This window comes from Patella vulgata, chromosome 3 (genome assembly GCF_932274485.2).
Source record: "Patella vulgata chromosome 3, xgPatVulg1.2, whole genome shotgun sequence".
Classification (NCBI taxonomy): domain Eukaryota; kingdom Metazoa; phylum Mollusca; class Gastropoda; family Patellidae; genus Patella; species Patella vulgata.
The window spans coordinates 64,852,919-64,920,914 of NC_065881.2; the positions used below are offsets into that span (position 1 = coordinate 64,852,919).

The 67,996-nt window shown below is 34.7% G+C and overlaps 5 protein-coding genes across 10 annotated transcripts in view; 3 read left to right on the top strand and 2 right to left on the bottom strand.

Moving 5' to 3' along the window:
• The window catches only part of LOC126814994 (MICOS complex subunit Mic60), a 10,073-nt gene extending 4,267 nt beyond the window's left edge, over positions 1-5,806 (top strand). The window contains exons 5-13 of the mRNA XM_050540498.2: positions 313-385; positions 935-1,018; positions 1,187-1,326; positions 1,517-1,614; positions 1,931-2,066; positions 2,334-2,460; positions 3,186-3,409; positions 3,661-3,889; positions 4,920-5,806. Of these exons, the coding sequence (XP_050396455.1) occupies positions 313-385; positions 935-1,018; positions 1,187-1,326; positions 1,517-1,614; positions 1,931-2,066; positions 2,334-2,460; positions 3,186-3,409; positions 3,661-3,889; positions 4,920-5,539 (1,731 nt within the window). The 3' untranslated portion in view covers positions 5,540-5,806. The remainder of the gene's footprint in view (positions 1-312; positions 386-934; positions 1,019-1,186; positions 1,327-1,516; positions 1,615-1,930; positions 2,067-2,333; positions 2,461-3,185; positions 3,410-3,660; positions 3,890-4,919) is intronic.
• A 3,072-nt stretch (positions 5,807-8,878) lies between these two features.
• LOC126815145 (microtubule-associated protein 9) lies at positions 8,879-21,329 on the top strand. 2 transcript variants are annotated; one of them, XM_056099433.1, is made up of 13 exons: positions 8,905-9,026; positions 11,111-11,169; positions 11,755-11,918; positions 12,897-13,203; positions 13,818-13,924; positions 14,282-14,375; positions 14,907-15,653; positions 15,991-16,095; positions 17,293-17,515; positions 17,952-18,113; positions 18,503-18,648; positions 18,940-19,081; positions 19,410-21,329. In XM_056099433.1, exons 3-13 carry the CDS (start codon positions 11,759-11,761, stop codon positions 19,521-19,523), a joined length of 2,307 nt encoding a protein of 768 aa, XP_055955408.1. In that variant the 5' UTR covers positions 8,905-9,026; positions 11,111-11,169; positions 11,755-11,758; the 3' UTR covers positions 19,524-21,329. The 2 variants fall into 2 exon arrangements, with proteins under 2 accessions (XP_050396654.2, XP_055955408.1); XM_050540697.2 differs by lacking the exon at positions 11,111-11,169 and having other exon boundaries at positions 8,879-9,026.
• A 929-nt stretch (positions 21,330-22,258) lies between these two features.
• Positions 22,259-41,009, bottom strand: LOC126814253 (UDP-glucuronosyltransferase 2C1). Of its 5 annotated transcripts, none has more exons than XM_050539285.2 (2): positions 40,870-40,988; positions 22,259-25,044 (listed from the first exon to the last, which is right to left on the bottom strand). In XM_050539285.2, exon 2 carries the CDS (start codon positions 25,033-25,035, stop codon positions 23,476-23,478), a length of 1,560 nt encoding a protein of 519 aa, XP_050395242.1. In that variant the 5' UTR covers positions 25,036-25,044; positions 40,870-40,988; the 3' UTR covers positions 22,259-23,475. The 5 variants fall into 5 exon arrangements, with proteins under 5 accessions (XP_050395242.1, XP_050395240.1, XP_050395241.1 ...); XM_050539283.2 differs by lacking the exon at positions 40,870-40,988 and adding an exon at positions 31,399-31,771; XM_050539284.2 differs by lacking the exon at positions 40,870-40,988 and adding an exon at positions 29,599-29,824.
• A 732-nt stretch (positions 41,010-41,741) lies between these two features.
• Positions 41,742-46,513, bottom strand: LOC126814254 (UDP-glucuronosyltransferase 2B20). Its single transcript, XM_050539288.2, has 2 exons — positions 46,427-46,513; positions 41,742-44,904 (listed from the first exon to the last, which is right to left on the bottom strand). The coding sequence occupies exon 2, from the start codon at positions 44,902-44,904 to the stop codon at positions 43,345-43,347; it is 1,560 nt and encodes a 519-aa protein (XP_050395245.1). The 5' UTR covers positions 46,427-46,513; the 3' UTR covers positions 41,742-43,344.
• A 3,305-nt stretch (positions 46,514-49,818) lies between these two features.
• Positions 49,819-51,406, top strand: LOC126814255 (UDP-glucuronosyltransferase 2B20-like). The gene has a single exon (XM_050539291.2). It carries the CDS (start codon positions 49,904-49,906, stop codon positions 51,167-51,169), a length of 1,266 nt encoding a protein of 421 aa, XP_050395248.1. The 5' UTR covers positions 49,819-49,903; the 3' UTR covers positions 51,170-51,406.
• Positions 51,407-67,996: the final 16,590 nt, after the last annotated feature.

Consider the following 67,996-nt stretch of genomic DNA (forward strand, 5'->3'; position numbering starts at 1 on the left):
GTTTATAATAAATACAAAATACTTTTCATTGTGTGTGGTCTTGTTATGTTAGCGCTTTAAAAAAACCAAACAAGCTGTTTTTATAGCTTTAGTACATATTTATACCCTTAGTGTATATTTATATATTCAGTATGTATTTATACCTTCATGAGTGTATATTTATACCCATAGTATATATTTATACCTTCAGTGTATATTTATACCCATAGAATGTATTTATACTCTTTGTGTATATTTATACCCTTTGTGCATATTTATACCCTTAATGTATATTTCATAAATTAAGATAAGGATTTTATTTTGTTTCATAAGGTTGAGAAGACAGCACAACCGTCTAAACCTTCACCATCTCCGAAACCCACAAAAGAACAAACAAAAGAAAAAGGTAAATAAAAAAAACCCAGCTTAATTTCTGCTTGGACATTGACCAAATTTTATTTCATTCTTATAAATACCAATAAATTGCATATATGAAGAATAATACTTAATGAATCTCAAGTCTTCCATGTCATGGGTTTTAATGAAAACCCTTTGGCCTTTCATTTGGTGTAGATAGATAAATACCAAAAACTAGAATACATTGTTGTTTACATTCATAACTACCAGATGTATTGTATCTTAAACATGTGGATTTATCTGGTGTGAAAATATGGTTACTAAATACAGGTGAATATAATCATAACCAGAACAGAAGGAATTTTCCATAGACACAACAAAGTTACAAAGTCTACATTTTTCAGCTGACCTTAAATGAAATTTGATTGTTTTTGATTTAAATTTGAGGCCTGATTTTGATTTAAATTTGAGCCCGATTTTGATTTAAATTTGAGGCCTGATTTTGATTTAAATTTGAGGCCTGATTTTGATTTAAATTTGAGGCCTGATTTTGATTTCATGTACATGCTAACTTAGGATTGATTATTTTGTGTTGAAGAAATAAATGATAAAGCAAAACAAAAAGAAGCTGTTGCTAGAAAACTGAAAGAAAAGGAAGCTAATGAAGCTGCAGAAAATGCGGGTAAGTTTTTTACATCTGTCTTTTATTGACAGAAATATTATGTTTTAATAAGATAGCAAAAATTTGTCGCAATATGCACCATCTGTAAGCAGTATATTAGAGAAGTGAAATAGCTGACAATATTTAATGGTACTATAAATGACAATAAATATTTGTTACTTATTACAGCTTTAGAAGTGATCATTGAGAATCTCATAGAGAATAATACCAAGTTTATCAAGTCAGCCGTTGAAGCCCAGCAAAAAGTAGTAGATTTTACCAAAGCTCATACACAAGCTTTAAGAAAAGCTATGGATGATACTAGTCAGGTAATAATTTAGACATTTGTAACCAAAAGACATCTTTAATTGCTAATCCCTTAAACAATTTTTCATTCTCTATAAATTTGAACAGGAGAACTTTTGCTGGAAAATTATCTGGGAACGATTGAGATTATCCCCTTGTCCTTGTAGTAGAATATTGGATTGATTGTATGATATTTTATTATATTTTTTTCAGATATTAGATAAAGATAAACAATGGGAAGCAGTAGCAGATGCATTTTCTATTAGAGAAAGTACTGTGCAGGAGGCAAATAGGCTTTCAGATATGGCCAAGTATGTTATTTTATATCACAACAGTTTCCTCCCGTGTCCTGGTTTAACTTTTATAGTGGACACATAACAAATTCTTAATCTATTAATCTCTATCTATGTTTCTCTTATCTCCCATATAGGCTTTATATCACAATAACAAAATATCATGCTTTTGTCACTAGGTAGAAAATATATCGACTTCTCTATAAATTGATATAAAACACGACTTGTTTGAGAGTCTGTACATAACAACTTAGTTGGACTTTTGTCTGTAAAACACTCTTTGTCCATTTTTATTTACTCTTTTCTTTAAGAATACTGCTATTTTAATTTTCAGGGAGAATTTAGAGAAATTAAAGAAAACAATAGATGATGGTAAAAAAGATGCAATTTTGAAGAAAAATAAAGTTTTAAAAACTGCCCAGCAAAAACTGAATGAATTTAATAATGATATTAATACTGTATTGACACAGGTTAGTTGTCTCTATATATGGTTTTATAAATTACAATAATTCAATGCTTATTACTATTTTAACAGTCACAGGGTAATGATCTAATGATCCCATATGGTATGATGGCGTTCTTCATTGTCCATCTGTCACTGTACCCCCTTCAATCCCCTCATTCTACATCCACAACACAGTCAAATTCTTTTTATATACAAGTCACAAATTCATACAAACCTGAACACATCCATTTCTTTTCTTCTTAAATGACTAAAGAATTCTTTAAATTGACAGGTTAGAAAAGAAGAATCAGAAGCTAGAGTTATGACTAAATATAAAGATTTAGTTGATAAAGGAAGACAACAATTTAAGAAAGAATTGGAAAGTATCATGCCAGATGTTAAAATAGGGGATAAAAAAGGTAAATTCTTTGACCATCTTTGAGATGAGGCATTTACCGTTCCAAGTAAAATACATCCAGTATTTGGATTTTTTTTGCAAAATCCTAAACTTGTTCCCAGTTTGCTCTACTCCCCAGAAGACAGACATAGCTGTGCTATAACTTATACAATCTTAGACGTTCTCTTTGTTTCCATTCTATGAATAGAAAAGATAATCGAATAACAATTACCATGGTTTATTTCACTGTGAAGTTTCAACAAGAATTCACAAGTTGTTATCAAGCCTATAAACTCAAATAAGGGTCATTCCATATAAATGTGAGTTTAAAGCACCCGAAACCCTGAAAAAAATTACTGAATTTATGAACTGTTTCAGTACCCTAATTTCAAATGGCTGTATCTCGGCGAGTTTTTGACCTAGAGAGGTATAATTTTGGATTTGTTAACTTAAGGACCTATATACTATAACATATATTTTTTATAATTTTTTTGGAGAGGGTCATGTTCCCAACTTTCCGAAATTTGGTCAACTTGACATGGAATGACCCATAAGATTAAAAATAATTGTTAGTTTAAAACAACTTCTGAAAAGAGGTGTTTTATAATGCATCTTTTCCTGGGTTACTTGAACAGCCCTTCTTGTCTTAGACATGAACCAGCTACCAGTAGTTATTGTATACTGTAGATTTTGTAATTTATTTCAGAGATTTTTTTTTTTAATTCCATTCATATTTCTTCTGTGCAGGTAAAAAGTTGTCTGAAGATGAACTGAATTCTTTAATAGCACATGCACATCGTCGTATAGATCAACTACAGAAACAATTGGCTGAACAATTAGCTCACGAATCACAAAGAATAGATAAAGCTTTAGAGATCCAGCGTGTAGAAGATGAGAAAATAGCACAAACTAGAGTTGGATTAGAAAGACAGAGACTTAGAGATCAATTCTCTTTAGAAAAAGATAAATGGGTAATAATTGTTTTATTTGGAATTGTTTATAAAAGCTTGATTAATATAGTGGGTGGCCAAGTGCTCTAATGCATGCACTGCAGATCATAAGGCTTGTTATCTATGCAAGACATGGGTTCAATTCCGTTTTTGTACACGAAAAAAAATATATACTATATGTTAGTCCCAAAGTGGCCTGGTATGTGTCGGGTAGACTTCTATTTCTGCTAATGAATCAAGCTATCTTGTATAATAAATGATTGTCTTTATAGGAAGAAGATGCTCGAGTTGAGTTTGAACAAGAGTTACGTCAACATCTATCTAGACAGGCTGCGGCACACAGTGATCATCTTAAAGATGTATTAAAAATACAAGAAGGAGAAATAGCGCAACAATATGAAAGAGTGATGCATACAAGATTAATAGAAGAAAGGCAAACCTTCCAATCAGAAGTAGCTGGATGGATAGCTAGATTAAAAGGCATAGAAACTGCAGTAGATGGTAAGAAAATTAAAGGCAGTATGTCTAAAGTCAAAAATATGCTCTGTTTTAATGTGAAGACTGTTGTTTATAATTAAGAACATCTGAGTACATAAAAGGCCTTCATGAAGAATGAAAAATACAATGAAATATGGTTTAATGTCCTACTGTTCTGCTCCGACTGGGTTAATGAAAACGGGCATACACCATACAGTGTGCTATGGGGGAAATTTTGCCCAGAGTGCGGCGCTACGGCCTACTCTTATATCAAATTTTACATGCACGCCAATGTGTACACAGTACCTCAGATTTTCGTCTCATCCGAAAATTCTGATGATCTTTCCCGGCCAGTGCAGGGATCGAACAGGAGACTTCCAGTTTAGCGAGCCAACATCTTGCTCACCGTGGCTCCCACATGAAGAATGGGCTGGTTGGTACGAAAAAATATTATTTCTAATAAGACACATAAAAGTTGAAGCCAATGTAAATTATAGTGTTGGCCTCTGCACTCTATGTTCACAGTTAAGAATTCATTGAAATTATATTCACTGCAAATAGTTCACCTTTAGCTTACTTTTTGAACTTTGAAATAAGTAACAATTCTTTTATTTACAGATTACACTGTCTTTTATAGTTACAATTTCATATTTTTAAGTTATATTTTTAAAATGTATTAAAATAAAGCCCTAAAATAGGTGGTATCTTGAAACAGTATTACCTTGTTAAAGAATAATCCTATTAATCCTATAATTCACTATTGCCAGTTGAGAAATTGGCAAAAATATAATTTTCAACTTCAAATTCAAACGTTTGAAGATAGCTATTCCATGGTGGGGAATAGGAAAACAAGGGAGGTAATTGTGTTATTTTTTCCAGTGTGAAGATTTTTAAGTGTGAGAAAGATAGCCTATGATCGTATAATAGTGAGTTGACAACCTATTGAGCAAAAGACATAGAAATAATTATGTTTTGACCTTCTTAGAAAATATGAAATTGTAACTTTAATGCTGTAGATAATTAAATTAAATAAGCCCTTGTTTTATATTTGTAGCACGTGCTGAGAACGAAAAGACAGCTAGAATCGCCCAAGAGTTATGGTTGGCTTGTATAGCTATGAATGGAGTTATTAGACTGGGTAAAGAGGGCGGTTTATCAGGAGAAGAAAAATTACAACCATTATCTAAGGAAGCTGTAGCAATATCTGAGGCAGCCGGGAAACATCCATTTGTACAAACTGTTCTGCAATCTGTACCGGAAGAGGCATTAATGCGAGGAGTGTGGACAGAAGATAGTCTAAAGGAGCGCTTCCCCAAAGTTAAACGCATTTGTAAAAGAGTGGCTATGATTGATGAAAATGGTGGCACCTTATTTAGATATTTTCTTTCTTATTTCCAATCTTTCTTTATTTTTAATTCAGTTTATGCTAAATCTGATAGTGACTCTATAGAAATTAGCGAGTTGGACACTTTTAATATATTAGCCCATGCTGATTACTTTTTAGAGAAAGGAGACTTACTACAAGCTGTCCGATTTATGAATCAACTCCAAGGTGAACCTAGACGTGTCGCTTCTGATTGGTTGAAGGAGGCAAAGCTATTATTGGAAACAAGACAAGCTGCGTATGCTTTAACAGCCTTTGCGTCTGCAAGTGGTTTAGGGACAATATTTTAAGAAATTTATATTCTAGAGAAAAAAATCCAGCCGTTGTGATATCTGGACCAAATGAATTAAGGATGCCTTATAGGTGTGTTGATAACACAGTAATAATAGTGCTATGTAAGTAATGAATTATGTACATGTAGCTATTGATGAGTGTACATAGGGCTCCATATATAATATATATAATAGATGTCCATAATGTAATCAGGTTGAAATTTTTAATTATGTTCTGGAAAGCATAAAAATTGTATTTATTATCCAGATTAAATGTCTTCATTATCCAAGCCATTGTTTTTCTGTAGCATCATATCAAGATACAGAATAGAAATAAAAGAAGGTTTTTGGATCTCATATCTTGATGTGAATATGATGTGAACCACCGAATTTTATTAACTTGATACACATTTATTTTGATAAATCACAAAGTTAATTTTCCACTGTAAATTATTGATGCCTATATGTAATGAGTATACCCAGTATGTTTGGTTATTAAAAAAGTATGTTTGCAGTGAATATAATAAATATGTAATGGTGCATGGTTTAATAGTTGATGTCTTTACCTACTGATATATGAACTATTATGATAAACATGTTTGAAATAATGTAGATTAAATTAATTCCCCCTTAAAAGAAATTGTGTCATATTAATTCAACCAAGAATTTCCTAGCTCGTCAGTGTTGATTAAGGGTACAAGATGGTATTATTCTCCCCCACCTTTCGAAGAAAGCAGGGAACTATTAAAATGAGTTTGTCTATCTGTCCGTCACACTTTTTGGGACACATTAAATGTGATTCTAATCAAGATAGTATATTCAAACTTTGTGTCGAAGTTCATTAATTTTATGTCTTGATATGGTTTCAATGTTGAGCAAGGTGATTGGTCACAATTTTCGGACATAATAACTCTTTTGCCGAGTGAGATAAACTGTTCAAATTTGATGTATATTTGGTGAATGTTTTAACTGGATTCGATGATGAACATTTTCGGCTGAGGCTACGCAGCTGTCCTTCCATCACACATTTGGAACATAATAACTTTATATTGAGATAGAATGTTCGGGTCATTTTCTACTTGGCTTAAGCAGAGATAAAAGATTTGAATTGTTAATGCTTTGGAGAATGATAACTCAAATTGAGACTGATTAAACTTGTATACTCTCATTACATCAATACCCTGACTAATGAGCATTTTCTGCTTATGTTCAGAAGGAAATAAGCAATTTGATTGATAAAAAATTTGGGATTGGATTTCTGATTTGACAAATTACATTAGCAGAGGCCAAATTCAGAACAAATCTGGAATTTGATTTGATTACTTCAAAGACAACTTATAATAGACAGTAACATGCTCTTCGCGAATTAGATAATTGTTCAAAATTATTTTCATTAAAAACGGAATTTGTAGACCATATAGCATGACAAGTATTTTTTTTTTTCATGATTTTTCTTATGGAGTGGCAAATCATTTATACAGGTCTTACTAGTTTTTGTCAAGTAACTTAAGCCTTACTTTTAACTAAAATTATTGAAATTAATAAAGTGGCATAACCTAATAATTTCAGTTTTGAAAATAAATATGTGCACGGCTGAGAATATGATCAGAACATATCTAGCTATTGAACACAAGGAGAAAGATAGGTTGCCAGGCAACGAAACATACGCCCACAGCAGCTAAGTCGTCCAAGCAGTTAACAAGAGTTGTTGCATATTTTTTATTGTCAGTAATGAAATATTTATAATACACTAAAATCTGATTAAGAGTTAAGAGTAACAACTCATTAAGTAATTATCAGAAAATCATTAGAATTTTTTTGACTTTTAGTTTTGCCCCAGCTAATGTTTAGTGTACGAAACATTTAATATCATGAATTTAGCTGTTCAAGTTATCAAAATTCATTGAAAATCAATATACTTGTTCATCTCAAGACCTTAAACTCTGTTTCTCAATCTTACGTCAATCGGACGATAACTTTGGTCTCTAGAGCATCCACAAGATTTTTCAAAGTGATCAAGAGCCATAACATGGAGTAATTATCATAAATCATTAAAAAATCAATGGGGTTCTTCGTCTCACGACCTTAAACAAATTCAATCGGATGTTAACGTTTGCATCTAGAGCGTCCACAAGATATTTCAAAGTGATCAAGGGTCATAACTCTGGCAGTAATTATCGGATATCGTTGAAAATCAATAGGCTTCTTCGTCTCATGACCTTAATAAGGCCTACTGTGTATAAATCTAAAGTGAATCGGATATTAACTTTAGCCTCGAGAGCATCCACAAGATTTTTCAAAGTGATCAAGGGCCATAACTCTGGCAGTAATTATTAGAAATCGCTGAAAATCAATAGGCTTCTTCGTCTCATGACCTTAAACACTGTGTATAAATTTAAAGTCAATCAGATAGTAACTTTAGCCTCTAGAGCGTCCACTGGTAGTAATTATCGTAAATCATTAAAAAATCACTGGGCGTCTTCGTCTCACGACCTTAAACAAATTCAATCGGATATTAAAATTTGCATCTAGAACGTCCACAAGATATTTCAAAGTGATCGAGGGCCATAACTCTGGCAGTAATTATCGGATATCGTTGAAAATCAATAGGCTTCTTCGTCTCATGACCTTAATTAGGCCTACTGTGTATAAATCTAAAGTGAATCGGATATTAACTTTAGCCTCGAGAGCATCCACAAGATTTTTCAAAGTGATCAAGGGCCATAACTCTGGCAGTAATTATTAGAAATCGCTGAAAATCAATAGGCTTAATTCTTCGTCTCATGACCTTAAACACTGTGTATAAATTTAAAGTCAATCGGATATTAACTTTAGCCTCTTAAGCTTCCACAAGCAATTGTGGACGATGGAATGAACGGACAGGGGCGACGACAATTATATGACCACATTTCAGTGTGGGCGTATAAAAACGTATTATTTTATTTTGAAATTCAGGCGTAATAAATTTGAAGCGTGACATCCTGAAAAATTAAATTTCAAAATTTGTAGTCTGAGAAATGCTAATCTTTCAATTTTCTGAATGGTTTACTGGATATCATAGATAGGGACATTAGAGTTCATTCCCTTGTTCAATTTTTGGTAAGATTCGGGCGGTGCGGCCCCTAATTTATTTGTTTTGGAAGACAGTCTCCAATGTCACTGTTTTAGAAAAACATGAAAATGAAATGGGGTTTAGGGTCCTACAGTTCTTTCAGAAAAGAAACGTGTATGAAAATTGTATTCTCGTTCAATACTTTTACTAAATTTTATTTTTATACTATCAGATATCTTTCTGTCAAGTTCAAAGACCCACTTTCCGTTCTTGTTTTTTCAATAGGGACTGGACAATCGAGGTTATACTTGCTCGGTAACGCGTAAACATGGAGGCGATCGATAAAAATTGAATGTTTGATATCAGAAGTTTATTCTTTCGGAGGATTTTCTTTGAAGATTTGGATATAGAGTTTATTGAGGTGGTTGGAATTTATTTAATGATTTGAAGGAGGTAGGTTGGAAAGGTTGCAGACATGATTTCTGATTAGATTGAAAGAGAACGTAACAACTAACAATAAAATAAGATCATTCAATATCAAGTCAGAACAGGCTCGGGTAAAAGAAAAAAAAAATATATATATATATAGTATAATATAGGCCTAGATCAACTCAATAAGCTAATTGGTCATATTTATACACCCGTAGTACTGGTATCATTTATAATAACTTCAAAGGATTCGATGTCTTTAAACTACGGCTAAACAACGTCAGCATCGCAATAATACAGTACAGTAGGCCTACTACTAGTACTAGTCTGAATCAATTATAATTGTAGCCTATTGGGCAATATTGATATTATTATTGTTTAAGTAATCACAAAACTATAAACCGTTAAAGATATTTTACTGCGCACAAACTGTGTAATTTAATGATATATTTCAAATATTTGGGGGATCACCTGGCTACATGGGTTAGACGCTGGCTCGCTAGCCTGGAGGTCGGGTGTTCGATCCCTGCATTGGCCGAGAAAGTTCATTCAGATTTTCCGGCGTGGTTTCCCCTTGTCAGTGATGCAGGATGGAGTGCCTGACAAGGACAGCTGTCTAGTCGTTCGGATGGGACGAAAAACCGAGGTCCCGTGTACACATTGGCATGCACGTAAAAGATCCCTTGGCAGTTGGAATTCGATATAAGAGTAGGCCGTAGCGCCGCTGCCCGGGTAAAATTTCCCTCATAGCACACTGTATGGCGTATGACTGTCTTCATTAGCCCAGGTTAAGAACAGAACAGTAGGACGTTAAACTCCATTTCATTTCATTTCATTTCAAATATTTGGACTAAAAACATATTCAAACTATCTATCAAAAATCCCTCTCAGAACGTGGGGGGTTCAGATTGGATGGCCAAAATAGCGTGTGAGCATTGTATCGTAAGGTCTAGCATTGAGTCAACCTCATGGGTTTGCCGGGTCCTCCAGTTTCCTCCCACTACAGACACCAACGTGCTAGCGAATTATTGAAATAAAATTGAACCATATGTTACTAATGTTAGTCCTAAAATGACCTAGTTTGTGTTGAGTGGACATTTACCCTCTTTCTCTCGCTCTCTCTCTCTCTCTCTCTCAAAACTTTGTTTTTGCAGACACACCTCAAGCTACATGCATAAATAAACTGTTGTAAGACACCATGTCTGCCACCTCTATTCATTGTGGGAGGGTCCATTTTTCAGAATGTATTTTTCATTACTTACAATCCATTTATCATACACATTGAGGCCTAAGTAAATCCTTAATTATTTTCCGCCAACTTAGTTTGTATGTTGACACCCCTCAATTATGTTCCTAATCCCAAAACCTCCTAACCATTTTATCAAGAAATAACAACCACTCCCTCAGTCAAACTAGCACACAATCAACTGGCAGACAACAGTCTGGTTACCAGTTAGTGATACACTGACATTTTTGCCCAGTGCTTGCTCCATGGGTGCTTTTCGGTTCATCCAGTATTTTTCTAGTAAGATTGGGTGTCTATACTTTCCATATCAAATTTGCCATACTATCATTGGAAATAACCACCCGATAAATACTTTTGGGACAATGTATCCTTAAACACGGCCTATGAGTAACTTAGATAATGTTGAAAATCTAAGTGATTATTCTGTATGTTTTGTATAGTTTATTGTGTATTGTTACTGTGGTCATCCAAAAAATTGGTGAAAACATGCACACCCAGTCCCTATGTAGATGGTGAACCAGAACTGCAGTTCTAAGACCTTTATTTAATCAATCATCTTGAAGGAGTTCAGTATTATCCATAATATTCGAAATTGGAATGCAATATTGGACCATTTTAATCAATATTGATGTTGTTACTGAGAAAATATGAGATCCTGATAATATTCAATATTTAAGATACGATTATCATTTTAAAATCACCAGTAACGGTACACAAGTTGTGTACTCTGTGGACATCATAGTTTCAGAAGTAATTACAAATGGCTGATTCACCGAACATAATTCATTTTAAATAATGTATACAGTAAAATTTAAAAAATTGAATGTAAATCAATTTACATTGTATTTTACACTATTTTAAGGTTACCGTACAGAGAATAGTGTATTTTTACACTATTTTAAGGTTACAGAGAACAGAGCTGTAAGCTTATGCTTTTTTAATTATTTTGGAATGCAATAGGTTAGCATTATAGCATGTAAACATGCTTATAAACGTGATTAAACATAACTTATGTTGCATGGAAAGAGTTTTGCTAGATCAGTTTTAATCAATCAAAGCAGGTTTCAGTGAATCAACAGATTGGTCTTATACAGATCAACTCGAAGATAATCTTCATTAATTATGAATTAGAGCTGGAATCAAGAAGGAATGGAGTATTTTTAATTTGCAATTCAATATTGTTCTGTTAGTTGCACTATATCAATCATTATATTTGGTTCCAGATAATTCTGTTTTAATTATACACGTACTTTATAGAATTAAACTTGTAATTACTTACAAGAAATTAAATGAAGTAGGGTTTAACACCCTTAACTGTTCTGCAATAACTGGGCATTACTTTAGAGTATACAAATGGATTATAACACAATTTAAAAGAACTTTAATGAAAATTTTTGGATGGGAAGTACATTTCACTAAATATAATTTAAAACCGATTTAGTTTAGATATAAATTTGTTAATTGAACTTGATACTGGTTCTCATTGACTCATTTTCTAATTTGTAGAAAAATGGATGAAGTAGATTCAACGATGCGAAGGCGACAGCCGAAAGTTAGAAATGTTTATGATAATGAACTAAATGCTAAACTAGCACAGAGACGAAAAGATGGTCTTACAACAGATATGACAACATCAGATGATTCAGATGATGATAATGTGGGAAGCTTAGGTAAACAACTTTTTTTTATATGCCCACTTTGAATTTGAAATGTGTTTGTAATACTTTGTATGGCCCTCGCAGCCCTCCGCCTGTCATCCACAATGTCTTGTGAACACTCAATAGACTACATTTATCATCCGATCTTTATAGATATCTAGAGTTATTGCCTATTATTAAAAACTTTTAGAATCTTGTCACCTTCTGAACACTTTAACAACAAAAGTTTTCATCCAGTCTGTGAGGAAATGATTTTAAATCAGTGAAATGAATTTCCATTTCACTTTGTAGAATCTTCGAACATTTTAACGACAAAAGTTTTTATCTGTTCTATTGAAATTATATGCGTTGTTCAGATTAGTGAAACAAAGAATTCTATCTAAATTCAACAATTTCTGACAAATAAATTTAGGGTTATTGTCCTTGATGGTCATTAAACCTTGTCATAGACATAGTGCCTGTGATATTCAGCAACGACCCTAAACTGAACAGAAAGCTTACATGCTGTGAGTGTTATATTTGGTTTTCTGGCAATCGCTATATGACTGTGGGGGATTGGATGGCTGAATGGTTAGGGCGTGCGCATTGCATCATAAGGTCTGTCATTGAGTCAACTGTTGATTCCCTGGGTGTACGTGTCAATTGGTCATCTGTCCAACCTCTTGGGTTTTCTCCAGGTCCTCCGGTTTCCCCTACGTGCAAGCGAAGTATTGAAATAAAATTGAACAATATGTTAATGTTAGTCACAAAATGACCTAGTTTGTGTGAGTGTATGTTAAACCCCCCCCCCCCCCTCTCTCTCACTCTCTGTCTCTCTATCTCTCTGTCTCACTAGTTGTATTTATATCACTATAATTACACTACAATTAAGTATCATTGCTGTGAGGGTTTCATTTTTTCCTGAAATGACCTTTTAAAATCATTTCTTACTATTATCTAAAAGAAAGCCCTATTGATTAATACCTTGATTCTATATTTTTATATTTATAGATTTCAACAGTTCACTTAGAAATAGAAATCGTCCGAATTCAGCAAAACGTAGACAAGACCCAAGAGCAGAATGGCAACCCGATTTAGGAGCTACATTGAAGTTTCAAGATCGTGACAATTTGATGAATACCCTGGGTAGAGACGATTCTAGAACAAACAGATTTTATAAAAACTCGAACTTGAATATAAAAAATAAGGAATCGCCTCGAGATGATCGAAAAACTCCCACAAGCTTTACAGCAGATGACATCCTTAATGGTCGAAACACACCAACCAAAAATGATGAAAGAAAAAGTCCATTTCTCAGGTGAACTGATTAAATGAATATTTGATAGTATATTTTCGTAGTGCTATTATTATGTCTTTCGTTGTGTGCCAAAACATTCTTCATTTAATGTGAACCTTCAACTTGTAACAGACTCTAAAACAATGTTTCCATTTTTTTTGGTTTAAACAAAATCTGAAGCGCTTTTGTCAATAAGAAGATGAACTTCATGACATTTTGAGTTTGGGGAATAGTCTTTAGAAATATTTAACAAAGATTGAAAATGCTGGTAAATGCTATTTAACTTATATTATGATGTACAGTATATAAAAAAAGGAATATGCAAACTACAGAGTTATTCCATTGTTTTCTTTCCAATTTATGAAATCATGTGAATTGCGGTAGGCTTACAGTGTAAATGTGTAAGAACCCTATTGAGTTTCAAAATTCATTTCATTATGAATTTCAAAGACATTTTGCTTGAAAGAGTTCTCAATGAGATTTTTTGACAATACATTTAGAGTTAGCAGGGGCTACTTTGCCGTTGGTGGGAGTATTAGGGGCCGAACAAGTCCCTTTCTATGTTTCTGTGCTTGTTGGGATTGATATAATTATCCATCATTTTCATATTTGTGGTAATATATTTTGAATTTCAGTCGTAAAAGCCCCCTTTCTAATCTGAACGAGAATGATAGTGAATGGCAGCCAATATCTTACCAGAAAAAAAATCTATCTAATGACTTTCTATCTCGTGATATATCAGGTAATATACAGCATATAGAATATATTAAACAGTACTATCACATTTGGCCAGTCTATTCATTATTAGATTGTTCCTTCCTTTAGTGTATTTTTGATTGAAACAAAATAAAGATCTATGCTTAATTAGATAGACATTATTAATTCTTCATTTCTAATTAACTAATTTTGGTTATTGATTGATGTCATCCAAGCCAAATAATATGAGTTATGTCAAGTGGATGTTGGGTGACAGGAAGACAATGCAGAACACAGACAATTCAGTTAACAAACCATTAATTTTGATATTAGCCTACTCTAATTAGAAAGGTTGATTTAGTATTAACTGTTATGATTAAGATCTTTGTTTATATTGTTTTAGGTAGATCACCGGAATCATCATTAGATCCATTAGTAGAGAGTAGTGGTACTCTTGATTCTGCTCGTAGAAGAAAACAATTAGAAAGGTCACCAAGGTAAATTTGAACTTTAGTGATTTGATTTTAAGAATTTAAAATTAAGAAATTCAATGATTTAATTTAACATTTAAATTCAGTGGGTTAATTGAAATGTAGTGATTTAATTAAAAGAATTGAAATTCAGAGGTTTAATTTAAGAATTTGATGGTGTTATTTAAGAAATTTAGCTTATAAGCATTTGAAGGTTAGATTTAAGAATTTAAATGTTAGATTTAAGATTTTGAAGATTAAATTTAAGAATCTGAAGCTTAAATTGAAGAATATCAGAATTGATGGTCTAATTTTAAAATTTGAAATGCAAGTAAAGAAATGCTTTTTCTTTAAAAAGATTTGAAATTCTACCATTTTATCAAAATTCTAATATTCTATCACTTTATCAAAAAATCTTTTTATATTCTATCAATTTATCAAAAAATCTGATATTCTGTCATTTTATTAAAAAAATCTAATATTCTATGAATTTCATGGAAAAATTAGAAATTCTGTCATCTCTGAATCCTAATTGTTAATATAACCTGTTATTCTTAGACTAGAACCATTAGATAGTCCAACAAATAAACCTTCTCCACGGCCAAGAAAAGGTGAAAAAGTAGAAGAACCAAAGAAGAAAAGACCACCAAATATGGATCTTTTTGGCAGTCGTCGTAGTTTTTTTGATGAAGAAGATGAAGCAGAGATAAATGATCCATCACCAAGAGCTAAGCGAAGACTTTCGAAAGATAAAGAACTGAACAAAACAACTGCTTCTGGTCGCAAGACTCCAGTTGAAGGGCGAAAAACACCCACTGATGGTCGAAAAACACCCACTGATGGTCGAAAAACACCAGTAGGTGTAAATGGTAGGAGAACACCCGTAGGTGTAGATGGACGAAAAACACCAGTCGGTGGACGAAAAACACCAACAGATAAGAGAAATGGTTTAACAGACGAGCGAAGAAGTATAGGACGTAAGACACCAACAGACGAGGACAGAAAAACTCCTGTGGAAAGAAACAAATCGTTGATGGATATGCTTGTAGGGGATCAGGTCGATCATCCTACACCTAGAGAAAGAAAATCTAGTCTCCGTAAAGAAAGATCTCATGATTCTAATTTCGACGAACTCAATGAATATGATTCCCGGAATAGATCGTCGTTAGACAGACAACCATCCGTAGAAAGACGACGTTCTAAACGTCAAGTAGATGCTGATCAGAGTTCAGTATGTGAAGAATATGAAGTTGATCCTAATCCTCCTTTTATTACTAATTCTTCTGTAGAACCTAAACCTAGAAAGTAAGTTGAATAAATGTTGAAAGGAATGTGATCTAAATCAAAGACTAAAATCGTATTTGTGATTTACATAGTAATTGGCAAATGAATATGACTAGCACTGAAAGGGTTAAACTTAGCAAAATAAGATTGTTCCATCTATTTGTTCTGAAGCATGTATTCCTGATAGTTCCAAAACAAAAGTTCATTCAGATTACATCATCACATTAAATGGCATAATATGAGCAGATGTATTGTCTCCATAGATGATTTTGTAAACAATGCCATGTTTTAGGTGTTTGTGTTGCTTGTTCTTGACAATCCTTGATCAGTAATATCAGTTTTATTTCAATTTCTCTAGATATAAAAATCAAACAGAAGAACATAAGAATTCTGATATGGCTATTGATGTTATAGCAGATGCACAAAATGGTATGACATATATTGATCCTGATAAACAAACAGAGTAAGTAACATTAACTATTATAGCAAGAACGACCAGCTCTTTATCTAAATCTTACATAATGCATCTTTAGTACTTGATTGTTATAACATTTAATAAATTAAATAATACTCAAATTGGTACCAGATTTGTAATGACAGATTTCTGATAATTACTGCCAGAGTTATGGCCCTTGATCACTTTGAAAAATCTTGTGGACGCTCTAGAGGTCAAAGTTAATATTCGATTGACTTTAAATTTATACACAGCGTTTAAGGTTATGAGACGAAGAAGTCTATTCATTTTCAGCGATTTTCGATAATTACTGCCAGAGTTATGTCCCTTGATCACTTCAAAAAATCTTGTGGACGCTCTAGATGTCAAAGTTAATAACCAATTGACTTTAAATTTATACACAGTGTTTAAGGTCATTAGACGAAGAATCCTATTGATTTTCAGCGATTTATGATCCCGAGTTCTAGCCCTTGATCACTTTGGAAAATCTTGTGAGTCAAGTTGTGACGCTCTAGAGGCAAAAGTTATCATCCGATTGACTTCAGATTGATACACAGAGTTTAAGATCTTGAGACGAACAAGTATATTGATTTTCAATGAATTTTTATGACTTGAACAGCTAAATCCATGATGTTAAAAGTTTTGTCTACTAAACATTAGCATGGGGCAGAACTTTATAAAACCAAACAAATTCTAATGGTTTTCTGATAATTACTTCATGAGTTGTTATTCTTAATCAGATTTTAATGTATTATAAATGTTTCATTACCGAAAAGGGGATCACGTGGCTAAATGGGTAAGACGCTGGCTTGCTAGCCTGGAGGTCGGGTGTTCGATCCCTGCATTGGCTGAGAAAGTACATCCAGATTTTCCGGCGTGGTTCCCCCTTGTCAGTGATGCAGGACAGAGGTCAAAAGTGAATCTATCTTAACCCAGTTTAATCCATCAGCATGTTGTTTTAAGGGCTATATAGAAATAGTTTTAACCTGATATGGGATGGTTCTGTACTTGTTTTATCTCTCTTGAACAATTTGGTACAAGGTGGTTCTGAATTGCTATACTTGTTTCAACTCCACTGAATAACATGGTACATCTTGGTTCTGAATTGCTGTACATGTTTCGACTCTTCTGAACAATTTGTCAAAAACACGGCAACAATATTTCAATTTCTTTGGAGTCATGATCCATGTTATTTTAATATTCCAGAACAGAAAAGACTCAAACCAAGCAGACTACCACCCAAAAGATTAAACCCAAACCTCGCTATAAAACACAGGAATTTGAACCTATTAAGTTTGATCCAAATGACACGAAATCCATGAGACAAGCTATATTTGAAGAATGGTATAGAACAAAAACAGAAAAATTAAAAGAAACAATTATAGAAAAAAAGAAAACCGAAAAACAAAAAATTGAACACGAGCAGCAAGTAAGAATGACCCCTTTCTAAATGTCAATTTTAGTCAAATACTTTGGATGACAAAATTATCATTCAATACAATAATGTTAAAGTTTTACTAAGTATTGGGTAAAAATTTATGCACAGGCATTTGAAGGGATTAAAATAAAACTTCTTACTACTCTTTGACTATATAAAACAGTATTATATAGTCAAAGAGTAGTAAGAAGTTTTATTTTAATCCCTTCAAGTGCCTGTGAATTTATGGTATCATCAATTTTACTGAACACTATTTGTTTGCTAGGGCATATATTGTTGAAGAGGAGCTTTATAATGCAGAAAATATTGAGATTTTAATTTTAAAAATATAATATCAGGTCCATGACCAGATCATTTGCCAAGCAGTATTAAGATTTATCATTAAGAAAAAGAAAACATCTTTATTTATCAATAAAATTGCATCTAGGAAAAGAAAGAAAAGCAACTTGAAGCAATGTCTTCATTTAATGCCTGGGCTGAAAAGAAAAAAGATGTCTTAAAACAGAAAGCCAGAGAAAAATCAAAAGAACAAAGAAAAAAAGATGAAGAATTACAAGAAAAAGAAGCTAAGAAAAAAGATGCAGCCAAGGTTTTCACACATATGCATATATACCATACATTAAAATTAATTATGAATATATTCCACTTTCAATAAAATTTGTTTTATATTCAGTTGAAATGTTATATTCTGGGTAAAAATTAATTTTAATTGTTGCAAAATTAATGATGTACAGTATAACGCAGTTCAAGGATATAATATGAAAATACCTATGAAGTCTATGCAGGTGTGTTGTAATAAGATCACAGGGCTAACATCTGCAGCTTATGTAAGATCCCAGAGCATATTCATTATATGAGATTTTTTTACTTGTACAAAGCTGTATAATAAAACTTTTGAAGAAAGATTAGACTTGTCTATATTCCAAAAAATTTTAAAGTAATAAAATCCATTCCATTTATTTCGCCATTTTATTTAAGAGTTTTGAATCTTGGAGTAAAACAAAACAAGTGGTATTAAAAAAAGAAATTAATAACAAGGTGAGAACAGAAAAGGAAAGGGAAGAAGAAGAAAAGGCAAAAAAGAAAATGAGAGCTAAGTCTGCAGAATCAGCTTTTCGGTCATGGTATGAATAAATTGTTTTTACATAACTTTAGTAATAAAAAGTTTAGTATACGGAGTGCAGTATTATGAACATGAGTAGATCAAGTTTTGTTTTCAAGGTATTTCCATCCTTGCAGTTGTCATAAGTTGTCCATACAACACCATTCTAACTTGTATATTTATGCTTTGCATTACTATTCTTTATGTTTCACGAGTGGTTTAGATTAGTCTTTTTAACCAATCATTGGTCTTTTGCTCAGATAAAATTCAGATCACTACCAACACTGATGACATTTAATTCTTTTCTATACAGGAATCAAAAAAAGGAGGTATCTTTAAAGGTAAAAGCAAAAGATATGAAAAAGACAAAGCCTGATCTCTATGAAGAAGAAAAGTTACGAGCTCAGAAAGAAGAAGAAGCAAGAGAAAAATATGAAATATGGCTAGAAAATAAAGTAAGTTTTTTTCATTATTGGGTTAATTTGAACATTTGTGATTGAAAGGATGAATATTTTTCGATATTGTTCTCACATTATTAAAGAAAAATGAAAATAATGAAAATGAATTTTTTTTTTTTGTTATTGTCTTCAAGTTATTAAAGTAAAATGTAATAATGAGAATGAGGAAGAAACAGAATGAGGAAGTCTGTATATTAAGCTTTGGAATTGCATATTGCATTTAATTGGTTCATCTTACTACTGAGAAAGGGTTTTCATTTAGGTATCTTCAACAAGACTTGATGATCTTTTTTAGAATGATTTACATGTTCATTTTTTTTTTCAGGAAAAGAGAGAAGAAAAAGAGAGATTGATGCGTCAGCGGAAACATATTACAGATGACTCTGAATTCCGTCCTCCATGGAGTCCAGCACAGCGTACTATACCATTTGGTCGATAGATAATGATATAACAATATTGATATAGATAGTATTTAATGTAATTGTAAAAAGTGCTGATATCAGGCAATTATATACATCATCTTACCAAATTATAGAGGTTTTTACAAAATTTTCAAAACTTGAGCCAGAAGGAGTAAATCTTGCACATCAACCTCATCTGGGAAGTAAATGATCTCCCCACTTACCTGATCAATGATTCTGTGATAGATGTAGTTTGTATAATTAGTGAAAATCTGTGTAAAACTACTTCTTTTCATACAGCCATAGATAAGTAGGATTGTTGTCATACCCTCTCCGTCCACAATTCTTGTAAACACGCTATAGGAAAGAGATTTTGTGGGGGGGGGGGGGGGGGGGTCCAAGCTGGCTGGGATTGTATGGTTAATCCTAAGCAGCAACCCTACTGAAATTTAGATTTGTGATGCAACTTTGTAGAATGTAGATGTAACATTTTTTTTAAAACTTCTCCTGGTGGAGTATCTTTGTTGCCCAGCAACACTATGTTATTGAATTTTGTCCCCTAAAAATCGTTAGAAGAATTATTTCTGACCATTGAATCAACGGCAGGCATTTATTAATTCTTTTGTTATATTTTGTACTTTTGTGATATGTTAATTGTAGTTTGTCTCATAATAACATCCAATCATTAAGATCATTAACAGACCGGTATGGAAAGTTCCACTGTAAGTATTGCTGGAAATAATTTCTAAAAATGAAAATATTTTAATATTTGTTTTATACATTCCACATTTTATCACAATGTGATTAAAATACAGATCTACATTTCGTTTTTTTTTTATACATTTGATGGCCTTTAATATATGAAAATCTGACCGGTTGTAGTTGGAGGTCAAGCCAGGGGTCATATGAGCTGCTTTTGACCCTATGATGTCCGTCATTCAATCAACCAACCAATCAGAGTCAGTGCTTCAAGTGGATATTCGGAAATACAAAGTTTGCTTTGATTTGTTTTCTATTGCTGAGAACTTGGGTTATTTAACAGCTTTTTCAGATCATTAGTGTAGTGCAGACAAGTAAACCAAAATTTTGTACTATAAAAAATTAAAAGAAATAGGATCTGTGTTTTGATCAGATTAATTTTATCATAATTTTAGATATATTTTATTCTTATGTACTTCTCTTGCATCTGTTTATTCTAAATATACTTGTTAGAGAGGAATACTGTTTATTTATAAGTACTGTATTTGTAATTTAGACACAGTATTAGATATTTTCATTTGCATCTGTCATTCTTTTGAAAGTTGGAAATTGGTAGACTAAAACATGTCGCTGATGGTCCAAGCTTCATTTATTATTTTTACCACATGCTATATAAAAACAGAATCACATTGCACATTTCCAGACCTTGAATTTATATATCAATTTGTGTTATTGTATTCAGCTAACACTTATTTATAACATTTAGTTGCATGTTGACTTTGTATGATAATATTACCAGTATACAGTTTTAGATCTGTTAATCTGTCCATTTTATTGGTTGTGTATATACAATGCATTTCTGACATTATTTTAAAAGTTTCTTCAAGCAAAACACCCATTTGTTAGTCTTGACTAGAGATTAAGCTTCACTTTTGTCCTTTATGGATTAATTAGTGGACACAATATCAACTTAAAATAGTAAATTTTTAATTTCTTGATTCATAAATATTTGTTTACACTTATTAAATTCCATCCATTAATTTTCATAATTTCTACATTTGTGAAAATTTGATATTATTTATGTTATGTTAATTTAGAAATGGTGATATTTATTAAGATAATATTAAAATCAGATGTTGTTTTCATTTTATTCTTTATTAGTATAGGAGTAGAGAGACAAAGGAGATGTGGATTAAGTTAAGTACCATATATAAATGGGCCAGTGGCTTAATCATATTATGAGGGGGTTTGGGTGGCGAAGATCTCAAGGTGAATTCTGTTCCATGTTTGAGAAAGAGTAGTGCCATCAACACAGCCCATCTTGTCTAATTTTTCAGGTATCCTCCTCTTGATGATTACCTCTGCATGCAAACCATTAATCCAAGAAAGGTAGTGAGGGATACTGAAATGTTCCTTGTCCATATGTCTGTCCACATTTTGTTTCTGGAGCATATGTCATACACTGTTCAAGATATCTTTTTGAAACTTTGTACAAATATCAACCCATTACATTAGTTGTGCCTTTTGCTTATAAGAATTTCTTGGATTTGTATTTTTTGTGTTTAAATGTAAACAAATTTGCCTAAGTTTTTGGTGTAGAAGTTTGTTTCCAGAGCATATCTCATAAACCATTTAAAAGATCTTTTTGAAACTTTGCACATACATCAACCTATTACAGTTGTTGTGCCTTTTACTATTTAGGAATTTCTTGGATTTATATTTTTTTTTTTCCAGCACATTCCTCATAAACGATTTAAGATATCTTTTTGAAACTTTCCTCCCACTGCTAAAGACCCCTACGCCCAAGCAATTTATTGAAATAAAATTAAATCATATGTTAGTCCCGAAATGACCTAGTTTGTGTCGAGTGGACGTTAAACCCCATTCCATTTCCATTGATATTCCAAAAAGTTTTTAGTTTTTTTCCTTATGCCTTTCTAACAAGTACAAGGGCATGGGAGGGTGATGACTAGTCATTTTGTTCTCATTGCTCCATTCTCGCCCTACTGAAAATGTGGCCCTTCTTGAGAACTAGTCAGTTCTGGCTAGTTTAATTATCAAACTTCAATTTCTAGAAAATAGTTGTTTATTAGCAAATACGAAAATACAAAGATATTCAATAAAATTTAATATATATATATCAAAATTGTAAATGATTTCATAACAAATTGACAAAATTATGGACAAGTGAAAGCTTTTTTTTTATCCAATATGGTGCAGTCCCTATCAGATGTTTTATTCGGAATTCTGCATGTATAATATTTACTCTATATACAACCTCACATAGTAAAATAGCTAGAACATATGGCATAACCAACACACAAATAAACATAGCCACTGACACTCATTAATCTATCTCAGTCACAGTTTGAAATATGTATAAAAGAAATAAGAGTAGTGGATGTTTTAATCAACTTAAATTACATCCAAACATATAATTGGATCAAAACAATCATTATCTAAATTTACTGATATTACAGGAGCTAAAACGCAATTCGTTGGTACGTAGAAATGGGTAGCAATGCGCATAATAATGTAATATAAATGTATACAAACTGATTTTACATTCAATCATTTCTGCTTTTACTGTAATTTCTAATCAGTTATGTTCGGGGAAATACATGAAGAGTCTGGATTGAATGGCAGTCTTTGTCGTCTGGTTATTCCAGTCTATATTGGATATTTAGCCTCGTTCATTGAGTCGCTTGATATATCTGGCACTCGAAAGCATTCTAGCCCACGATTCGCGTGCTAATTTTAAAATTTTCATTTTTGTCTAAAATATTGGGTATCAGAAGCCCAACTTTTCACAGTAAGATAATAACATCAATGTTAATTTAAATTGACCAATAAGTCGTGTTTGCAATGGCCAAGACTGGATGATATTGAGTTAGATTTGGCTCCTTTTGAATTAAATCTATGGATTGGGTTACATTACCGGTATGTAATGTATATTCGTGTAATGTTGGACAGCTATTTGAATATAGAATCACATACTGTATAACTGTGCCAACTGTGCTGTTTTAATCTTAAAGATATCACTAAAACCAGATGTAATTATTTTAACGACTGTTGCCTCATACACTTATAAATTCTTGTGTACCGGTAACTAAACCAAGACAATCATTCACTGCTTTCTGGTCTGCCAGAGTGCTTAAAATAAAAACTATAAAAAAAATAAACATTCCAAACTTATAACATTTACAAAACGTGCAACATTTCTTCTACTTGAATCAATCTACATTGGTTTTGGTCTATTTAAAACTATTTTTAATTCCAAAATATAATATTTCAGTCTTTTTTCTTTTTTCCAGTTGTATTTTGTTTTCTACAGAATATACAAATAAAACAACCTCGTATTAATCTATAAAATATATAAAGTATAATAGATGTAAGTAAAAATAATGTAAACCAAATATCTAACATAGTATGAGCTATTAAAGACATTTTACTAGAAACTGGTTTTAAATGATCACCACCAAACTTTAATACATGTTCTATGCCATTAGCGGCTCTTTCTTGTGGTGTGAATGGTGCCGAATGAAAAATAGCAGAAGCTTTCTTCATATTCTTCCTAACATTTTCATCATTTAATGTGTATTTTATAACCTTCAGTATTTCATTAGCATCGCCATTAAGTATATCTGCCGAACTTCCGACTTTATGATATTTGACTTTAATGGCCGTAGAGAAAGTATCTGCATGAAGCGGTGTACAAATGATAGGTACACCATGATAAAATCCTTCAAAGAAGCCATTTTTACCACAATGTGAAATAAATAGAACAGTATTAGGATGACCCAAGACGTCATTTTGTGGCAGCCATTTTACAGTTTTCACATTTCCATAGTTTTCATTTTTATCATATGCCATTATTACATTATGGTTTAGATTTTGAAAAACTTTCAACAATTTTTGGAAAAGATAAGGTGGTGCATTTTTCAGGAAACTACCAAAAGAGACGACCACAACGCCATTTTTTGATTGAGACATGAATTTTTCCAGCTCTTCGGGTAGAGGTTTTGTTGGGCGTGTTGTAAGCCCACCAACACGCAGAAAATTGGGGAAAGTAGCTTTTGGATATTCCAAGATGGTGTCCGAATTTTCCAAAAACAAAACAGATTGTCTAATCAATTGAGCCTTATCAATATGAAAGACGTCTGCTGGGACATATTTTTTAAGTTTGTCAATATCAGTCTGATAGAAAACATTCATAACGTTTAACGAGAAAGCAAAACCTACAGTAGCTAGATGATTTAAAAATCTTTGCGGATATGCCATATCACTGGTGTAGGGCACGGCCAGCAAAGGGTGTGTATTTGTCTGAAAAGGCATGCCACTGTCACCCTCGAATATCGCACTAGCCACACTGACAACCGGACTTTTAAGAAATCTTGGTATGTAGTAAAGACAGTTGCACAACGGCATTGCATCGACCAAAGTTATATCTATATGTAAGGATTGTAACTTCTTTAATTCTTCAGTTGAACTTAGAGCCCCCTCACAAACACTCTCAGCTAAGTTGTTCATCTTTGAAGGAAACTCCGAATTCATCAACGTTCTTCCACCGAATACTGTCTTGGTAACAAAGTCACCGAATTCCTCGTTACGTCTCCATCCTTCTTCGGACATATGAAAGTCAATGACTGTCACATTGCTACTATCAAAACAGTGCGTTTTAAATTTAACTGGTACATAAGCAAAAACAAAATGGCCCCGTTTTACCAATTCATTAGCTATGCCAACCATTTCCAGACAATGGCTGTGCGATGGTACTGGAATCATTAAAATGTTTGCAGCATTTGTAGAACACACTATCATAACGAATGCCAGGAATACTTTAAACGCCATGATTGAATTCTGAAAATAAGAAAGACTAATTGGTGTTTTGTTATATTCCTTATATAGAGGTTCACTTTGTACGTGGCATAACGTGCACAACAGCATATTATCAACAATGAATTTAGGACAATTAAATCCCCTTTACGGCATATTCTTATATAGGCCTACTCTTCAAAAAAGTAGGGGATACTGAAATGAAAATACCTATGCCGGTTGTGATATGATAAATAGTCATGGACACTTGACATGCTTTGAGAGTATGTTCACAGTTGAAGAACGTATCGCCCCAACAGAACCACTGAGCTGCACATGCGACACGCAATAGCACCATACACGTGGGAGGGGTTCATTGTCAAATTTGACACTTCAAGGAAGGGTTGATGAAAACTGCCGCGTGCTGGTTTATCTATCCATGTTTGCTTTCCTATCGGTTCTTGCATAAGATTTACTGTTTAGCTTATCTTTGCTTTAGTGTGTTACGTTTAATTTGATCGGGAGACGTGTTCGTCAACGTCAACCGACAACACTGCAAGAATTGGCCGTGGCACTGCAAGAGGAGTGGGTCATATTGCCCAAAATCGTGAATGGACGGTTGATTAGGAGCATGCCACGACGAATTGCTGAACGTCTGAGGATTGGTAGAGCAATTACTCATTATTAAGACAAAAATCAAAAACGTCCATTTTCACTTTTGACGCTGTTGCGAACGAAATGGGGCCGTCAGATAAGCCGCCCATATAAACTGTTTATGTTCATGTGTAGGCAATTGGCCTATTATTAAACATACATTACGCAAGAGCTAAATCTGATTTTTGCAAGTCTTTATTTAGGCTTCAGATGTCATAGACATTATAAATTAGATCTTATAAATTGGATTCGGCTTGGAATTGGATTTAAACAGGATTTCATTGATTGATTAAATTTTTAAATGGCGTCGTAAGCGGAGATTAACCGTTACGTTGACGTTATACTCCCGGAAATTTTAGATCGAGGCTAAATGATAGAGTGTACGAAGCGAGGCCGCTGTTGAACGAGGCCCATAGAGTTATATATAGAAACGCATGCCAGTCAATTTGATTGAAAGTTCGATATATACGACCTTGATATTATGTTTAGTTGTGGTTAAAATGAGAGTTTGGATGTTGGTATTATACGCTCTTTTGTCACTTGCGTTTACAGAAAAATTATGAAAATTGATAAACATCGCAGCTAACATCACCCCAGTTAAATTGCAGCCCCATTGGATCACTGCTTCCTATTTATTTGTCTGCTTCAGGAGATCCGTAGGACCACCAGTTACAGTACAAGAGTACACGCAGGTTAACAAGAAGTCGGCTATAATTATGCCTCATTGATTTGGTCCATTCCTTTCAAACTTTCGCTTCTTATCTATATATTAAAAGTCTTATTTTTAATTTGTAGTAAAAATAAATGGGATACGAATTGAATTGCAACCACGCCTCAAACCGAATGACTAACGGTACCAGTGCCACAGCCATTGAAAACGTTACTTGATAATCGAGATTATGTAGGTGGTGTTAACGCCTGTCAATCAAACGATCGGCCATTCTCGGAGACGGTGAAGAGAGAGTTGACTTCTATTTCTAGTCAAAAATTACAATGGTGATAACTTTGTTCAGAATAAAGTAATTTGACTGAAATTTTCAATATATTCTTCTTTCATCATCTATTTTTGAACTGTTATAGCAAGAATGGCCAACTCTCTATTAAAATCTCCCATAATGTATCTTTAACATACACTGGTTACCTCTAATAAAAACAGCAGTGCATTTCGGCAATTTTGTATTGTTTCTGAATATCCCCTACTTTTTTTTGAAGAGTATATGTACATTATAATATTTAAAATCTACCAAACTGGTCCTGATTAAACCCTGTCTTCATTAGGCCAGTTGGTACAAAATAAGATGTTACATCCCATTTCATTCATGTCCAAATTTAAAAAAGGTAGACTGTCCAAGCCATAATATAATTATTCAAATTAAACCAAATTTATTTACGTTATATACTTACATTCGTTATATTATGTTATCAGTATCAGTGACTTGTGTAGATTTGTACAAGAATGAGTTTAAATCGTTATCAAGTTTAAATAAACACGTCATGAACGAGTCGTGGTTTGTCGATACATAGTCCTATTAAATGACCTTTTATAGTTGCACCAGCCAATATTAACCAACAATATTAACCCACAAATAAACTACTTATGATTTTTTTCAGTAGGATTTAGCACAATGCTTTGTCTCATTTTTCTGAAAGGTGGGCCAATACTCTTTTATGTAGGTATCTTTGAAGATAAGATGAGAAACGCAAACAGAATTTGGTAAATTTGGAACACCTTCCGCAAAGTTATCTTTCTGCATTCACATATATTGGCTTTTAAAACTTTCTTTAGACCTTGCTCGGCACTGAGTAGTCAGCCGTATTTGATGACCCGGATTTTTATCTAGCACGGACGACTTGACTGCTGATGGGTCTGGGAACCCGTTTAAGGTTTGCAGTTTAGATCATAAGGTTGTCATGTCAGTCAAGTGTCATGATTTCGAGCCAGATTTGTGCGTGACAGGATCGCCTGCATATAACCTCATGAATTTTCTTCGGATTCTTAGATATTGTGTACCATATACAGATAAATGTTGGTGGCACAGTGAGTAGGCCTAAGGCGCCGGATTACTAACCAGGAGGTCGACTAGAAAGTTCCTCGGGATTATTCTGAGTGACTTCCCTTTGTCAATGGTGTATTTATAGGCACGACGACGTGGCTAGGAAGGGCTTTTAGTGGTTTGAATGGTAAGAAAACTCGTAGGAATTTCCGCTCATATTGTACACGGCGTATTCCTGGTGATTAATGATTAAGCCGTTTTGTGGATTTTACTCTCGGTTCACGTTTTGATTTTTAAAGGTTTTAAAACTTATTCAGGGAGTATACAGGTCACAATTCTATGGAATACAATTACTGCTTATTACTGAGCGACGTTTCGACTAGGCTTCTCTAGTCGTTATCAATTTATTCAGGGATATTTGTTTATATATATTTTTGAGCTAGCTTGGGTGTATTAGTGGACTTAGCAATCTCCCCGTCTATGTTTAAGTGTTGTTATTCAGCATTCTGTGACTTAAATTAGACTATAACAGCTTGTAGGTTGTAAATTAATAAAACTATGGTGTGTAAAAACATGGGCGGACTGGGCAGCCCTGGACCCTGGACGAACTGGTTTCCATGGGTCCCCATTGCATTGACATGACGAGATCCACACTGATCAGCGGTGAATATTCGCTAGGCTGCTACAATCACTGATAATCACAACATCGATTCGACTTAATGGGCCACAAATATTCACTTTTTTCCTCCGACAAATTAAATTCTAACACATTTCTTTTTTTATGTATTAGAAAAATAAATAAAGACGTTTGATGTATTTGTAGGTAAAATTTTTTTCCTATTAAGTATAAATGAGTATTAAAATGAGTAAACGGCACCATTCTGCCCGAACCAGTAACGTCTTATGTAAACAATGAACGCGCCATTGAGCCAATGAATGACGCCGCGTGATATGACGTCACGTGTTGAAGGTAGTCATCTTTTACAGAGATATTAGCAGACTTTCGTAATCCTCTGTGAAACAGATTGAAGATGGGCATGTGGACGAATAGAAACTAAGTTTCACAACCAGACATTGTTATAATAGGCCTACTGTCTGAATCGTGGTAAATTTTAAACGGATTTCGTCGATTGTGAACAAACTACTGAATAATTGTTATTAAAAACTTGCCTATGTGTTTGAAATCACCCCCGGTTGAATAAAATCCATTGCACTATTAAATATCCCAAAGAAAGAAAAGGTTCTCTCTTGAAAAGTCAATGTTTTTGCTTGTATTTTCGACCACTGTCTGAACCTTGGTAAATTTTAAACGGATTTCTTTGATTATGAGAGAGAGAGAGAGAGAGAGAGAGAGAGAGAGAGAGAGAGTTTAACGTCCACTCGACACAGAATAGGTCATTTCGGGACTAACATGGTTCAATTGTATTTATATAATTTGCTTGCGCGTAGAGGACCGGAGGACCCGGAAAAAAACCCACGAGGTTGGACAGGCGACCCTACTCCTTGTCACGTACATCCGGGGTATCGAAACCACGCCCGTTGACCCAATGACAGACTTTATGATACAGCGCGCGCGTGCTAACCATTCAGCCCACCCCCACTTGCGATTATGAACAAACTACATGTACTCTACCTTGGTTATTATAAACTTACCTGTGTGTTTGAAATTACCTCCGGTTATATAAAACCCATTGTACAACTATATATCCCAGCGAATAAAAAAGTTCTCTCTAAGTTGTTAGGGTGACCCTAGTTCAGCTCTGAACGTAGGTCTCATTACACTCACCCTGGACGTTCAGGGACTCTTCTATTGAATCCTTGTCGAAAAAATTTGGCTTGCCAGTCAATTTTACTGGGCAACTTTTTACTGCTAAACGGTCGCGTGCCAGTCCCTGTGAGCGCCTGAACAATGTAACTGAACATCTTAGTGAGAAAATAAGACCTTGCCTACCTCGCTCGAACCAATATGAGCGACACAACACGCTGTTAAAAGATACGTCCCACTCTTCTTACTGCCATGACTGACTTCATTAAAAGGGTAAGGCACAAATTTACGAACTCGGCCATATAAGATGAAACGAAATTTAGGTAAACCTGGGAGAAAAAAATTGAAATCTTTGTAAAGTTGAATTTAAATTATTGTAATTAGACTAGGCAAAGCAATAAATGGCTGAAGATTCTCAAATTTACAAATATTTCAATTACCTAAATTTCGTTTCATCTTTTATGGTCGACAAGGATTCAATAGAACGTACAGGGTGAGTGTAATGAGACCTACGTTCAGAGCTGAACTAGGGTGACCCGTGCACCAAAAATTTTCCGTACAGAAAGTTAGTCTCGACACGGCAAATGTACACGCTTCAGTGGCTTGATCCGAAGTGATTTCTCGCTTACTACGCAGTAAAATAATACTCAGCCGTAGAGTCTATGATACTATAAATAGCCATCGCACGTGCAATTCTATACACATCTATCAACTATTACAGCCGTAAAAATCTATTGTTGACGATTCGGAATAGCAGTAACATTTAGCTTATTGGTTATTACAGCAGCTTTAGAAATTACGTTCGTTTTATTTTTTAAATTGCTTTATCATTAATTGTACCGTTAGGAGTGGCATCTTTTGGTTTAGTACAAATAATATCTCTGAAATTCTTGTGTTGGGCAAGAATATGATACTTTTACAAGGTTCTTAAAAAAAATTGTTGAGTTGCCCAATCGTGCGTGTTTCTAAATTCGATTTCTTGTTCCAGCTTTCTGTTATGTTTCGTAAAAAAAAAGTAGTTTTGATTATCCCGGCCTGTCAATCATACGTAGAATGGTCGGTAGACAGGTTAAGCGAGATAAATTTCAAAACAAGGGCACGTAACCTAATTTTTACTCACAAGTGCCCGGATGTTATGGCTGACAGAAATGAAATGAAATGGGGTTTAACGTCCTACTGTTCTGCTCCTAACCTGGGCTAATGAAGACGGGCATACGCCATACAGTGTGCTATGAGGGAAATTTTGCCCGGACATCGGCACTACGGCCTACTCTTATACTTATATCAAATTCCAACTGCCAAGGGATCTTTTACGTGCACGCCAATGTGTACACGGGACCTCGGTTTTTCGTCCCATCCGAACGACTAGACAGCTTTCCTTGTCAGCCCCTCCGTCCTGCATCACTGACAAGGGAGAACCACGCCGGAAAATCTGGATGAACTTTCTCGGCCAATGCAGGGGATCGAACACCCGACCTCCAGGCTAGCGAGCTAGCGTCTTACCCACTTAGCCACGTGATCCCCGTTATGGCTGACACTCGTAACCATCTTTCAGTCTATTATTTATGAATTGTTAAATGATCATAGCTTATTAAGTGCAACATGACCGTTTATTTAGTGACTATAAATGTGCGAAACTGATTTAAGGCTTGGTGTATATATAAATATTGTGGTGAAATTGTGGAGATATTTATTTATGGTGGGTCACCCTAAACATGGGCTAGGGACGGGTTATGAAATGAATTTAATAAATAGTTTACTTACGGTATATTAACAAAGTTAATATATTTAATATATAAATTGGTAACCTGTGAAAATATCTAGGCGTAACATTTAAAAGGCCATTTGAATCCCAAATAAATAGGCTACACATGGGCCTTAAAAATGTGCGTTTTCGCTTAATATTGATTGACTCAAAAGGTAATTTCTGAGACAAAATTTAAACTTGACCACCCAAACAAAAACTTGTGGTCGTAGGCTACTTACGGAACTGCCTTTAAATCCATCCATAAGATGCGTTAATCCCAAATCGGTGAGAACTTTGTTGATCACCTCCATCGGTTTTGAATGAAACATATTAGACTGAAGATCGGGCACAGAATACAACAATTCGCGCAAGACCAGGTACAAATGGTTAGAGTTAGGAGTACTATTAAACTTTCCAGAACCCAAAACATATTCCCGCGTATTTGAGTCGATGTCCAAATATAAATGCCGAAACGCTAGTCAGTGGACATGCGCATAAACCCCACCTCCGAGGCCAGAAGACGAGAAGTCAAGACTGTGACGAAGCGAGGGAGCGAGAACACGAGAGGCATTCTGAACATCTGAGACACGCTACCTGCGGAGAAGTATCTCAGACACAGTCAATACAATAGCCATGATATCCATATCACGTGATCTACACATCACAGGTCATGACATTGACGTCAATGTGTCATGAGGTCAACATTGGAAACAATAGGTTTCTTCAGCATTGTGTCCGTTGCACCCATAAAGACTATATAATTCGTACAGTCCCAAGATGTTCTCTCTTCTTCCAATGATTTTTCACAAAAATAACATCTACAACTCATAGAATTGACGTTGTCTTCAATGACAGCGTCTGCGAGGGTTGTTCATAGAGGCCGCCATATATTGCACTATTTTGTGCGTCGGTCGGGTCTATTTCAGATATACACAATCAATGAGGTTCTGGGTGACCGAGACTACCTGGCACACTGTAAGCCAGAAAATTGAAAGGATATACACCACACGATAAGGGGATATCAACCTTACACACTTGATCGTTTGTCAAGGTAAAGTGAATTTCTTATACCATGATCAAAATACGGGTCTTATATGAAATTCAAGAACAGCATGCTACATATCAGTGAAAAGCTGCGGAGCTTTGTCCAGTATTTCGTAAAGCGGGGCTTATGTCGACTTTGCAACCCAAAGCAACTAGTTGCAGTCAGTTGCCAGAGGGCTTATGTCGATCATATCAGCAACTGGGAGCAACTGAATTCGGAGCGCTTATGTCGACTCGGAACTGATAGTGATAACCATGGGCGCAGATCCCGGTGGGGACACCGGGACGCGTCCCCACCAATATTTTTTAGTGGTGGGGACATGATATACTGTGTCCCCACCACTTATTTCCGATGTTTTGCTTACTGTTTATTTTTTGAAATTGAAATCATTCCAGAGCTTTTATTGACATTTCAGAAAGTGTAGAGTTGGTCCCAGGCACTTGAGGCCAGTGTCCTTGAAGTTGGACAGCTGCACCCAGTGACCGATTTTTATTTAACAGGGAATAAGTCATAATTCATATTATAACAGTAAATAATTAAAATATTCCATCGGGATTATAATAATATGTATATCATGTAGGTGTGCATATCTTACACGCTGGGTATTAAAGGGTTAAGGATAACTGAGATTTTGTTTTTATCTGGTATACTAGATGATAAATCACCTAACTAAAGGATTTAGTTTGAATATCGACTACAATTTTTCAAAGTTTTGGATAGTGCAATCTCGAATTTGGATAAATATTTCACGTCGACCGATCTGAATGAATATGCAAAACTAACAGCTATGCTTTTGACGGGTAAATACGATATGGATATTGTTGGATGATACCCTTAACTATCTCCTGATTTAGATTATGAACTTGCCTTTTCTAAGCGAAACTATTTAGGTTCTTACATCAGTGAATTCCATGAAATATTCAAATCAATGAGCCCTGATGTTCGGAAGATGTTTCCACAAGTTGAACGATTACTTCGATCCATTCTGATAAACCCAGCTAGCTGGTGTAGTGCGGAAAGATCTTTCAGTGCCCTAAGACGCCTAAAGACTTGGTTACGCAGTACGACCAAACAATCGCGATTAAATCATCTGCTACTGTGTGATGTTCACAGTGACCAGCTTGAGAAATTTGAACCCCGAGTTATCGCGGAAAAATTTTTACAGAAAAATCCGGATACAAGAACAAAAGTATTTGGACGTTACTAGTGATCCGGATTGCTCTTCTGGTTCTTGTATAGCTGTAATAATGTATCGGCTTCTTTCAGGGCACACGCTACAAGTGATTGCCTCTTTAAACGGTTCAGCAAATAATAAAATTCCAAACACGTAATTTCTAACATAACATCACTACTGTCACTGGGAACGATATAAACAGCTAGATTTAACTTTTAAAAAAAAGCGAAAAGTTATTATTTCAATGTGGTCGCCATTCTTGAATTTTAACGTGGGAAAGTTCGCCTTTGCCATCGGATTTTTAATCACCAATGAATTATACAGTAAAATGTTACATTTATTTCAATTGGGATTGAATATTGATATGTTTAGCTGTGTGTGTGGCTTGTTTTAGTTTATATAAATTAAAAGATTTGTAGGCCTGTACATTTGTGTATCCAATTATATACACATTTTGCTCAAAGACTTTACGTAGTCTTCGAACACTACTAGGAATGGAGGCGGAGCTGCAATCTCAGTGGTGTAAATATTTCTAGTTCTTGTAGTGTACATGAAAGAATAAATCGTGAACGGTGGCTTGAAGATTTGTCTTTAGATTAGATTTCGTATCATTTGCTGCCTCGGGGATTAGAATGGTTTGCCAGAAAATGATGCTAAAAATACCTACAGAATGCGTTTTAGAGCGTCTAGTTTTCAAAAAATTTCGGGGGAGGAACCCCCCCCCCCTCTACACCAATAGTCGCCCGCGCATGGACTGTCCCCACCACTAATTTTTGGCGATCTGCGCCCCTGGTGATAACACTGAACACGTGACTCTTAATTTATTCATCACGTGATCAACAAAATGGCGAATCACTTAGAAGAAGCAACCCAAAGGCATGGTCGGTCTTGCTACAATTCTATTAGTATATTATTGTCGACATCATGAAAACTCGAAAAGTGGGTGTCTTTGTTCGCTTCCATTTGCTTATTTATGAAGCCACATGACACATGTCTCTTATCACGTGATGTTATTCCATGGAAACGAGTTGACTCCAGTTGCAAGAACGCTCATGTCGACTGCAACTAGTTGCCGCCAGTTGCACCCAGTTGCAGAAAGTTGAATAAGTGCAAACTGACTGCAACTAGTTGCTTTGAGTTGTAAAAGGCGGTCAGGTCGACTTTTTTTTCAGTTGCATTCAGTTGCTTTCAGTTGCTCCCAGTTGCCGAAACGCCAGTTGCTTTTAGTTGCAAGGTCGACATAAGCCCCCCCTTATTGTATACTAAACAACGTTTAGTCATTCCTCTCTTTAAGTATATTCTTTATTTGTTGGGTTCAATGCATACATACTTTTTTTTTAAATAAATGGACCAAAGTTGATTAGTCTGTACCAAACCATTAGAGAAAGAAAAAGAAAAGGGGGGAGGGGATTAAAATGTCAAAATACGTTTCTTAATACGAAATTCCAGTATCGTGTTATACTTCAATGGAAAGTATATTTCTATGGTTCATCTAGTACGGAAGATTTACTTGCTGGTGGGTCCATTAAACATGCATTATGCAAGAGCAAAATCTGCTTATTACAAGTCTTTCTTTAGGCCTGAAATGTTATCTAAATTATCAATTAGACATTAATTAACTTATCCAGACCATAATAAACTCTCGATGTCAAGGCTAGCCTTCGGTGTTGGCTGGATTAGATTCCTATATGCCGCTAACGGCTATTGATAATTAAATCAATAAAAGCGGATAATCGAGACTATGCTGTTTATATTAATGATTTTAGTAATGATGACCGAGACTATGCATAAAAACAAAAACAAACATGGATTAACAGAAACAAAAAGAGTTAAACTATGGAATTCGGTCAGATAAAAAATGGATATTTTTTACAGTGTACAGTTGATAAATGTTTTCTTTATATAACAAAGCTACTACTTGTAACGTGAAGAGTAGTTTATTAAGAACCCCTACGCTATACATATAATGTATCATATATATAACATAACTTTCAAAACTATTATATAAATCTATAAAACATAACTATACATCATATATATCTATAACATAACTATAAAAACTATATAAATCTATAAAACATAACTATAAAATCTATATATTATACACAATCTATTCAGCATAACTATAAAATCTACATGTATATCGACACACAATATATAAGCTTAATGGATTATGACAGTATAATTATTATTTTTGTTTTGTCAATTCCGATTTCCAAACAAAACATCATTCTTTTTTCTTTTTTCCAGTTGTATTTTGTTTTCTACAGAATATACAAATAAAACAACCTCGTATTAATCTATAAAATATATAAAGTATAATAGATGTTTGTAAAAATAATGTAAACCAAATATCTAACATAGTATGAGCTATTAAAGACATTTTACTAGAAACTGGTTTTAAATGATCACCACCAAACTTTAATACATGTTCTATAGCATTAGCGGCTCTTTCTTGAGGAGTAAATGGCGCCGAATGAAAAATGGCAGAAGCTTTCTTCATATTCTTCCTAATATTTTGATCATTTAATGTGTCTTTTATAATCTTCAGTATTTCATTAGCATCGCCATTAAGTATATCTGCCGAACTTCCGACTTTATGATATTTGACTTTAATGGCCGTGGAATAACCATCTCCGTTTAGAGGTGTGCATATGATAGGCACACCATGATAAAATCCTTCAAAGAAACCATTTTTACCACAATGTGAAATAAATAGAACAGTATTAGGATGACCCAACACGTCATTTTGTGGCAGCCATTCTACAGTTTTCACATTACCATAGTTTTCATTTTTATCATACGCCATTATTACATTATGGTTTAGATTTTGAAAAATTTTCAACAATTTTTGGATAAGATAAGGTGGTGCATTTTTCAGCATACTTCCAAAAGAGACGACAACCACGCCATTTTTTGACTGGGACATGAATTGTTTCAGATCATTAGACAGAGGTTTTGTTGGCCGGGTTGTCAGTCCACCAACACGGATAAAATTGGGATACGTAGCTTTTGGATATTCCAAAATACTATCTGAATTTTCTAAAAATAAAACAGATTCTTGAACCAGTTTAGTGTTAATGGTGTCTGCTGGGACATATTGGTTAAATTTGTTAATATCTACTGGATAAAGAACGTCCATTATTTTCACCATTACCGGAAACCCTACAGTAGTTAAATGATTCATAAATCTTTGTAGAAATGTCATATTATTGGTGTATGGTCCCAAAATAAAAGGAATCGTATTTGTCTGAAAAGGCATGCCACTGTCAGTCTCAGATATGAAACTAGCCACACTGACAAACGGGCTTTTAAGAAATCTTGGTATGTAGTAAAGACAGCCACACATCGGCATGGCATCAACCAAAGTTATGTCTATATGTAGGGATTGTAACTTCTTCAATTCTTCAGTAGCGCTCAATGCTGCACTACAATGACTTTCACAGAAGTTGTATATCTTTAACGGAAGACCGGAAGAAATTAAACCACTGCCCTCAAATATAACCTTTACAGTAGAGGTTTGGAAATCTTCAGCAATCTTCTCTTGATCTCGAGTCTTATGAAAGTCAATGACTTTTACGTCACTACCATCAAAACAATGCGTTTTAAAACTGGCTGGTACATAGGCAAAAACAAAATGGCCTCGTTTTGTTAATTCATTAGCGATACCAACCATTTCGAGACAATGGCTGTGGGCAGGCACTGGAATTAATAGAACATTTGCAGCGTGCGTAGAACTCAATGCCAAAACAAATAGCAGGAATACTTGAAATACCATGGTTGATATCCTAAATAAAAAAATATACAATTACATGTAATTTGATGAAGCCTAAAAGTACACTAAAATTAGTTAGCAGTCTCGTAAACAACAGTTTTCACTACTTACAGCTAAATGATTTACGGATCAATTGTTCTAAACCGAGCTTCCATTATTAAACAGATGAAACGCCCTACTTATCTGAATCAATAATGAGGTCAATCAATTATTTTCCCCGGAGGGCGGTATTTTCGAATACTCTTTGTCGAATTCTAACTGCCACGGGTTCTTTTACGTACATGACGTCAACTTTTCAGTGGTGCAGAACCAGGGGCGTGCTGGCCCCGAAGGGTCCCGGGAGGACGGGCCAGGAAGGGGCCCGTCGGTCGCCAAAGGCGACCCGCGCGCCGAAGGCGCACCGCTGGTAGGGGGGTCTGGGAGAGTTCTCCCCCCAGAAAATTTTTGAAATTTGACAACGGGAAACGCGTTTTGCAAGCACTTCTGGGAGAAATCTAATATATTTTACTAATCGTTGTGTATGTATGATTTTTCGCGTGCGCACTCTCAATTTTTTGAGGGGATTCCGCGTGAAAATTAGAGCGGGGGGCCCGCTTATACGGGTGGACTTATTGTTTAATGGGGGCCTGGGACGACACCGTCCTCCTAAACTCCCTGCCAGCACGCCCCTGTGCAGAACAGGGGGCCTGGCAAGGGAGAGAGAGAAGTGGGGTTTAACGTCCACTGGACACAAACTAGGTCATTTCGGGACAAACAAATGGTTCAATTTTACTTCAATAATTCGCTTGCGCGTAGGGTCTTTAATAGTGGGGGGAAACCGGAGGACCCGGAGAAAACCCACGAGGTTGGACAGGCGACCCTACTCCTTGTCACGTACAACCGGGAAATCGAAACCACGCCAGTTGACTCAATGGCAGACCTTGGGATACAGCGCGCACGTGCCAACCATTCGGTCATCCAACCCCCGGCCTGGTTAGAAACAGTATCTTGTAAATCGAGTGGGACGAAGAACTGAGTTCCAGTGAAAACATTGGCGTGCAAATAAAATAACCCTTGACAGCTGGAATTTGATATAAAAATTGTAAGCCATAGGTCAAAATTTCCTGTATATGGCGCATGCCCGTCTTCATTAGCCCAGTAGGTGCAGAAAAGTATCACGTTAGCCATGCCAAAATGTACACAGGAACGCTTAAATAATATAGACTAAAGAAATTTAGTTTTAAAGAATTTCTTCTTTTATAATAATAAAGCGCAATTCTTTCAAGTAAACTACCCAAGAGGGCTTGTCATATGTTTGCTTGACAATTAATGTCTTTCACTGTGACTTAAAAGTGTTCAATGTTTCGGATATCTTGATGTCTATGGGAATTATGTTCCATAAAACCACATAATATCTGAACAGCACGTTCTTCATACTTGGTTTTGATTTGGATGGCACAGCCAACTGTAGTTCATCGACTGATCTTAATAAAGTACCAGATGATTGGTAAAAGGAGAACAGATCTTGAAGGTAAACTGGGCCGAAATTGTGGATTGTTTTAAAAACACAAGCCAATGTAAGCTCTTAAAGGGCTAATCCCGGTAATCTTTTGGAGAATAAAACTGCTTAATTTTGTGTTAAAATCCCTTAAAATCACCAAAATAAGGGCCGAGCAACTAACTCAGTATTTGTGACACGTTTTCAAACAACTTAAACCCGTCGGTCTTCATCTGGAAATGGAGATCTGTGTCATAAGCTGTATTATGCGGTGTCAGGATAAAGCCAGACATTTTTTAAATAAAAATAATATGTAGGTGAAATTTACCTTTCGTTATAAAGTACAGCACATGGGTCATTCACTGTATAGACCCCTCAAGGAACGGGAATCGATTATTAGGTCACCCAACGAAAAAATTGACCCGAAATCTTAAAAGGGTTACGTGTCCGGATAAGCAGTTTTGACATTCACGTCCAAACGACTCAATATTTTGAGCTGAAACTTTGAGACAAGGTGAATACACCATGCCTCTATATTTTGGCGCTTAAATTTCATACATACTCGGACTTTTATTTTTTGGACTCCGTTCAAATCGGGAGGTAATATGTTCACGGATATTTGTGCGAGTGATAAGTCTGGAGGCAGTTTTGTGTATACGCTATAGTCGACCAAGCTGTTGGAAATTTAAACTGTAAAGGAGACTATTACAGTAGTCCCCAATCTAGATATCATAAACGCCCGATATCATACACTTTTCGTGAACTAAGTATCAATATATTTCCTAATTTGGCGGATATTCCATATTTGAAAGTAAGTAGTTCATGTAGTTCTGCAAACATTACTCATATGTGTTTCTAAATCAAATTGTGAGTCAAATACGAAGAACTAAGTGAACTGTTAGAACACAATCAATTAAATTTATGAGTGACACTTCACAGTTCAGGCCTGGTTGAGTTTATCAACAACTAATGGGGAAAAATATATGTTAATAACACACAACGATTCCAAACCTTTTCGGTCGATCCAATTGTTCAACCAGACTGGGCTTGAGTTCCTTACACTACATACATTCACAGCAAAAATTAGATCCGTTGAACTTGAAAATCACGGTTAAAATTAACAAAAAAACTCTCAGCAAATATTACAAGTGCAACCACTTCGGCGACCTTCGGTTATAATTTTTTCACGGCTAGTGGGCGGAACTAGAAACCGAACGCGAATGGTCTGGACCATCATCTGTTCAAAGATGGCTGCCCCCAGGGACATGGTAATGTCATTTTACTCTGCTTTAGACCTCGACCATAACCCTGAAAAAGCCCTTAAGCTCCAGGAAGGTCTTTACATCTCTCCATGGAGGATAATGAATCGCTGTGTTATATAGTTTAATAAACAAATAATACTTTCATGAAGTTAAATTTGCGCGACTCAAATTAATTTTAGAGACGACAAAATTCCTTGTAATTTGACTTTACTTTTTGAATAGCGCAAATATTGAAATAATGCGTAATTTTTAGACTTACATAGATTCAGACATAACATACGAGACAAAAATGTTCTGCTCATAGAAGTACCAACCATTTAAAATCCATTCAAGCTTTCCTAAAATCATATACTTAACAAAAATAGATTCTTTCTTTCTACATATTCTATACTTTCGTTTCATCGACACCGCCAATCTTCGAACTACTCCGACCATGCCACAATAGGATGGTTCAGTATTTTCGGACTATGGTCCGGACTAAATAAAATTAGGATTCAGTTAGTTCGACCATAGTCAAGAAATCACGATAACCGAAGGTCGCCCTGGTGCGACCGATATCAATAAACACGCTCTTTTAATGTATCGAGACAGCTAGATTATAGTATCGCGCAATGCATATATTAGATAACATTCAATATGACAAAGCAAAAGTGCACGACTGGTGTCCCCCGCCTCAATCCCAAAATAAAAAGATGACATTCAGTAAACAATTATCTTTTTCATAAAGCATTTAGCCTTCAAGTTGTTTATCACCCTGCTTAACATTAAAGCAGAAAATGATCATTGGAATATTCTAGCTCAGACATAAGCACAGTTAATATGTTTAAAAAGTGTGACAGACAGACGGACCAACCGATTGACTGCCCGACAAACCCATTCATTTTATAAGTTCCCTACTTTCTTCAAAAGCTGGTGGACAGAAATATAAATGGTCGGGGCTCACTACATATTTATCAGTTATTTATCGAAATACTCACGTTTACTGATTACCTAGGTAGTAATACAGAATGAAATCAGCTTATAGCTAAATGAAATCAATAACACTGTATTAACAGAGACGTGTGTACACGATCGAATACAAACTATTCAAGGCTAGCCAATACCTCTCTATATAAACCTAGTAAATGACCCAAATGAACGTTACACGTCACCAATTTTGCTTAGACACATCCATATATTATGTACCAAGACCCAATAAAACCCACCATTCAAGATTGAACGATACCTTTCCACACAGTCCTAGTAAATGACCTAAGGACGTTACACTTTTCACGTCATCAATACATCTATAGACACTTTTACATCGGGTGGCCCAGAAAAAACGAGTACACTATTCAAAGTAAAATAACATGTTTTGACAGTTCTTTTTAAAATTTGTTCTGTTTTAACACTATTTGAGCGCTGGATTTGTAATTTGGAGTGATGTTTTCAAACATCCATTTGGTACTACATGACAATGTGAAATGTTTAAGATATAATACTTTATGAATTATTCCACTTTGAATGGTATACTCGTATTTTCTGGGCCAACCGATATATGGATATATACATCTTAATCATGCAATTTTGAATGTAACAACATAAGGCTGTGCGCTCGAGAGAAATTCATTACGTAAATAAATATATGCGAAACTGAAATAAAATATTTTGACGCACTCTGTTAGTCGATTATTGCAAAACATCAACAGACCTCCACGTACGTCTGTGTGGAAGTTCGAACAGCTCTTTTTTCAGTGTTCTTAATTCCTATTTCTTCATTTGTTGTCGCATTTCGACATTTGTATATTAAAATTAACACTTAGTGTGTATCTTAAAATCAATATTTGTTTTACAACTCAAGACCTGGAAATTGTATCTTTGTTTCATTTAATTGTACTTTAATGTAATGATACAATTTCTTTTCGAAAATAAAAAAAAAAAACATTTACATTTCACCAGAAATATACAACAAAAAACAAATCTCGTACAATAAATTTTCAAATACAAATCTCCAAATACCAATCTTGCAAACTCATCTAACCTGAATATTGTGACAACAGAGGACGCTGGTGGTGAACTGTCAAACGACTCTACAAAACGATAAAATAGTAGCTGCACTATGGGGACATCCGATAGAGCAGGTTTCATTCATTAGTGGCTCTATGACGATATAGGGTTGCCTTTCATATGACTGTAAGCTTCCACTGGTAACAGTTACCGATAATTTTAATACCAAAGAGAGATCGTGGATAGGGTTGTGGTTCCCCACTTTGACAATCATCCTCTTCTCACACGACCAATCTTTATGGACAACAAAACTAGAACACAACGTGTGCGTCCTTGTTGATTTTCTGCGTCTGTTCATATACACTAACGTAGCCAACCAGAAGCAATGGCCTAAATCCAATTGGGCATATCAGAGACATTCTTGGACGCACAATCTGGCAGAATCTTCACGATTTGGACTAGGTACTACACCAGGAATGGGAAAAACCAACGCAAGTTCAGACTCAGTAAGTTCCATTCCGTTAATAAGGATGAGAGTTCAACAGGCGAAGACTTCATCAGATAATGACTTTTTTTTTTACCGTTTTGACGACTCGATGGATAATTTGAACATGAAATGAGCTGAACTGTTGGGTTTCCTATAGAACTATTATAACCGTATTTGTTTGGACTTGGTTTCACCCATTTCCACCTCGACTGAATCACATTAAATCTTCTACTTAAACGGCGACTCAGTGAGTAAGACGTTGGTCCGCTAACCCGGAGGACCCGTGTTCGATCCTTGTTGTAATTCAATATACGAGTTAAGCTCATAGTACACTGTATGATGACTTATTCTCATCCTCGTTAGTCCAGTCGGTGCAGAACAGTAGCGTGTTAAACCCCATTTCATTTCATTTCATTTCCAAAGAGCTGCATGCTTTCTTCAACAATGGCTAGCTCCAGAACAACTGGTCAGATTTGTAAAAAGTTTATAGTTAGTAAAACGTAACTCAAAATATGAATAATAAAAATACAGTAAGTATTACAAAATAATATTGAATATGGATAAGATAAATGAAATTAATAACTATAATTAATTATTCTTAGAAACTTCTATATATATATACAAAATGACTTGATATTAAACCTAATATATTTACACATACCTAAATACCATAACAACTGGTCAGGTTTCTAATAAGTTTATAGTTAGTAAACCTAACTAAAGAACTGACTGTTTCTTGGATTTATATATCTTTGATTCCCAAATCTATAGAAACACGTTACAAACTTATTAACAAACCTTCCAGTTGCCCCACTACCATTACATAAAGTGGTTAATCCCCAACAACTTGAACAATTCTAATTACTATATTATTTCGTAGATTATCACGAGAACAGTAGCTATAATATTTAAATATGCAAATAAAGCCTTTTCCGGTCAAAATGTACAATTTAAAAGTATTCTTGTTTTATATAATATTTCAGTCCTTTTTCTTCTTTGGAGTTGTATTTTGTTTTCTACAGAATATACAAATAAAACAACCTCGTATTAATCTATAAAATATATAAAGTATAATAGATGTAAGTAAAAATAATGTAAACCAAATATCTAGCATAGTATGAGCTATTAAAGACATTTTACTAGAAACTGGTTTTAAATGATCACCACCAAACTTTAATACATGTTCTATAGCATTAGCGGCTCTTTCTTGTGGAGTGAATGGTGCCGAATGAAAAATAGCAGAAGCTTTCTTCATATTCCTCTTAATACTTTTATCATTTAAAGTGTCTTTTATAATATTCAGTATTTTATCAGCATCGCCATTAAGTATATCTGCCGAACTTCCGACTTTATGATATTTGACTTTAATGGCCGTAGAGAAAGTATCGGCATGAAGAGGTGTACAAATGATAGGCACACCATGATAAAAACCTTCAAAGAAGCCATTTTTACCACAATGTGAAATAAATAGAAGAGTATTAGGATGACCCAACACGTCATTTTGTGGCAGCCATTCTACAGTTTTCACATTACCATAGTTTTCATTTTTACTATGTGCCATTATTACATTATGGTTTAGATTTTGAAAAACTTTCAACAATTTTTGAAAAAGATAAGGTGGTGCATTTTTCAGCATACTTCCAAAAGAGACTACCACCACGCCATTCTGTGACAAGGACATGAACTTTTCCAGATCTTTAGGGAGAGGTTTTGGAGGACGAGTTGTTATTCCACCAACACGGATAAAATTTGGATACGTAGCTTTCGGATATTCCAAGATGGTGTCCGAATTTTCTAAAAACAAAACAGATTCTCGAATCATTTCATCTTTTTCAATATCAAAGACTTCTGCTGGAACATATTGTTTTAACTTGGTAACATCAGTCGGATTAACAACATACGCTAATCTCAAGGCCAAATTAAAGGCTAAAGTACCTAACAGGTTCAATAATCTTTGTGAAAAGGTCATTTCACTAGTATAGGAACTCATTAAAAGTGGATTCGTATTGAAAGTAAAGGGCATTCCAGAGTTACTTTCCAGTATAAAGCTACAAATACTGACAACGGGGGTCTTTAGAAAACGTGGTAAATAATAAAGACAGTTACACAATGGCACTGCATCAGCAAGGGTTATGTCGATTTTAAGAGATTGTAGTCTTTTCAGTCCTGCTGAAGACGATAACGCCCCTTGACAGTGGTCTTCACACCCTTTAGTAATAGCAAATGCAAGACCGGAAGTTATTATATTGCCTCCGTTAAAAACCGCTTCAATCGTTTTGTTCAAGAATTCATAGCGGCGTTGCACCCCTTCTTCTAACAAAGCAAATCGGATGACCGTAACATTACTGCCATCAAAACAATGTGCTTTAGTTGCATATGTTACGTAGGCATAAACGGAATGTCCTCGCTTTGTTAATTCGTTAGCGATGCCAACCATTTCCAAACAGTGGCTGTGGGCAGATTGTGGTAGAAGTAGAACATTTGCAGCTTTGACAACAGCTAATGTCAGGACTAATGCCAAAATAATTCGAACAGACATCTGAAACGAGAAGTTATAAAATTATCAAGTTATATTTGTAATCTTATTTAAATGGATATTGTCAGATATTATGGTCAGGTGTAAAGGTGTGGGGTGTATTCGGTCTCAAAATAAGTGTAGTCGGTCTCAAAAAGTATGCAGCGGCGACTAAATGAATTAATGACGTAAACAAACAATTCCCAAATAGAAAGGAAAGAAAACGCCCAAACACTTAAAACAGCTAAAGCGCTATTCTTTTGGCACCTAGAAATGGACACAGATGGGGCGCAACGCATATAATAAGGTAATATTAATGTATATAAACTGATTTATATTCAATCATTTCTGTTTTTACTGTAATTTCAAAGCTCAACTAAGTAAAAACTGTTTTGCGTTCAGTAATGAAACAATAACTCCTCAATGAACTATTGAGCTTGGCCTGACAGACATGATCGATCTTGACAAAATCGCCGATCAGTGGTCAAACTTGACTAAGCGCGGACGCTTGATGAAATGCCTATTTATATATATTCACCACAACAATAATATCAAAGATATAGGTCCATGTAAATATTATCCCTTTCAGAAGTTGTCACAGATTCACAGTACTTAGTTTGTACGTTCTTGCAAAATTCTTGATAAATAACATGTTATAAGTGTGTTCTGACCATCAGAATTCTACAATATCCAAGAAATGGCATTTCAGGGACTCTAGAATTAAGAATTTCTCCGAGGGAGCATATCCCAGGGGTTAAGTAGAAAGGGACGCAATAATGAGCTATGCGTCATGTTTTTGAGTTTTTGCGCCACCGTAAGGCTTTGTGCCCCCTCGCAAATGGCAAAAAATCACGCGGTTTCAATGCAGTTATCAACATTATAATCATAATCATAATGCTTAGCCAAAGTCAAACATATTCCGTGGGCCAAACATATGCTACAAATCGACTCTAGCATGTTCCACATAGCCTATAGTACCCGGCGGCACTGGGAGCCCCCCTCCCCCACACACAATATAAATATTGTTTTTCGGGGGGGCCGGTCGGGGTCTTATTCCCCATGCAAAATCCTGGGTCACCACGATCCTGGCATACGCCCAACCCTTCTAGAAAGCTTGCACTAGTAGGTCTCATTTTGTCCCCCCCCCCCAACCCTCCCCCACACACACTCCTTAACAAAATCGATATGTTCGCCCCTGATTACGGTTGCATTAATGCATTCTTATTTGCATTGGGTCAAAAGTTGAGGTTATGAGCTATCAATGCTTCAATAATAGCATGTTGAAATATCAAATTGTTTGTTTTTTATATTTAGTTCTAACCAATACCACTCGTGCGACCCCCGCCATCCAAATAATAAAACACCAAAAACAATTAAACTTGATCCTTATCCAGCTAGACTACAGTGCTGACTCTTTATTTTCGTTTATGTGCATATTCAGTTGAAGGACTTAAAACGAGGAAGTTGATCTAAATGCACGCCTACGTTTTTATGGAATAAATTTACTTACTTACTTTACATGGCTACATAATATAAAAATACTTACAGTAATCTCCTTTGATTATAGTATTAAGTGGGTTTTGCACTGCGAGCACGTCAAATTTTCCTGCGAATTGATAACTGGGTTACGAAATAACAGTCCTATAAAATGACCCATTCGAGCAATAAATAGGTCAACAAATAGCCCACAAGCGAGAGAGAGAGAGAGAGAGAGAGAGAGAAGAGGGAGAGAGAGAGAACTAGGTCATAATGATTCAATTTTATTTCAATAATTCGCTTGCTCGTGGAGGTCTTTAGCATTTGTGTGTGTGTGTTTGGGGGGGGGGGGGACCCGGAGAAAACCCTCGAGGTTGGACATCGCAAAATTCTACTTGAAAATAATGTAGAATTATTATAAATTTGAGTCAGATGTGGCGAGGAATGATGTTGCCTTTAGGTGACAAATAGAGAATCGCGGTGAAAATTAGAACGTAAGGATTCGAAAATACCTAAAAATAAGAACAGAGTGGTACATGTATATTCATATTACAGCTATATAGAGACAGATCAGAGACCGTTCCTGAAACTTTCTGCTCGTTGGCTTCAATGTTAAATTAAATCCATGACATTTCTTGGCCTATAACATTTTTTGAGATTTCGCAGGTCTTAATCTATATAAACACATAGAGTTTAACATGGCACAATAATCATTGGATAAAAATATTGATTTTTTGCTAGGCCTAGGCAGCGACGTCATTTTAGTAGAACATTTCAATAATTTATGCCTGTTTACTTACTTCCTGATCGTGATATTCAGCAGAACCTTACAGAAAATGTAATTTTAAACACTAGTTGGTCTGGATCTGGGGGATTTAGCGAAGGAGACAATTGCAAGGGCAATCAATTAGTCTTAATTTGGCACTGCTAAAACGACAACCAAAAACTATTACTTAACTGCTTATTACTGAATGACGTTTCGACTAGGCTTCCCTGCATGGGCGATGGGCAGGGCTAATGGCATACGATATCTGCTGAGATTTCACCTGGGTGATGCCATGGCATTCTGTATATCATTAGAAGATGCCTCTACACTATTGCACCCAATGCCTCACACCAACTTATTAATTCTTTGAAATATTAGGTTGTACAATGATATATCTTGTCGGGTGTATTCATTTTTATCTCATTGAAATTTTTCCGTACTCCGGTCCATTTACATCGTATGGGCCTTGTGCGTAATGACCACAAAGTCAACAGGTTTCACAGTATTTCTTTCACCAAGGAGATGGTCCTATAAATGTTGTTATCGTGAACTACTTGACAGAATGGCGTATATATAGCTCGACTGACGAAGAAGAGTAGAATGTCAAACCCCATTACATTACATTTCTAAGGAGTTGATCATTGAATCAATATTTTACGCGAACAGTAAGACGTTAAACCCCATTTCATGCCGTGTCGTAACAAAAAGACAAAACCCACTATGAAAGTCACCTTTTTGTTCAGCTAAATTTGTTGTCTGGTGATTTTCATTAAAAATTAGAGAAATTCGGGCACCAGGACGATTTCTACATTGCAACAAATTTTTCAGAATTTTAAAGATACATTTTGAGCTGGCAGTTCTCACTATAATAGTTAAAAACTAGATATTGTAAAGGGAATTTGCTGAAAATTTCAGTAAAATTGATCCACTGTGAACCCAGAATTTAGCGATTGGATTTTCATTTTCGGCCTAGCCTCGATCATCATTACCAAAGTCGGTACGATACAAAAACATAGTCTCGATTATCCATTTCATGATTAAATCACAAATGAAAGTTGAGCATCAAATCGAATTCTAATCCAGTAGATATCGCAGGCTAGCATGACACCGAGAGTTGATTATGGTCTGGATAAGTTAATTAATGTCTAATTACTAGTAATAATTTAGGTAACATTTCAGGCCTAACGAAAGACCTGAAATAGGCAGATTTAGCTCTTGCATAATGTATGTTTAAATAAATGACTTATTATTTTCTCTCTGTGTTGTGAGACCTATTTATTGAACTGGATACGCGTGCAATGTACTGTGATTGCGGGTCATTTTATGGGACTACTATTCACTTAACTACACATAAAGTCTTGTAATATATCTCTGTCAAAGATGACTGCCTTAACACGTGCCGTCACAGCACGCGGCGTCAATCATTGGCTGAATGTCGCGTGCATGGTTTACATAAGACGTTACTGCTTCGGAGAGAATGCTGCATTTTAGTCATTTTAATATCCATTTACAAGAAATAGGAAATAATTTTTACCTACTAATACGTCAAACGCCTTTATTTATTTTTAAAATACATAAAAAAAATGTTTTAGAATTTAATTTGTCGCAGGAAAAAAGTTAATATTACTGACTCATTAAGCCGCATCGATGTCATCCTTATCAGTGATTGTAGCGGCCTAGCAAATATTCACTGCGGATCAGTGTGATAAAACGCGTTCTAGTAACTTAAAGCTACGCTGAATCTCACTGCGTCGACTTGACGCATCCACCGTTCCCTGGATTTACTAGATATTGCCACAAAGTAAGGTGGAGAGAGGAGTTGTTTATGACTGTGGTTGCCCAGTAGACGAGCACTTTTATAAAACATATTATAAGTCACCTTTACTGTAAGTACTTTTATATTCTCTAGATCTTCATCTCGATAAAATATATCTTTTTATACTTGAATCAGTATGTTCTGTTGTTCTTAATATAACTAACCCTAACAGAACAGAACAAGCATCTGAAAAAGTATAAAGAAACTGAACAAATGATTTAACTGTAACTGAAAGTTGTATTTTAAGGTTTGGGTTCTCGATATTTTTGGTGGTTGCGGTTAGGCAGGTGGGGGATTATTATTTCATTCTTTACTTCAAGAGAAGGAATGACCCACCAAATTTACCTAGATTTTCTCAATGCAGTTAATATTATGAATAGCTGTCACAGATTGGAAGAAAATTTGTTCCCAATTTACTGTTTTCTGGACTAGGATTTTAGCCTCAGGGCCTAGATTATTTGTGTTTTAACAACAGAAAAAAGGGAACCAATACTAGAGTGTTAGAATCGTATTGAATAAAATTTTTAAAGCGCAAGGGGTAATATAATAAGAATAAGGATGAAAAACAAAAAAAAAAGATTGATATTCCAACATGCTATTATTGTAAAATTTTAAGCTCAAAGCCGCATCTGGTAATATCTATTTAAATAAAATTACAAATTAGTTTCACAAATATATCTTATTAATATTATAAACTCTCGTTTCAGATGTCTACTCGAGTTATTTTGGCATTAGTCCTGACATTAGCTGTTGCAAACGCTGCAAATGTTCTACTTCTTCCAATATCTGCCCACAGCCATTGTCTGGAAATGGTTGGCATCGCTAACGAATTAACAAAGCGTATCATATACAACTAAAGCACATTGTTTTGATGGCAGCAACGTAACGGCCATTAGATTTGATATGTCAAAAGAAGGGATTGGTTACCACTATGAATTTTTGAAGCAATTTTTAACGGAGCCAATATGATAACTTCCGGTCTTGCCTTCGGTATTAGTAATGAGTGTGAATACCATTGTCAAGGGGCGTTAACGTCTTCTACGGAACTGAAGAGACTCCAATCTCTTAAAATCGACATAGCCCTTGTTGACGCAATGATAGTGTGTAACTGTATTTATTATATACCACGTTTTTTAAAGACCCCCGCTGTCAGTATTTGTAGCTTTATACCGGAAAGTAACTCTGGAATGGCCTTTACTTTCAATACGAATCCACTTTTAATGAGTTCCTATACTAGTGAAATGGCCTTTCCACAAAGATTATTGAACCTGTTAGGTACTTTAGCCTTTAGTCTGGCCTTGAAATTAGCGTATGTTGCTAATCCGACTGATGTTACCAAGTTAAAACAATATGTTCCAGCAGAAGTCTTTGATATTGAAAAAGATGAAATGATTCGAGAATCTGTTTTGTTTTTAGAAAATTCGGACACCATCTTGGAATATCCGAAAGCTAGTTATCCGAATTTTATCCGTGTTGGCGGAATAACAACCCGTCCTCCTAACCCTCTACCCAAAGATCTGGACAAGTTCATGTCGCAGTCAAAAAATGGCGTGGTGGTCGTCTCTTTTGGAAGTATTCTGAAAAATGCACCGCCACACATTTTTCAAAAACTGCTGAAAGTTTTCCAAAATCTAAACCATAATGTAATAATGGCACATACTAAAAATGAAAACTATGGTAATGTGAAAACTGTAGAATGGCTGCCACAAAATGACGTCTTGGGTCATTCCAATACTGTTCTATTTATTTCACATTGTGGTAAAAATGGCTTCTTTGAAGGATTTTATCATGGTGTACCTATCATTTGTACGCCATTTCATGCTGAAATTTTATCTACGGCCATTAAAGTCAAATATCATAAAGTCGGAAGTTCGGCAGATATACTTAATAGTGATGCTGATGAAATACTGAAGGTTATAAAAGACACATTAAATGATAAAAGTATTAGGAAGAATATGAAGAAAGCTTCTGCTATTTTTCATTCGGCACCATTCACGCCACAAGAAAGAGCCGCTAATGCTATAGAACATATATTAAAGTTTGGTGGTGATCATTTAAAACCAGTTTCTAGTAAAATGTCTTTAATAGCTCATACTATGTTAGATATTTGGTTTACATTATTTTTACTTACATCTATTATACTTTATATATTTTATAGATTAATACGAGGTTGTTTTATTTGTATATTCTGTAGAAAACAAAATACAACACGAAAGAAGAAAAAGGACTGAAATATTATATCATAAAACAAGAATACTATTATATTGTACATTTTCACCCGAAAAAGCTTTATTGAAATTTGCATATTTAGGTATTATAACTACTGTTCTCGTGATAATCTACGAAACAATATAGTAATTAGAATTGTTCAAGTTGTTGGGGATTAACCACATTACGTAATCGTAATGGGGCAACTGTTATAAGTTAGTAACGTGTTTCTATAGATTTGGGAAGTTAATAAATAAACTATAAGCACCGCGTTTTAACGTTTTTATTTATAATGTCTATTCAAACATATCACGATTTGACAAAATCAGTGAGCTATTACTATTAGGCAGAAATGGTACAATAGATATTGTGTTTACACCAGGCATGCTATTTCACAATTTTGCAAGTCGGAATTTTTATTTGGGGTAAACCGAATCCAGAATTAAGTCACCACAAACACCCTTAAATTGTTTAGGGCTTTGCGTATACTGATCCATATGAATATCGTAATATACTATTCAAAAAAAGTAGGGGATATTTGATTTTTAAGTGTTATTAAAGTCACCTAATGAAACTGACGAAGAAACAAATGACAAAATGAAATGAAGTTCACATTCATCGATTTATTCCAAATGATCGTTAGACTAAGTAAGGCACAGACTGACCATTATAAGGGTAAAATGATACGCGGGGTCAAACAGCAAAGTTACCACAGCATCACAACCAAGTCAGTAACGGGTAAATCCTCCTCTGTTTGCCAAACAAGCATTGATCCGACGTGGTATACTCCTAATGAGACGTCTAAGGTCATTTTGGTTCAGATTGTCCCATTCCTGTTGCAACGCAGCAGCAAGTTCTTGGACATTGGCAGGACGTTGTTGACGTTGACGTAACCTCTGTCCAAGCATGTCCCAGACATGCTCGATGGGGGAGAGGTCGGGACTCAGTGCTGGCCAAGGTAATGTGGTGATGTTCTGTTGTTGGAGGTAACCTGTAACGATCCTGGCCCTGTGACATCTTGCGTTGTCATCCTGGAAGATGAAACGGCGGCCATGACGTCGTGCGAACTGCACAACATGGACTGCCAAGATGTTGTCCCGGTAGTACTGGCCTGTAACACGCCCTGCAACAACATGTAAAGCCGTTCTTCCAGCAACAGTGATGCCTCCCCACACCATAATAGAACCACCCCCAAATCGATCATGTCTGATGACGTTAACGTCTTGGAAGCGCTCGTTTCGACGACGCCACACCCACCTACGTCTGTCCGAAAAATCAACAGTGAACCTTGACTCATCTGAAAACATCACATTGCTCCAGCGTCGATTATCCCAGTGTTGACGATCCCTACACCAACGACGTCTTGCCTGAATGTGATGATCTCTCAAACAAGGGATCACGCGAGGACGTCGGGCGCGAAGGTGACCCCTATGCAGTCGATTCCGAATCGTCTGGCCACTCACTCTCACACCAGTGTCTGTTTGAAGACGAGCGCTGATCTGATTTGCTGTGATGACTCGATTTCTCAAGGCCAAGGTACGGATAAATCGATCCTGGGCTTGAGTTGTCGCCCTTGGTCGACCTGAGCGTGGTCTGTCCTGTACAGATTGTGTATCACGGTATCTGGACCATAGCTTGCTTATGACAGACTGAGAAACATTCATCGTCCGCGCCACAACCGCCTGTGTTGTGCCGATCTGTAGCATGCCAAGGGCACGTAACCTTTCATTTTGGGTAAGCCGACGCATATCAAAATTTGTTTTCTGGTCACTAAAACAATTAAACTGATGTTTCCACCCTGGAATTCAATGCCACAATGACTGTAACATTCAAAGTCAGAGTCGTGCAAATCTTGGGTTGGACCCCCATGATGATCCCAAGCATCACCTGCATTCCATGCGGTAGCTATTGGTGCGTTTGGGCGTCACATGTAACTGGAAATGTTTCTTCTGTTAGGTTCTATAGTGACTTTTTTCGTAGTCATTTGCATATTTTAGTATTATGCCCCCAAAATCAAATATCCCCTACTTTTTTTGAATAGTATATGAATCCGTTTTATTTCTTCGAAATCAGAAGGCCTAAAAATTCTTGCAAGCCCGTGAATGTGCTTTGGCTCAGCAACTCGAAGATTCGTGCAATTCTATAATCTGTATCCGCGTGAATTCCACCAAATACAAGTATCACAGTGGCTAAGTGGAGAAGCTTGGTCGCTAGCCTGGAGGTCGGGTGTTTGATCCCTGCATTGACCGAGAAAGTCCATCCAGATTTTCCAGCGTGGTTCCCCTTGTCAGTGATGCAGGACAGAGGGTCTGACAAGGACAGCTGTCTAGTCGTTAGGATATCCAATAAAACTTTGAAACCGTTCGATCTATTTTTACCTGTGTGGTTGATATGTAAATCCATAGAAACGTGCAGTCACGAGAACTCAGGAAAGCAACAAAACAATAAATCCCCGATTTCAGTGTCAACATCGGCGAATTACCGTCGTGATATTCTTAAAAAAAAATTACCACGGCTAAAGATGTCGCTAAATACTACCGCAATTGCCGCGGGTGCGGTCGTCCTGTAAAGTTATCATGTCCCAAAGCATCAACCAATCAAATTGTTTATCTCTGCTTACACTAGGCAGGAAATGCTCATCTTCAAACTTCATCAGGGCATTTGCCGAATGAACAACTATATCAAGTTTGGACATTCTAGTTCAGTTAGAAGGAGAATTATCGTGTCCCAAATAGTGTGACGGACAGACAGACGGAAAAACAGACTCACGGACGGACAGACCCATTTTTTTTTAAATAGTCCCTTGCTTTTTTTCGAAATCTGTTCAAAGTAGGTTTAACAAAGTTTTCTGGAAAGGGGGATAACTCTGATCCCGCAATGCTTCAAAATTAATCCGTTAAAATCTCGACAAACGGACGGACTGATGGGCATGGGCATAGGTGTACGGACTCGATAAATGTTGGGGGGGGGGGGCAGATAAAATTTCGAGTTACGGAAGGCTCCGCCGGTCGTCTGAGAGAGACGAAGACGCGGATCGAGCTTACTGTGTAGCCCCCCCCCCCCCAACAATTTAGAAAATTTGAGGGCCGGAAACGCGTTTTCCCGTTATTCCAGTCCATGGATACAGCAACTTCAAAGTGGTCTAATATAGCCCAACTCAAATTCCAATCAACCAAACAATGGTTTACAGTCCACGTGTTTTCCTGCTATTCCAACCAGTGAATACAGTAACTTCAATGTTATCCAACATAGGCTACAAATCAACCAATAAATCGTTGCGGGATGTGGGGGCCTCACCTTTACAAAGATGATTTTGAAAATTTACCCGCCGCAAATGCGTTTTTCTGCTAGCCTGCTTTAGCAACTTCAAAGTTTCCAATCGTTTTGAGACCGAAATCCCACCATGTAGGACTACCGATCTAAATTCCAACAATCCAATCGGATTGTCGCTGGTGAATTCACAAATAATAATCGATGCCCGAAAAATGTCGAACAAAGTAGAGTGGCTCCAGACAACATGTTTTAATCCATTCAATGGCTCGTGATATTCAATTAAGATACATTCCCGCGTACAAACTTTGTGATTTGATGATATATTTGGACTAAAAACATATTCAAAGTAACCAATCTATCAAAAATTTGTTTCAATTCCCACTCAAAACTTTGTATTCGCCGGGGATACCTATAGCTATAAGTACGCTGTTGTTAGACGCAATATCTGTCAACTTCATTGGAGGGTCCATTTTTCAGAATGTATTTATTATTAGGGTTTCACACTGCGTAGCTTGTGTGAAACACTATTGTTTTTGTTAAAATTATTATTAGGGTTTCACACTGCGAAGCTTGTGTGAAACACTATTGTTTTTGTTAAAATTATTATTAGGGTTTCACACTGCGTAGCTTGTGTGAAACACTATTGTTTTTGTTAAAATTATTATTAGGGTTTCACACTGCGTAGCTTGTGTGAAACACTATTGTTTTTGTTAAAATTATTAGGGTTTCACACTGCGTAGCTTGTGTGAAACACTATTGTTTTTGTTAAAATTATTATTAGGGTTTCACACTGCGAAGCTTGTGTGAAACACTATTGTTTTTGTTAAAATTATTATTCTTATTATTATTATTATTCTTCTTTTGTTTTGAGTAGATCTCAGCAACTACTTGTCGCATCGTTACGATTTCTTCGGTTTTACTGGGAAAGTGGGTGTGACTTAGAGGATAAAGCTATTTTGAACGTTCTGCGACAATGCGAAATGTCCGAAATCACCGAAGTTATCGTTTTTACAAATATTGCGGTAATTTTAACAATAATCATGGGATTTTAACTTTCGATACATTTTGGCATAGCTGGAGACAGGGCACATAGCTGCGCTACTTTCGATTTTTGATTTTCAGCAAAAATTCGAAGATATTAGGCGCCAAATTTCGGAAATTTAAAATTTTACAAAAAACTTTTTTATTGATGAATATTTTTTACTCGTGTTGTGCACAGAATTAAAGAGTCATCTGACTTGCGCAAAAATGTTAAAATTTTTTGTCTCAGTAATTTTCCTTGGCCTCCATTGGCTAATTCAGTTTTTCAGTCCTAGCTTAATTTTTTATTGTTCGATTTGTATAAAACAAAGTTCATATGCTTCGTTGTCTCAATTGTCATTTTTTTTATTACCAAAAGTGTTATCTGTCGGCACCGGAAGTGGCATAATTTTACCAAAAACTACAATTTTGACAGTTAGGTACCATTTTTTGAAAACAAATATTATTTTTTTGAAAAATTATATGACTCAAAGAGTGTGTCCTTTAAAGGCGCAAAAAATGTCGGAAGCAGTTTTTTTAATTTCTTTTTCATTTTCTAGCAAATTGGATTAAGATTTGAAAAAAGGCGTAAAATTGACCTATTTACAACTCATTCAGGCTTTTCAGATTTTAAAATATTTTTACGTAACTTTTATAAACTTGTAGCTATAATCCATACGAAGAGAATGTATGTGAAAATTAGTTTGTAATATAAGCAGTTGCCGAGAAATAGGCAATTTTGCATGAGTCACTTTTCACGTAATTTTGGCTGTAAAAGAATCAATTATTATTCGATTTTCAATTTTCTTTCGCCATTGGATGCCTAATGCCATAGTGGACTATGTCAAACCATTTTACCCCTTGCGCTGCCACCGGAAATGACGTCATTTGCTCAAAACTTAAATTTTAGCCTTCAAAAAACAATATTTTATTCAAATGATTCGTATTTGTTATTTTTTTCAAATTATGATATTTGATTCTATTGATCAAATAGATTGAACCCATACGATCATACAGATACCACAAAATGGTTTCTAACTTGTACGGTTGCAGAGAAATGGGCGATTTTCCTTAAGTCACTTTTCAAGGTTTTTGGTCTATAAAAGTGTCAGTTATTATTCGATTTTCATAAAATTTTCACCATATGATATCTTGTGTCATTTATGATTTCATAGAACTAATTTAACATTTTCATTATCACCGGAAGTAACGTCATTTTGGCAAAAACTGTATTTTTAGCCTTCAAAACAGATATTTTTTTCAAATGAGTCTTATTTGTATTGTTTTTAAAATTATGATATTTGATTCCAATCAGCAAATAGATTGAACCCATACGATCATACAGATACCAGAAAATGGTTTCTAACTTGTACGGTTGCAGAGAAATAGGCGATTTTCTACAAGTCACTTTTCAAGGTTTTTGGTCTATAAAAGTGGCAATTGTTATTCGATTTACATACAATTTTCACCATGTGATGCCCTATGTCATTTCTGATTTCATAAAAGTAATTGAACATTTTCATTATCACCGGAAGTACAGTACACTTACATGTAACAAATGTATAAAATGAATTGATATTGCTGGATTTTGTTGATTCGGCGTCCATTTTATTTGATGTGTGCAATGCTTATGTGGAAACCTGTTTAATGGTTTCATTGGTACGGGAAGTAACATGTTTAGGGTAAAGTGGCACCGGTGAAACCCGTCATTACTGCATCGCAGTTCTAGTTCTTATTATTATTATTATTCTTCTTTTGTTTTGAGTAGATCTCAGCAACTGATTGTCGGATCGTTACGATTTCTTCAGTTTTACTGAAAAAGTGGGTGTGACTTAGAGGATAAAGCTATTTTGAACGTTCTGCGACAATGCGAAATGTCCGAAATCACCGAAGCTATCGTTTTTAGAAATATTGCAGTAATTTTAACAATAATCATTGGATTTTAACTTTCGATGCATTTTGGCATAGCCGGAGACGGGGCACATAGCTACGCTACTTTTGATTTTTGATTTTCGGCAAATCTTCGCAGATATTAGGCGCTAAATTTAGAAAATTTAAATTTTTACAAAAAACTTTTTTATTTATGAATATTTTTTAGTCGTGTTTTACACAAATATAACGAGTCCTCTGACTTGGGCAAAAATGTGAAAAATTTTTGTCTCGGTAATTTTCCTTGGCCCCAATTGGCTAATTCAGTTTTTCAGTCCTAGATTAATTATTTATTGTTCGATTTGTATAAAACAAAGTTCATATGCTCCGTTGTCTCAATTGTCATTTTTTTTGTTACCAATAGTGTTATCTGTCGGCACCGGAAGTGGCGTAAATTGACAAAAAACTACAATTTTGACAGTTAGGTACCATTTTTCGAAAGCAAATATTATTTTTTTCAAATCTGGTATAACTGAAATTGTGCGCCCTTTAAAGGCGCACAAAATGTTGGAACCAGTTTTTTTAATTTCGATTCCGTTTTCGGGCTATTTCGATTAAAAGGTGAAAAAAGGTGTAAAATTAAGCTATTTACAACCCATCCAGCGTTTTCATATTTTAAAATATTACTTCGTAACTTTCATAAACTCGTAGCAATAATCTATACGGAGAGAATGTATGTGAAAATTAATTTGTAATATGCGCAGTTGCCGAGAAATGGGCAATTTTGCATGAGTCACTCTTTACGCTAGTTTGCCTGTAAAAGAGTCAATTATTATTCGATTTTCATAAAAGTGACACCATTTGATGTGTAATGTCAATTTTAACTAGGTCAAACCAATTTAACATTTTCAATATCACCGGAAATGACGTAATTTGGGCAAAAATTGTATTTATAGCCTTCGAAACCAGTAATTTATTCAAATGAGTCATATTTGTTATTTGTTTAAAATTTTGATATTTGATTCAAATGAACTAATACAATGAACCCTTACGATCATATAGATATCACAAAATGGTTTCTAACTTGTTCAGTTGCGGAGAAATAGGCAATTTTCAACAGGTCACTTTTTAAGGTTTTTTGTCAATAAAAGTGTCAATTATTATTCGATTTTCATGAAATTTTCATTGTGTGATACCTAATGCCATTTACGATTTCATACAAGTAATTTAAGATTTTCATTATCACCGGAAGTAACGTCATTTTGGCAAAAACTGTATTTTTAGCCTTCAAAACAGATATTTTATTCAAATGAATCAGATTTGTAATGTTTTTAAAATTATGATATTTGATTCCAATCAACAAATAGAATGAACTCATTCGATCATACAGATACCTCAAAATGGTTTCTAACTTGTACGGTTGCAGAGAAATAGGCGATTTTCTACAAGTCATTTTTCAAGGTTTTTGGTCTATAAAGGTGGCAACTATTATAGGATTTACATAAAATTTTCACCATGTGATGATGCTATTTCTGATTTCATAAACCAATTTAACATTTTCATTATCACCGGAAGTAATGTAATTTTGGTACCGGAAGTGACATAAGTTCAAGGGTAACGTGGCACCGGTGAAACCCGTCATTACTGCTTCGCAGTTCTAGTTATTCTTATTATTATTATTCTTCTTTTGTTTTGAGTAGATCTCAGCAACTGATTGTCGGATCGTTACGATTTCTTCGGTTTTATCGGAAAAGTGGGTGTGACTTAGAGGATAAAGCTATTTTGAACGTTCTGCGACAATGCGAAATGTCCGAAATCACCGAAGCTATCGTTTTTAGAAATATTGCAGTAATTTTAACAATAATCATTGGATTTTAACTTTCGATGCATTTTGGCATAGCCGGAGACGGGGCACATAGCTACGCTACTTTTGATTTTTGATTTTCGGCAAATCTTCGCAGATATTAGGCGCTAAATTTAGAAAATTTAAATTTTTACAAAAAACTTTTTTATTTATAAATATTTTTTAATCGTGTTTTACACAAATATAACGAGTCCTCTGACTTGGGCAAAAATGTGAAAATTTTTTGTCTCGGTAATTTTCCTTGGCCCCCATTGGCTAATTCAGTTTTTCAGTCCTAGATTAATTATTTATTGTTCGATTTGTATAAAACAAAGTTCATATGCCCCGTTGTCTCAATTGTCATTTTTTTTGTTACCAATAGTGTTATCTGTCGGCACCGGAAGTGGCGTAAATTGACAAAAAACTACAATTTTGACAGTTAGGTACCATTTTTCGAAAGCAAATATTATTTTTTTCAAATCTGGTATAACTGAAATTGTGCGCCCTTTAAAGGCGCACAAAATGTTGGGACCATTTTTTTTAATTTCGATTCCGTTTTCGGGCTATTTCGATTAAAAGGTGAAAAAAGGTGTAAAATTAAGCTATTTACAACCCATTCAGCGTTTTCATATTTTAAAATATTACTTCGTAACTTTCATAAACTCGTAGCAATAATCTATACGGAGAGAATGTATGTGAAAATTAATTTGTAATATGCGCAGTTGCCGAGAAATGGGCAATTTTGCATGAGTCACTTTTTACGCTAGTTTGCCTGTAAAAGAGTCAATTATTATTCGATTTTCATAAAAGTGACACCATTTGATGTGTAATGTCAATTTTAACTAGGTCAAACCAATTTAACATTTTCAATATCACCGGAAATGACGTAATTTGGGCAAAAATTGTATTTATAGCCTTCGAAACCAGTAATTTATTCAAATGAGTCATATTTGTTATTTGTTTAAAATTTTGATATTTGATTCAAATCAACTAATACAATGAACCCTTACGATCATATAGATATCACAAAATGGTTTCTAACTTGTTCAGTTGCGGAGAAATAGGCAATTTTCAACAGGTCACTTTTTAAGGTTTTTTTGTCAAAAAAAGTGTCAATTATTATTCGATTTTCATGAAATTTTCACTGTGTGATACATAATGCCATTTACGATATCATACAAGTAATTTAAGATTTTCAATATCACCGGAAGTAACGTCATTTTGGCAAAAACTGTATTTTTAGCCTTCAAAACAGATATTTTATTCAAATGAATAAGATTTGTAATGTTTTTAAAATTATGATATTTGATTCCAATCAACAAATAGAATGAACTCATTCGATCATACAGATACCTCAAAATGGTTTCTAACTTGTACGGTTGCAGAGAAATAGGCGATTTTCTACAAGTCATTTTTCAAGGTTTTTGGTCTATAAAGGTGGCAATTATTATAGGATTTACATAAAATTTTCAACATGTGATGATGCTATTTCTGATTTCATAAACCAATTTAACATTTTCATTATCACCGGAAGTAATGTAATTTTGACAGGATCACTGACATGTAGCAAATGAATTGATTGCTGGATTTGGTTGTTTCTGCGTCCATTTTATTTCATGTGTGCAATGCTTATGTGGAAACCTGTTTAACGGTTTCATTGGTACCGGAAGTGACATAAGTTCAAGGGTAACGTGGCACCGGTGAAACCCGTCATTACTGCTTCGCAGTTCTAGTTCTTATTATTATTATTATTCTTCTTTTGTTTTGAGTAGATCTCAGCAACTGATTGTCGGATCGTTACGATTTCTTCAGTTTTACTGAAAAAGTGGGTGTGACTTAGAGGATAAAGCTATTTTGAACGTTCTGCGACAATGCGAAATGTCCGAAATCACCGAAGCTATCGTTTTTAGAAATATTGCAGTAATTTTAACAATAATCATTGGATTTTAACTTTCGATGCATTTTGGCATAGCCGGAGACGGGGCACATAGCTACGCTACTTTTGATTTTTGATTTTCGGCAAATCTTCGCAGATATTAGGCGCTAAATTTAGAAAATTTAAATTTTTACAAAAAACTTTTTTATTTATGAATATTTTTTAGTCGTGTTTTACACAAATATAACGAGTCCTCTGACTTGGGCAAAAATGTGAAAAAATTTTGTCTCGGTAATTTTCCTTGGCCCCAATTGGCTAATTCAGTTTTTCAGTCCTAGATTAATTATTTATTGTTCGATTTGTATAAAACAAAGTTCATATGCTCCGTTGTCTCAATTGTCATTTTTTTTGTTACCAATAGTGTTATCTGTCGGCACCGGAAGTGGCGTAAATTGACAAAAAACTACAATTTTGACAGTTAGGTACCATTTTTCGAAAGCAAATATTATTTTTTTCAAATCTGGTATAACTGAAATTGTGCGCCCTTTAAAGGCGCACAAAATGTTGGAACCAGTTTTTTTAATTTCGATTCCGTTTTCGGGCTATTTCGATTAAAAGGTGAAAAAAGGTGTAAAATTAAGCTATTTACAACCCATCCAGCGTTTTCATATTTTAAAATATTACTTCGTAACTTTCATAAACTCGTAGCAATAATCTATACGGAGAGAATGTATGTGAAAATTAATTTGTAATATGCGCAGTTGCCGAGAAATGGGCAATTTTGCATGAGTCACTTTTTACGCTAGTTTGCCTGTAAAAGAGTCAATTATTATTCGATTTTCATAAAAGTGACACCATTTGATGTGTAATGTCAATTTTAACTAGGTCAAACCAATTTAACATTTTCAATATCACCGGAAATGACGTAATTTGGGCAAAAATTGTATTTATAGCCTTCGAAACCAGTAATTTATTCAAATGAGTCATATTTGTTATTTGTTTAAAATTTTGATATTTGATTCAAATGAACTAATACAATGAACCCTTACGATCATATAGATATCACAAAATAGTTTCTAACTTGTTCAGTTGCGGAGAAATAGGCAATTTTCAACAGGTCACTTTTTAAGGTTTTTTGTCAATAAAAGTGTCAATTATTATTCGATTTTCATGAAATTTTCATTGTGTGATACCTAATGCCATTTACGATTTCATACAAGTAATTTAAGATTTTCATTATCACCGGAAGTAACGTCATTTTGGCAAAAACTGTATTTTTAGCCTTCAAAACAGATATTTTATTCAAATGAATCAGATTTGTAATGTTTTTAAAATTATGATATTTGATTCCAATCAACAAATAGAATGAACTCATTCGATCATACAGATACCTCAAAATGGTTTCTAACTTGTACGGTTGCAGAGAAATAGGCGATTTTCTACAAGTCATTTTTCAAGGTTTTTGGTCTATAAAGGTGGCAATTATTATAGGATTTACATAAAATTTTCAACATGTGATGATGCTATTTCTGATTTCATAAACCAATTTAACATTTTCATTATCACCGGAAGTAATGTAATTTTGACAGGATCACTGACATGTAGCAAATGAATTGGTTGCTGGATTTGGTTGTTTCTGTGTCCATTTTATTTCATGTGTGCAATGCTTATGTGGAAACCTGTTTAACGGTTTCATTGGTACCGGAAGTGACATAAGTTCAAGGGTAACGTGGCACCGGTGAAACCCGTCATTACTGCTTCGCAGTTCTAGTTCTTATTATTATTATTATTCTTCTTTTGTTTTGAGTAGATCTCAGCAACTACTTGTCGCATCGTTACGATTTCTTCGGTTTTACTGGGAAAGTGGGTGTGACTTAGAGGATAAAGCTATTTTGAACGTTCTGCGACAATGCGAAATGTCCGAAATCACCGAAGTTATCGTTTTTACAAATATTGCGGTAATTTTAACAATAATCATGGGATTTTAACTTTCGATACATTTTGGCATAGCTGGAGACAGGGCACATAGCTGCGCTACTTTTGATTTTTGATTTTCGGCAAATCTTCGCAGATATTAGGCGCTAAATTTAGAAAATTTAAATTTTTACAAAAAACTTTTTTATTTATGAATATTTTTTAGTCGTGTTTTACACAAATATAACGAGCCCTCTGACTTGGGCAAAAATGTGAAAATTTTTTGTCTCGGTAATTTTCCTTGGCCCCCATTGGCTAATTCAGTTTTTCGGTCCTAGATTAATTATTTATTGTTCGATTTGTATAAAACAAAGTTCATATGCTCCGTTGTCTCAATTGTCATTTTTTTTGTTACCAATAGTGTTATCTGTCGGCACCGGAAGTGGCGTAAATTGACAAAAAACTACAATTTTGACAGTTAGGTACCATTTTTCGAAAGCAAATATTATTGTTTTCAAATCTGGTATAACTGAAATTGTGCGCCCTTTAAAGGCGCACAAAATGTTGGGACCAGTTTTTTTAATTTCGATTCCGTTTTCGGGCTATTTCGATTAAAAGGTGAAAAAAGGTGTAAAATTAAGCTATTTACAACCCATCCAGCGTTTTCATATTTTAAAATATTACTTCGTAACTTTCATAAACTCGTAGCAATAATCTATACGGAGAGAATGTATGTGAAAATTAATTTGTAATATGCGCAGTTGCCGAGAAATGGGCAATTTTGCATGAGTCACTTTTTACGCTAGTTTGCCTGTAAAAGAGTCAATTATTATTCGATTTTCATAAAAGTGACACCATTTGATGTGTAATGTCAATTTTAACTAGGTCAAACCAAATTAACCCTTTCAATATCACCGGAAATGACGTAATTTGGGCAAAAATTGTATTTATAGCCTTCGAAACCAGTAATTTATTCAAATGAGTCATATTTGTTATTTGTTTAAAATTTTGATATTTGATTCAAATCAACTAATACAATGACCCCTTACGATCATATAGATATCACAAAATGGTTTCTAACTTGTTCAGTTGCGGAGAAATAAGCAATTTTCAACAGGTCACTTTTTAAGGTTTTTTGTCAATAAAAGTCTCAATTATTATTCGATTTTCATGAAATTTTCACTGTGTGATACATAATGCCATTTACGATTTCATACAAGTAATTTCAGATTTTCATTATCACCGGAAGTAACGTCATTTTGGCAAAAACTGTATTTTTAGCCTTCAAAACAGATATTTTATTCAAATGAATCAGATTTGTAATGTTTTTAAAATTATGATATTTGATTCCAATCAACAAATAGAATGAACTCCTTCGATCATACAGATACCTCAAAATGGTTTCTAACTTGTACGGTTGCAGAGAAATAGGCGATTTTCTACAAGTCATTTTTCAAGGTTTTTGGTCTATAAAGGTGGCAATTATTATAGGATTTACATAAAATTTTCACCATGTGATCATGCTATTTCTGATTTCATAAACCAATTTAACATTTTCATTATCACCGGAAGTAATGTAATTTTGACAGGATCACTGACATGTAGCAAATGAATTGATTGCTGGATTTGGTTGTTTCTGCGTCCATTTTATTTCATGTGTGCAATGCTTATGTGGAAACCTGTTTAACGGTTTCATTGGTACCGGAAGTGACATAAGTTCAAGGGTAACGTGGCACCGGTGAAACCCGTCATTACTGCTTCGCAGTTCTAGTTATTATTAGGGTTTCACACTGCGTAGCTTGTGTGAAACACTATTGTTTTTGTTAAAATTATTATTCTTATTATTAGGGTTTCACACTGCGAAGCTTGTGTGAAACACTATTGTTTTTGTTAAAATTATTATTCTTATTATTATTATTATTTAGGGTTTCACACTGCGAAGCTTGTGTGAAACACTATTGTTTTTGTTAAAATTATTATTCTTATTATTATTATTATTCTTCTTTTGTTTTGAGTAGATCTCAGCAACTACTTGTCGCATCGTTACGATTTCTTCGGTTTTACTGGGAAAGTGGGTGTGACTTAGAGGATAAAGCTATTTTGAACGTTCTGCGACAATGCGAAATGTCCGAAATCACCGAAGTTATCGTTTTTACAAATATTGCGGTAATTTTAACAATAATCATGGGATTTTAACTTTCGATACATTTTGGCATAGCTGGAGACAGGGCACATAGCTGCGCTACTTTCGATTTTTGATTTTCAGCAAAAATTCGAAGATATTAGGCGCCAAATTTCGGAAATTTAAAATTTTACAAAAAACTTTTTTATTGATGAATATTTTTTACTCGTGTTGTGCACAGAATTAAAGAGTCATCTGACTTGCGCAAAAATGTTAAAATTTTTTGTCTCAGTAATTTTCCTTGGCCTCCATTGGCTAATTCAGTTTTTCAGTCCTAGCTTAATTTTTTATTGTTCGATTTGTATAAAACAAAGTTCATATGCTTCGTTGTCTAAATTGTCATTTTTTTTATTACCAAAAGTGTTATCTGTCGGCACCGGAAGTGGCATAATTTTACCAAAAACTACAATTTTGACAGTTAGGTACCATTTTTTGAAAACAAATATTATTTTTTTGAAAAATTATATGACTCAAAGAGTGTGTCCTTTAAAGGCGCAAAAAATGTCGGAAGCAGTTTTTTTAATTTCTTTTTCATTTTCTAGCAAATTGGATTAAGAGGTGAAAAAAGGCGTAAAATTGACCTATTTACAACTCATTCAGGCTTTTCAGATTTTAAAATATTTTTACGTAACTTTTATAAACTTGTAGCTATAATCCATACGAAGAGAATGTATGTGAAAATTAGTTTGTAATATAAGCAGTTGCCGAGAAATAGGCAATTTTGCATGAGTCACTTTTCACGTAATTTTGGCTGTAAAAGAATCAATTATTATTCGATTTTCAATTTTCTTTCGCCATTGGATGCCTAATGCCATAGTGGACTATGTCAAACCATTTTACCCCTTGCGCTGCCACCGGAAATGACGTCATTTGCTCAAAACTTAAATTTTAGCCTTCAAAAAACAATATTTTATTCAAATGATTCGTATTTGTTATTTTTTTCAAATTATGATATTTGATTCTATTGATCAAATAGATTGAACCCATACGATCATACAGATACCACAAAATGGTTTCTAACTTGTACGGTTGCAGAGAAATGGGCGATTTTCCTTAAGTCACTTTTCAAGGTTTTTGGTCTATAAAAGTGTCAGTTATTATTCGATTTTCATAAAATTTTCACCATATGATATCTTGTGTCATTTATGATTTCATAGAACTAATTTAACATTTTCATTATCACCGGAAGTAACGTCATTTTGGCAAAAACTGTATTTTTAGCCTTCAAAACAGATATTTTTTTCAAATGAGTCTTATTTGTATTGTTTTTAAAATTATGATATTTGATTCCAATCAGCAAATAGATTGAACCCATACGATCATACAGATACCAGAAAATGGTTTCTAACTTGTACGGTTGCAGAGAAATAGGCGATTTTCTACAAGTCACTTTTCAAGGTTTTTGGTCTATAAAAGTGGCAATTGTTATTCGATTTACATACAATTTTCACCATGTGATGCCCTATGTCATTTCTGATTTCATAAAAGTAATTGAACATTTTCATTATCACCGGAAGTACAGTACACTTACATGTAACAAATGTATAAAATGAATTGATATTGCTGGATTTTGTTGATTCGGCGTCCATTTTATTTGATGTGTGCAATGCTTATGTGGAAACCTGTTTAATGGTTTCATTGGTACGGGAAGTAACATGTTTAGGGTAAAGTGGCACCGGTGAAACCCGTCATTACTGCATCGCAGTTCTAGTCTTCTTTTGTTTTGAGTAGATCTCAGCAACTGATTGTCGGATCGTTACGATTTCTTCAGTTTTACTGAAAAAGTGGGTGTGACTTAGAGGATAAAGCTATTTTGAACGTTCTGCGACAATGCGAAATGTCCGAAATCACCGAAGCTATCGTTTTTAGAAATATTGCAGTAATTTTAACAATAATCATTGGATTTTAACTTTCGATGCATTTTGGCATAGCCGGAGACGGGGCACATAGCTACGCTACTTTTGATTTTTGATTTTCGGCAAATCTTCGCAGATATTAGGCGCTAAATTTAGAAAATTTAAATTTTTACAAAAAACTTTTTTATTTATGAATATTTTTTAGTCGTGTTTTACACAAATATAACGAGTCCTCTGACTTGGGCAAAAATGTGAAAAATTTTTGTCTCGGTAATTTTCCTTGGCCCCAATTGGCTAATTCAGTTTTTCAGTCCTAGATTAATTATTTATTGTTCGATTTGTATAAAACAAAGTTCATATGCTCCGTTGTCTCAATTGTCATTTTTTTTGTCACCAATAGTGTTATCTGTCGGCACCGGAAGTGGCGTAAATTGACAAAAAACTACAATTTTGACAGTTAGGTACCATTTTTCGAAAGCAAATATTATTTTTTTCAAATCTGGTATAACTGAAATTGTGCGCCCTTTAAAGGCGCACAAAATGTTGGAACCAGTTTTTTTAATTTCGATTCCGTTTTCGGGCTATTTCGATTAAAAGGTGAAAAAAGGTGTAAAATTAAGCTATTTACAACCCATCCAGCGTTTTCATATTTTAAAATATTACTTCGTAACTTTCATAAACTCGTAGCAATAATCTATACGGAGAGAATGTATGTGAAAATTAATTTGTAATATGCGCAGTTGCCGAGAAATGGGCAATTTTGCATGAGTCACTTTTTACGCTAGTTTGCCTGTAAAAGAGTCAATTATTATTCGATTTTCATAAAAGTGACACCATTTGATGTGTAATGTCAATTTTAACTAGGTCAAACCAATTTAACATTTTCAATATCACCGGAAATGACGTAATTTGGGCAAAAATTGTATTTATAGCCTTCGAAACCAGTAATTTATTCAAATGAGTCATATTTGTTATTTGTTTAAAATTTTGATATTTGATTCAAATGAACTAATACAA

Excerpts from the sequence above, each read along its gene's own strand:
- LOC126815145 (XM_050540697.2), top strand. The coding sequence starts at position 11,759 with ATGGATGAAGTAGATTCAACGATGCGAAGGCGACAGCCGAAAGTTAGA. Across the intron at positions 17,516-17,951 it reads AAATTGAACACGAGCAGCAA|GAAAAGAAAGAAAAGCAACT; the intron begins GTAAGAATGACC and ends AATTGCATCTAG. Across the intron at positions 18,649-18,939 it reads GAATCAGCTTTTCGGTCATG|GAATCAAAAAAAGGAGGTAT; the intron begins GTATGAATAAAT and ends TTTTCTATACAG.
- LOC126814255 (XM_050539291.2), top strand. The coding sequence starts at position 49,904 with ATGATAACTTCCGGTCTTGCCTTCGGTATTAGTAATGAGTGTGAATAC.
- LOC126814253 (XM_050539283.2), bottom strand. The coding sequence starts at position 31,488 with ATGTTTCATTCAAAACCGATGGAGGTGATCAACAAAGTTCTCACCGAT. Across the intron at positions 25,045-31,398 it reads ATGGATTTAAAGGCAGTTCC|AATTCAATCATGGCGTTTAA; the intron begins GTAAGTAGCCTA and ends TCTTATTTTCAG.
- LOC126814254 (XM_050539288.2), bottom strand. The coding sequence starts at position 44,904 with ATGTCTGTTCGAATTATTTTGGCATTAGTCCTGACATTAGCTGTTGTC.